Source organism: Vipera berus, assembly GCF_964194415.1.
Source record: "Vipera berus genome assembly, chromosome: 16".
Lineage (NCBI taxonomy): Eukaryota > Metazoa > Chordata > Lepidosauria > Squamata > Viperidae > Vipera > Vipera berus.
The window spans coordinates 7,900,014-7,961,857 of NC_138219.1; the positions used below are offsets into that span (position 1 = coordinate 7,900,014).

The 61,844-nt window shown below is 48.9% G+C and overlaps 3 protein-coding genes across 3 annotated transcripts in view; all 3 read right to left on the minus strand.

Moving 5' to 3' along the window:
* SLC50A1 (solute carrier family 50 member 1) overlaps window positions 1-644 on the minus strand; it is a 10,112-nt gene extending 9,468 nt beyond the window's left edge. Inside the window, exon 1 of the mRNA XM_081340363.1 lies at window positions 461-644. Coding sequence (XP_081196489.1) covers window positions 461-534 — 74 coding nt within the window. The 5' untranslated portion in view covers window positions 535-644. The remainder of the gene's footprint in view (window positions 1-460) is intronic.
* Window positions 645-5,766: 5,122 nt separating this feature from the next.
* Window positions 5,767-17,503, minus strand: LOC308675336 (ephrin-A1-like). The gene is made up of 5 exons (XM_081340570.1): window positions 16,688-17,503; window positions 8,960-9,255; window positions 7,986-8,051; window positions 7,070-7,120; window positions 5,767-6,902 (listed from the first exon to the last, which is right to left on the minus strand). The coding sequence occupies exons 1-5, from the start codon at window positions 16,786-16,788 to the stop codon at window positions 6,787-6,789; spliced, it is 630 nt and encodes a 209-aa protein (XP_081196696.1). The 5' UTR covers window positions 16,789-17,503; the 3' UTR covers window positions 5,767-6,786.
* Window positions 17,504-30,609: 13,106 nt separating this feature from the next.
* LOC308675335 (ephrin-A3-like) lies at window positions 30,610-59,324 on the minus strand. The gene is made up of 5 exons (XM_081340569.1): window positions 58,974-59,324; window positions 34,717-35,006; window positions 32,805-32,870; window positions 32,283-32,360; window positions 30,610-31,317 (listed from the first exon to the last, which is right to left on the minus strand). Exons 1-5 carry the CDS (start codon window positions 59,120-59,122, stop codon window positions 31,196-31,198), a joined length of 705 nt encoding a protein of 234 aa, XP_081196695.1. The 5' UTR covers window positions 59,123-59,324; the 3' UTR covers window positions 30,610-31,195.
* Window positions 59,325-61,844: the final 2,520 nt, after the last annotated feature.

Sequence of the window (61,844 nt, forward strand, 5' to 3'; positions counted from 1 at the left end):
AGCCCCCCAGCTCTGCTTAGAGACCCCCAGTCCTGCTTCCAGCCCCCCAGCTCTGCTTAGAGAGCCCTAGCTCTGCTTCCAGCCCCCCAGCTCTGCTTAGAGAGCCCCAGCTCTGCTTCCAGCCCCCCAGCTCTGATTAGAGACCCCCAGCTCTGCTTCCAGCCCCCCAGTCCTGCTTCCAGCCCCCCAGCTCTGCTTAGAGACCCCCAGTCCTGCTTCCAGCCCCCCAGCTCTGCTTAGAGACCCCCAGTCCTGCTTCCAGCCCCCCAGCTCTGCTTAGAGACCCCCAGTCCTGCTTCCAGCCCCCCAGCTCTGCTTAGAGACCCCCAGTCCTGCTTCCAGCCCCCCAGCTCTGCTTACAGCCCCCCAGTCCTGCTTCGAGACCCCCAGTCCTGCTTCCAGCCCCCCAGCTCTGCTTAGAGACCCCCAGTCCTGCTTCCAGCCCCCCAGCTCTGCTTACAGCCCGGTGCCAAACATGCCCAGCGTGAAGAGCAACGAGGTACAGGAGAGGAGCTGCAGCAGCGCCCCCGCCATCCCGGCGCGCCCCCTCCCCACCCGGGAGGCTCCCACCGGCCGGCTCCGGACCCTCCGCTGCCCCGGCAGACGCGCTGGCAGGCAGGCAGGCAGGCCGGTGGCTGGGCGGGCGGGCGGGCGCGGAGGGCACATCAGCTCCGCCTTTCCGGGGGAGGATCGCGCTGCTCCGCCCGGGCGCTTCGCGAGGGGAGCGCGGCGCTGCGAGTCGGCCGGTGGGCTTCTTGGCGAAGCGGAGGGAGGGAGGAAGAGAAAGGGAAAGAGAGGGAGGGAGGGAGGAGGTAAGGCAGAGGAGAAGAAGGGAAAGTGAAAGAGGAAGAGAGGGAGGGAGGGAGGAGGTAAGGCAGAGGAGAAGAAAGAAGGGAATGAAAGAGGAAGGAAGAGAGGGAGGGAGGGAGGAGGTAAGGCAGAGGAGAAGAAAGAAGGGAATGAAAGAGGAAGGAAGAGAGGGAGGGAGGGAGGAGGTAAGGCAGAGAAGAAAGAAGGGAATGAAAGAGGAAGGAAGAGAGGGAGGGAGGGAGGAGGTAAGGCAGAGGAGAAGAAAGAAGGGAATGAAAGAGGAAGGAAGAGAGGGAGGGAGGGAGGAGGTAAGGCAGAGGAGAAGAAAGAAGGGAATGAAAGAGGAAGGAAGAGAGGGAGGGAGGGAGGAGGTAAGGCAGAGGAGAAGAAAGAAGGGAATGAAAGAGGAAGGAAGAGAGGGAGGGAGGGAGGAGGTAAGGCAGAGGAGAAGAAAGAAGGGAATGAAAGAGGAAGGAAGAGAGGGAGGGAGGGAGGAGGACGAAGGAAGGAAGGAAGGAAGGAAGGAGAGAGAAGAGGAAAAGAAGGGAGGGAGGAGCGGTGAAGGAAATGGATAGAAGGATGAAATGGATAGAAGGATGGAGGAAGGAAGGAAGGAAAAATGAAAGAGGAAGGAAGGAGAGAAGGAGAAGGGAGAGGAAGGAAGCTAAGGAGGAAGAGAGGGAGTGATGGGTGGATGGAAAGAAGACAGGAAGGAAGGAAGGAAGGAAGGAAGGAAGGAAGGAAGGAAGGAAAAAGGAAAAGAAAGAAGTTTCTATTTAGTTCAATTATCCCCAAAGGACGCTCAAAAGACCCAAGAAAGAATGCCAGGCTAAACAATAAGCGCGAGAGAAAGCGAGTTTTATTTCCAGCTTCAGAACAGGGGAAATAAATTATATGTCAACATTATTGAGCGATAGAATAGGAACTCCAAAAGCAAAGGGCCCGTTATGACTTTCAAACTCTCAGGCTCTTTATTAACCGGCCTATCTGTCTCCAAAAATGATTTACAGGTTTCATTTAAAGCCGGGCTTTTGTAAATATCTCCAGGTAGTTATAAAAACTGTACAAAGAAAAAAGAAGCAATAAAAAAAAGATAACAAGTACCCACTTCTCTTTTCTTCCTTTTTTTTTGCCAACGAATCTTGCAAGACTTGGTGAGTTATTTATAAAAATGTTGACGGCAAATTATTATTATTATTATTTTAAAAAACTTAAATAAATCCAGAACAGGCCTCGTTTGCTGGGGTTTATGGGTGCTGTAGTCCTCCCACCAAGATTCTGGGTGCCTCCACTCGCTTCAGCTGGAGCCATTTCAGGAATTAACCTGTTTTTCTGAGTTCAGTACAGTATCTGAGTTGAGATGTTAACTCAGGACTGGTTTAGAGTCGTAAATCATTCATATATATATATATATAGAGTCGTAAATCATTTATATATATATATATATATATATATATATATATATATATATATATATATATATATATATATATATATATATATATATATATATATATATATATATATATATATATATATATATATATATATATATATATATATATATATATATATATATATATATATATATGTTGAACCAAGTCTCAACAGCATTTCCTTTCTTCCTGTCTCCATCCAAGTATGAAAACATAATATATTTTTTTTGTTGGGTTACCCTTTCCGTAACCTACAGCCTAATTATATATTTGGTTGAAAAACAAACTCAGAAGTATATTTTTAAGCCGGCTCTATATCCCACCCGCATTGGCTAATCCGGTCTTTGCAAGCGGTGTGTACAGACAGGCCTTTCCCATCTGCTCGGGGGTGGGGGGGTGGGGTATTTTTTCTTTTCTTTTCACCACTTTTTTTGTTTTTTAAACAAAACGAATGGGGGGGGGGATAACATAACACCATTCCCATATGGCCGAACCAGAAACAAAGCCAATTGTTTGCTTTCACAGTTGTTGAACTGTTAAATCAACACATTTAAGATAAATTGAGAAGTGGGTTCCGTAGGCTAAAGGCATGAGGTCAGAAACCAGGAGACAGGGAATTCTAGTTCCACCTTAGGCATGAAAGCCAACCTGGTGACTTTGGGCTAATCACTAGGAGATGGTGAGTTCTAGTTCTGCTTTAGGCATGAAAGCTGGCTGGGTGACTTTGGGACAATCGCTAGGAGACGGTGAGTTCTAGTGCCGCCTTGGGCCTATCACCAGGAGACAGTGAATTCTAGTCCCACCTTAAGCACAAAACCCGGTTGGGCGACTCTGGGCTAGTCCTTCCCTCTCAGCTCAATCTACCTTACAGGATTGTTGTGACAGGGAAAACAGGAGGAAGAGTACTCGGTATGTTTATTACCTTGAGTTATTTATAACAATAATAAAGAGGATAGGAATGAAGGAATGAGGAATGAAAAGATTGACTCAATCAATCAATGCCAGGTTGACTTGCTGGTGTGAAAGTCTTATACCTTCATTATTGTTCAATTTAATCATATCATCTGGCACAGAAAGAAGGCGGGATTTTTTTGGGGGGTGGGGGTGGTGCAACTCACTTTCCCCCCCCCAGAACCACCCACAATCTTGTACAGATTAATTGCATTATCCTCAAGGGTGTGTCCCCAAAAGCACAACTCATCCCGTTTGGCCGTGCCAAGCGAAAACTCCAAGCTCATGGGCACTTGAGGCAGACACACACACACACACACATGCGCGCGCACACACACACACCCCAAAGCAAATATTGTACCCCCTAAAAGAAACAGGAGAGCAGAATAAGATCCTCCCTCCGATCTCAGCTTAGACAGCTGAGGGTCTTTGCAACTCGGAGCCGAAGAAAGGAAAAAACAGAAATATTGGAAAAAAAAGCAAACATCTCTTGTTTGTCAAGGACCTACCGTCAATTATTTCTCCCTCTTTCCTGCCCTGGGATTAAAATCATCAGAAAAGGAATTTTTTTTAAAAAAAAAGGGGGGTGGGAGGGATTGAAATTTATGTCATTTTCCCACCAAGCTTGGTTTCCCCCCCCCATTAATTACCAGCTTCACACCTCCCCGAATTTCTCGACTTTTACAGTTGCGTTGGTGAATTTGGAAGACAGAGAAAAATAAACACGCGTGATTCTCCTTCCTCCTCTCCTTGGTTTTTCTCCAGCTGGGCCACAAAACCCGCCACTTGTCTGGCTGGGTCACTCTCCCAGTTCCCAAACCTGCTGTGGCAGCATAATCCTGATTTTTGTTTTAAAAAAAAGAACGGAAAGAAAAGGCAAAATGCGCACGGACGCACCACACACTCAGCCCGACAAGTCAGGACAACCCAGTTACTGCGGCTATCCTGCCGCCACCGTTGGATAATTTCTCCTGGATCCGACTACAAAGCCATCACACACACACACACACAAAACAAAAGAAATTTAAAAGAATCTCCACGTTGCAAGATTGCCTTCAAAGACCAGAGAGCGAACATCCAGTGCATTTTAATTTTATTTTAATTTTATTTTAATTTGCCGACCGTGATGTCATTCACCTTTCGACAATTTTTCCCTTTCTCTTCATCAGCTTAGCTGGCACAGACCGATGATGCCTCTTCTCAAAACAAGGCTTAAATGCGATTAACTGCCTCTGATTTACCAGCCTCTCCTTTCCTGGCTTTCTGTGATGGGCCAGGTTGAAATAATGGCTCACGGCTGCTATAGGCAGTCCTCGGCTTACGCCGGCTCTTTTAGTGGCTGTTTTGCAAAAGCGTACTGTAAAATAAAAGTGACTGAGGAGCCTTTTTCACACTTAACGACTGTCGTAGCTTCCCCACGGTCCTGGGATCAAAATTCAGCCATCTGCAACCAGGTGTAATTCATATAAGGGGAAGTTCTTGACTTACGACCACCATTTACCCCGAATGTCCGTTGCTAAGCGAGTATCCGGCAGTGAATTTCAGGCAGTGAATTAGCTCCTTGGTTATACCTGCCCTGACAGCAAGGTGATGACACTGCACTATAAAAGAATATATATATATATATATATATATATATATATATATCTGCCCCATACAACGTGGCTTGCCCTAAAGCAAACCATGGATTGTTTGCATGGACTTCAGCAAACACAAGATTACATCGGCTTTGCAACCTGCCAAATCCAGATTCTGCAGCGGGCTAAAGAGCATGCATGACTCTAGTCGCAGTTCTTTCACCCTCCAGGATTGAGGCAATATTGCAATAAAAAAAAACACAAAATATTTTTAAAAAACAAGTAACATAAAATAATGCTTGGCCCTACCCAAGCCATTGGGCTGAGAACTGCGGAGCTGCTTTATTTATTATGATGAAATGTATTTGCGGCTGGTCTCGTTTCAAAGCGACTCTGAGTGGCTTACAGGAGGAAAAAAAGGTTAAAAGTGTGGGGTTTGACTTCAGGACTGCAAACCGGTGGACGCCTGCTTATTTTTATTTTTTTTTTCCAATAATGCTTCCCCTTGTTTTATTTATGTTCTTCTGTGAAATAAGAACTGTATTTTATCAGCCAGGGAGAAAACCAGGTGAAAAGGCGATTTAAAGCATCGTTAAAAATGCATCAAAGGAGCTTTGAAAAATCTTGGCAACCGGCAAGTTTCGTTTCCTTCGATCCCACGTCGTCGGGCCACCTGGCTCCCCCCAGTATCCCCGAAACAAATCACTCCAGACATTTTAACAGACCATAATAACATCGGGCTTCAAAGGTTGCCCTCGCATCTTCACCTGGGCCCCTTGAGGCAGGAAATATAATAGTTGGGATCCGAATCAAAGCAAAACAATTTGCAAGGAAGATTTTAGCCTTTGTACTTTGTAAATTCCATTTACAGAATCGTTCCAGCAAGAAAAACTATGTTTTTTGCCTCTGCCGCCAGGCTCCGCCCCCTTGCTTTAGGCCCCACCCACTGATCTTCCGCGCTCGGCCCTCTCGTTTCACAAAACAAGGTCGCCCAGTTGAACCACAGCCAGCTTGTTTGGTGTCATTTATTCTTTTTTTTCTTTTTTTTTTACAAATTAAAAAAAATACCCCACAATAAAAAGCATAAGAGAAAATAAATTTTCCCCTTCTTCTCGAGAATTCCACCCTTTTCCAAGCCTCTTTTGAAATTGCGATCCTTGCTGCCAAACTGGGCTCGCCACCTTCATCTTCCGTTCTAATAAATAGTACTGATCCGAGTTCTTGAATCTATATCCTCTGGACACAGCCTTTCTGTCCGGATTGTGAGGACAAAAGTTCGACGAAGGGAAGATAAAAGTCACCGGGGTGGGGATCCTCTTTGAATTCAGGTCCTGCCTGTTTTTCAAGTCTGATAAATTATTCACATGATCTCGGAGGTCCCGAGGGAAGTGGGTGGTTTTGGAAGCAGCCTGTGTCTGTCTTATACCTTGCTTGAAAAGTCCAACGAAGTTTGCTCGAAAAGTCCCAACGTATTTTGCTCGAAACATCCAACGAAGTTTGCTCGAAACGTCCCATGAACTTTGCTCGAAAAGTCTAACAAAGTTTGCTCGAAAAGTCCCAACGTATTTTGCTCGAAACATCCAGCCAAGTTTGCTCGAAACGTCCAATGAACTTTGCTCGGAAAGTCTAACAAAGTTTGCTCAAAAAGTCCCAATAAAGTTTGCTTGAAAAGTCCAACGAAGTCCATCCAACTTTGGCAGGATCCTCGGCATCACTGACTCGCGGAGGACACGTCTCCGACCTGCAGAGGACACGTCGTCAGCTCGCCGCGTTGCTTTCTCCTCACCGGGAGTCCAACGAGTTCTTTCTCGAGAACGAGAGAGCTGATTTGCACACCGCCTTTCCCACGCCTACGACGTGTGTCGTGCCTCCTCGCGCCTCGTGCTACCAACGGTTTTGAGCTTGATAATAGTGAAGACCCATGGTGCTGCCTCGCTCACCGCGTGGATCTCGTCGGAGTCCACCCTGCCTGGCTCAATCCGGGGGGGTTCAGTCAGGGTCCGAGATTCCCTTCAGGGCCCCCGAAAGATGAAGACCAGCAGCAAGAGGTTGATGAAGGGCAGGGGGCTGCCAAGCCGGGGGGCGGAATTGTGCCCCACGCTGCGCAACATCGTGGCATCCGGATCGTCTGCAGAGATCAGCGAGGAAAGAAATAAGGGGGGGATGTTTGTCTCATTCTGCATGGAAGAGGGTCACCTGTGTCTCATATGGACCCCATGGATTTCTAATGATTTATCCGTGGGATGAGGACACCCCCAGCCCCACAATTTCCAAGAATTCCATTTATAGACCTACCTGATTGAAGTTTTCCCTTCTGCGTGGGCACGTGGCCGGGTGGTATCTGAGCTACAATGGAAGAAAGAACACTGTTAAGGTCAGACACCCCAAAAAAACAGGATATGCTGAATCCTGAGAACCCCTTCCCCTTCCAGCTTGAACCTCACATCCTTCTCTCTCTTTTTCTCCAGGTGGGTTTTACAGGTAGTCCTCAACTTACGACCACAACTAAACCCAAAGTTTACGTTGCTAAGTGAAACATTTTGTTCAGTGAGTTTTGCCCCGTTTGGTGGCCTTTCCCACCACAGTTATTACTTGAATTCCTGCGGTTGTTATATGAAGCACCATTCAAGTTGTCCTCATTTAGCGACCGTAATGGGGGCCGGCAACTCGGTTGTTCAGCGAAGCAGTCCCTAAGTGAAATATTCATGTTGCCATCAGCTTTGCTTCACTTTACAGACCCGCAAAAGCTGTGAAGGCCAGGACGGGAGGTCAAATTACTTTTTCATCACTGTCGCAACTCTGAAAGGTCGCTAAATGAGGCGCCATTGAAAAAAAGACCACCTGAATCTCCCACCCTGAGTGGCTGAAGAGACGGTGGGCGGTAAGTCTGAACCATGAAACGGTGCAAAGACGTAACTGTGGCGACGTCGCTTCCTTCATCCCTACCGATATTCTTTGGAGGTAATCCTGGTGCTTTTATTTATTTTTTATTTATTTATTTTAATCCCCTTTATATCCCGCCCTTCTCCGAAGACTCAGGGCGGCTTACAAGCTTAGCAGTTTGAGACAACCCAAAATTGCTAAGCACATTTGATTTGTGCTTAGATTGTAAGCCGCCCTGAGTCTTCGGAGAAGGGCGGGATATAAAGGGGATTAAAATAAATAAATATATTGGAAAAGCAATTAAGTATTTAAACGCTAAAATACTTACTTTTCTTCCCAAGCACCTTCACCTTCAATTTCAGGCAGGAATCTCGGTGCCGATGGATTGGTTTTGCTAACCAAGAGGAGAAAGAAAAAAAGAGAGGAAAACTATTAAAAATGCTGGCGAGAATCAGAGAAAAGAGAAAATTGGAAGAGCAAAGGATAGGATACGCCCTTCTCTAGCCTGGAGTATTCCAAGAAGAATTTGCAGAGCATTCCTATTTTTAAACGGCTGTAGTTTTGGAGCCCAATTTAACCAGTGGAACGACTCGCCTCCAGACGTTGTGGATGCTCCAACACTGGAGGTTTTCAAGAAGGGACTGGATGGCTATTTGTGTGAAATGGTATAGGGTCTCCTGCTTGAGCAGGGGTTTGGACTAGATGACCTCTAAGGTCCCTTCCAATTCTGTTATTCTGCTATTCCTTCCTTCCTTCCTTCCTTCCTTCCTTCCTTCCTTCCTTCCTTCCTTCCTTCCTTCATCACTGCTGGTTTTTAAGAAGAGATTCTTTACAAACATTTGTGTAAAATGGCATAGAGTCTCCTGCTTGTGCAGGAGGGTGGACTAGAAGACCTCCAAGGTCCCTTCAAACTGTTAGTCTGTTATTCTTTTTTTCCTTCCTTCCTTCCTTCCTTCCTTCCTTCCTTCCTTCCTTCCTTCCTTCCTTCCTTCCTTCCTTCCTTATCACTGCTGGTTTTTAAGAAGAGATTCTTTACAAACATTTGTGTAAAATGGCATAGAGTCTCCTACTTGTGCAGGAGGGTGGACTAGAAGACCTCCAAGGTCCCTTCAAACTGTTAGTCTGTTATTCTTTTTTTCCTTCCTTCCTTCCTTCCTTCCTTCCTTCCTTCCTTCCTTCCTTCCTTCCTTCCTTCCTTCCTTCCATCTTGTATTTTATCTCTTAAATTTTCTGCGCCTGATTTTTAGCGGGGATGCTCCTGCCGTCAATGAAAACACGAGTTTCTCCAAAAAGGAGACTTACAGATGTAATAATATTCGTGGCCCTCTCTGAATTCTTTGCCGAGGGTGAACGGCGTGAAACGCTGGAATTTTTCGGAAAGCCGCTCCGGACCGTGGAGGGCATCCGGCCGGTTGCATTGCCAGCGGACCTGATCCTTAGAGCGTGGTTTGCACGTGTCGTACTCCTCTCGTTCAACCAGGTACAAGGTGTAGCGCTCCATGGAATGGACGGGGACGCTGTTATCCTCGTAGTGCGGACAGATGATATCCAAATATTCGTTCAGACGCACCTCGACAGTGTAATCCTCCCTCTGAAACCTAAAACCAATGTAAAAAGAAGGCTTAAAAACTTCCAAAACTTTTTCAAACTTCATTCAGCGTCTTCTTAATCATCCTTACCAAGAACCCTGCAAGGTAGACCCCTCCCTCCCCTGAGAGAGTAAGGGATTGCTTTTAAGGAATCTACAGTCAAGACAGAAAAGATAGATTTGCTTAACGACCCTGTGATTCCTTGAATGACCGCGGTGATTTGCATAATAACGATAGCAAAAAAAAAAAAAGTGAAATTGAGCGTGATAAGCCATAAATCAAGGATTGTTTCTACACAGGCTGACCAAGAGCATCTTAAGGGCCACCATTAGCTAAATAACGAGGAGGCCTGTCAATCAATTTAATAATTAAATCATAAGGTATTCTTCCTGAGGTTGGATTATTTTAAATCCAGTTTTATTCTCTGGCCAACAGCGTTGTTTTTTCCCCCCAGATTTGCTAGGCCTATCTTCAATTCCCCGGAAATTTGTTTGGCTGTTTAAATACATTCCTTGGCTTTACCGTCTCCAATTCCTTGCTGTTTTTTTAAAATCTCTTTTTTAATCGTGTCGTTTTTCAGTCGGGCCTCTTTGCAAATCCAATAAATGGAAATTAAACACTGTTTTCTTTCAGCCAAGCGTGTCTTGGAATGACTGACGTTAACAATCGCACCGTATCAACAAAGGCCTCCCAAACTTTATGCAATAACTCCAGTTCCTATCAGCCCCAGCCAAGGCTAGGCTAGCTGAGACGCTGAGCTTACTTACAATCAATTTCAACGCATAAATGACCCCTGGACACCGTGATCGTCGTAAGTACGAGTCAGTGGCCAATTTTGATGACATGAACCATGGGGATGCTGGAACGGTTGTTAAGTGTGAAAAAACGGTCCTAAGTTGCTTTTTCAGTGCCATTGTAAACGGTCATTAAACAAGGTCAGAAGAGTTAGAACAAAACCGGTGGAACTACCTGCCTCCAGAAGCTGGAGAAAAAGGGACTGGACAACCATTTGTCTGAAATGGGATAGGGTTTCCTGCCTGAGCAGGGGGTTGGACTAGATGACCTCCAAGGTCCCTCCCAATGATATTATTATTATTATTATTATTATTATTATTATTATTATTATTATTATTATTATTATTATTATTATTATTATTATTATTAATTATTATTATTATTATTATTATTATTATTATTATTATTAATTATTATTTACATGTAAATGGGGATGCAGGGAGTAAATCCCATTGCACACAAAAAATTTCCTTCTGTGGCTCTTTTCAAGGTCCTTGACTTTTTACGGGTGATGATGGGGGGGGGGAAAGAAGTGACATAATCTGCATTTTAAACCCCTCCTCTTCTGTGAAGGAACGCACAATTGCTATACTTCCATTTAATCTATTTTTTTTTAAAAAAAACCCACAAATATATCGCTACATAACGCTTGTAAGAGTCAGCAACGTTTGATCTTACTCTGCAAGATTTCTTTTTCGATTCTGATCACAGCCAGACACCCTATTTTTACACATTTTCACGGTCTCGCCATTTTTACACCGATTATTCCTCATGTATTTTTGTTTGGGAGATTCAGCATTTGCTATTTTGCTGCCAGACGGACTTGCAGTGGGTCAAAATGAAGAATAGGGCTCATCCTCAATTTAACGACCGTTCGTTTTAGTGACTGAGGTTGCAACGGTCCTGAAAAAAAGCGACTTAGGACAAGTCCTCATACTTACGACCATCACAGAAACCCCAGGGTCACGTGAAAAGTTCAAGCATGGATTTTACATCCGTTGCCAAATCTCAGGATCACGTGATTGCAATAGAATGGAATGGAATGGAATGGAATGGAATGGAATGGAATGGAATGGAATAGAATAGAATAGAATAGAATAGAATAGAATAGAATAGAATAGAATAGAATAGAATAGAATAGAATAGAATAAGCTGGAAGGGACCTTGAAGGTCTTCTAGTCCAGCCCCCTGCTCAAGCAGGAGAATTTACAGCATCTCGGACAAGTAACTCTCTACTCTAGGCTTAAAAACCTCCAGTGATGGAGCACCCACAATTTCAGGTGGCAAGCTGTTCCACTGGTTAATTGCCCTGTGGATAATTAACAATCTATCCGGCTTCCGACCAGCCAAGTCTATAAGGGGAAATCCAGATTCGTTTAACGACCACCTGGTTCCCTCCACACCTGCAGCGATTCGCTTAACGACCGTGGCAAAAAAAGGCCGTAAAACCAGGCGCCTTGAACACTGAACAAGCGCCTTGCTTAGCCAAGAAAATTCAGCTCGTAATGTGCATGAGGATTCCTTGCCAGGATTAAAAACATGGTTTCTGTTGTCCTCAAAGAAGAGGCAGGACGTTCATCTTGTGGGGGGGGGGAAATGCTGGTTTGTTCTGCCAACCTGCTTAAGATGGATGGTGCCCCCCTCCCGGGAAAAAAACAACGATGGCCCTCTTTTAAGTCGGCCTATCCTATCCCGGCCTCTGGAGAAACTGCATTCCAAAGGGCGAAATTAGTTATTAAAGGTTTATCCGCTTCCCCACACACACATCTGGGAATGAAGGAACAAACTAAGGCTTCTCCCAAACCGGTTTGACAACCCCGCCAGGGCGGCGGATCCACGCTGGAGCAATAAACCACTTTTAGCATCCTTGCAGAGAAAGAGTGAGAGAGAGAGAGAGATGGCTTGAAAGGGCTCTCGCCTCCCACCCAGCCTGCCTCCCACCCTGCCCTGGGGGGGTGGGGGGTTCACACCACCCAGGATCTGACCCCTGTTTGCAAAGATCACCCAGGATGGTGGCCACCCCACCCCTCCAAACACATCTGGCTAAGTTAGACGGGGGGGGGGGGGAAAATATACGTAACTTTTGAGAGGCCAAAAAGCGAACACAGCAAAAAAGGGAAAAATTTTAGCTGAGCTGGAAGGTGTTTTTGTATTTGTGTGTGTGTGTGTGTGTGTGTGTGTGTGTGTGTGTGTGTGTGTGTGTTGCCTGAACCAACCATGAAAAAAATAATCACCAGTCCCGGATAGGCAGTGGGGCGCCCTCCAGATGTTCTTCAGATGTTTCCCCTCTGCTTTCTTTTGTTCCAAACATCTGGAAAAAGTGTTTTGGGCATGAAGAAAAGGCTGGTTGAACTTAGGAGATGGCATTTTTGGGGGGGAGGAAAGGGTCAGGAAAAGGGGGGTGTATGTGTGTGTGCAGGAATTAAGTGGGCAAGAGGAGTGCCAATCACCCCAGGTCTGAAATTAAAGGGGGGGGGCCGTGCCCTGAGATACGACGACGGTGGGCTCTCGACATTAAACCGCGCTCCCACGGCTGGCTGCAAAAAAGAAACTCCATCCGAGTTGAATGTCTCCCCACGTCTCGCTTGGCCTCGCCCGGGGCCGGATTCGAATCACCCACAATAACTACCTTGGTTGTTTTCTTTCTTCCCCCCCCCCCACCAATCCTAAAAAAACACAGCCCCTCCTTCTGTTCTCCCCCGCACACACACACACCGGAGTTGTCATCATCATCATCGGCAGGCGCTTTGACAAAACAACTTTTCTGTCTTCAGAAAGAAGGAGGGGGAAAAAACTTTGCAAGATGTTTGTCCCCGAAAAACAGCCAGGCTTCCTGCCCCGGATAACCCTGGCGCCATCCCTTGGCCGCTGTCCAGGGCTGGCGGGAAGGAAGAGGCCCCAGGCCAGCAGGGCGCCTGCCCTGGGAAAAGAAGGCTTGGCTGGGCTTCTCTCCTCCTACTAACTTTCCCCCGCGCCTGGCCTGGCCAAGATTTTCCACCTGGTTGAACTTCTGCAATGTTGATCAAAAGTCCAGCCTTTTTTTTTTAAAGGGGGGGGTAGGGAGGAGATGACCTGATGGCGCAATCCTTCTACAAAGGCGAGAGACCCTCCTCGGGTTTTTTTGCCCTGAGGGGGGGTTGTCTTTCCAAAGCTGAGACACAGAAAAAGCGAGAGGGCTTCTGAGCACATGCAGAGTGCAGGTCCTTTTTTTTGGCCTTGCAAGATTTGGGAGTGGGGGGGGAGGAAGAGTCAACGTTGTTCTCAGAGTCCGGGGCTTCTAGAGAGGCCTCTGAGCAAGCTCTTGCGGGGAGGGGGGGGAGTTTCTGAGCTCTGACAAAAGAGGTAGAGTGCTCCTGCGAGTGGAGGCTCCATCTCCGCAGTCACATCTCAAAGTTAATTTTCTCCCGCGCTTGATTCTCGGAAGGAGAGTCTCTGTGGAAGCCGCTTCATGAGAACAAGAGAATCCCAGGGCCTCGGAGGTCCTCTAGTCCAACCCCCTACTCAGAATAACAGAGCTGGAATAACAGAGGGGGGGGTCCACCTCTCCTCCAAAGCGCCTGAAGGCAGGACAAGAAGCGAGGGATGGAAACTAACCAAGGAGAGAAGCAACCTGGGAATTAAGGAGAAAATTTCCTAACAGTGAAGACAATCAAGCAGTGGAACTGCTTGCCACTAGAAGTTGTGGCTGGTGGTTTTTAAGTTGTCACTGGTGGTTTTTAAGAAGAGACTGGACAGCCACTGGTCTGAAATGGTGTAGGGTTTCCTGCCTGAGCAGTGGGTTGGACTAGATGACCTCCAAGGTCCCTTCCAAGTCTGTTCTTCTATTAAATGTTCCCTCTACCTTAGAGGTAGGCCGGTTCCAAATCACCAAGTCCATTTCTGGAGCCGAGGAGGATTTAGAACCGGGAGCTTCTTCCAGCGTCGCCCAAATGCTGAGTGGCAAACAAATTGGACGGATAAATAAATAACCCTAACCCCTTCACTTTCCTCCATCTGCGCTCTGTGGGCCTGTGGCAAAGCAACAGGGGAGGTGTAGTCCTGACATCTGGGCAGCCTGCTTAGAATTTCAGCCCGAGGGAAAGAAGGAAGAAATGGGGAGGAAAATAAAAAAAAACTTTTTTTAAAAAAATGATCAGGGAATGGGGGAGAGGGACAAGCTGGGGAGGAGGGGGGAGGGAAAGAAGACCACCTGGAGAGCCCCCAGCCTTGAAGCTTTCACAACAGGATGCAGCTGCCCCCTGGCTTCCCTGCAAAGCCAGACAATCTCTGCAAAACAATCCTCCCCCCCACCCCGATGAGATTAACCCCGCGGGTGCCAGAGGGAAACCTTGCCCTCGTCTTACGCTCAGAGGCACACCTCTGCGGGCGCGGGCGTGCACACCCCCCCCCGCAAACTCCAGTGGCATCACCCCGAGATCAATCTGGAAAGGAGAAAAAAAAAACCACCACACACACAGGACCACAAGATCCTCTTTCTTCCTTCCTTCTGCCTCGATCCCCAAGCCTGGATCTCTTCCCCCATCCCCACGGTCCTATCGCCCCAACTTCTGAACCCAGTCCAAACTCTCACTTTCTCCCTCTCCCCCCCACCCTGCCCCGCAGGAGCAGGAACACCCCGCCTTGCTTCAAGGCGGGACTCGGGCCCACAGAATCACCCCGGGAGGAGAAAGATAGCCGTCGGAACTCCCCGCCACTTGAAAGTCATTCCGGACTGGCAAGCCATGTTCGAAACAAAACCCACCCACCCTTGCTCAGAATACTGAAGCTGTATTAGAAAGCTGGTTTGAAAGGCATTTCTGACCACCTTAACCTGGCTTAGAAGAAGGGGAATTTTTCAGGTTGGCAAAGGATGGCACCGCTTAGGGCTAGGAACTGCGAGGAGGCGCAGCCAGGGGTAATTTATTTATTTATTTATTTATTTATTTATTTATTTATTTATTTATTTATTTATTTATTTATTTATTATTTCGATTTATATACCACCCTTTTCCTGAGGGACTCAGGGCGGTTTACAGGGCAAATTAAAACAGTACAATATATACAGGTTAAAATAAAATTGAAGCCAAGAGCCGCCTAGAAGTGCTCCACGTCGAGATAAGCGGATAATAATAATAATAATAATAATAATAATAATAATAATAATAATAATAATAATTAATAATAATAATAATAATAATAAATGTCCTTGGTGGTCTCTGAGCTTGCTTGTTTTCTTCCAGATGTGCCATTACCCTAACTACTCTAAATTTAATAATCATTATTAATAGAAAGAAGGAGAAGGAGGGGGAGGAGGAAGAGAAAGAGGAGAAGAAAGAGGAGAGGGAGAAAGAGAGAGAGAAGGAGGAGAAGCAGAAGAAGGAGAAAGAGAAAGAGAAGAGAAAGAAAGAGAAGGAGAAGCTCAAAGGGCACCAAGGGCTCCTCATTTCAACCCTGAGCTACAAATATTCTCCTTCATTAAGAACAATAACAACAACAACAATAATAACAACAATAACAATAATAATAATAGTTAGTGGCACGCCTTCTCTTTCCTAGCACGGCTGTCTCCTCCTCCTCCTCCTCCTCCTACTCCTGGTTTACACCCTTGTGACTATGCCCAGGTACGGGCTGGCTGCCAAGAAAGGCCTACACACTGGATGTTTACAAATTCTAGCTCTCTCCGCTTCCATCCCCTCCTGCCAAGGTGGAGACAGGAGGGGGGGGACACGCAACCGACCCCTTTCTCTTGAGTCTTTCCCCCCCCCTGACCCGCCACGAAGTTGCCTTCTCCCGCTCACAGGAGGGAGACCCAGCTGTCAATCAAGGTTCGGTGTGGGGGGGTCTAACTCTCAGTAGCAAAATGCTAGAGAGCAGAGAGAGAGAGAGAGCGAGAGAGAGAGACGCACGGGTGGTGGTGGTGGTGGTGGGTTAGGGTGGGGTGGGGGAGAGATCAGCAGAGAAGGAAAAGGGGTGGTTGGGGGGGGTGGTTGTGCAAACGTGCAATTTTGCACGCGGAGAAGGCTGGCAAGGTTTGGAGCCGGCCCCCAGATTGAAAGGGTCCCGGCTTAGGGGTGGTGGCACTCTGGGTGTTTTTGGGGAGAAAACAAGGAGGGAAAACGCCACAGATCTGGAGGCGTTGGACGCTGGAAGTGGGCACCGGGTGTGTGTCTGTGTGTGTGTGTGTGTGTGTGTGAGAGAGAGAGGTGGGGTCGTGGCCTTGTGGGGGAGACTCCTCTTCTTCCAGATCCAAAGGCTTGGCCCGGCTCCCTGAGCCGTTCCTCAATTTTTTAATTGAGGAGGTGGGCTGCCTTCAGGAAACCAAGCGCAGCGAAACGCATTTGCCAGCCATCCAAATCCCTCTTTGGGGGGGTGGGGGTGGGGTGGGGGTCTGGAAGCCAGCTGGGTGGGCCAGTCAGAGAGGGGGCCTCCGCTGAAACCGGAGACCCCCGCCGTTTCCCAGTCTGGGAAGGGGGAGAGAAGGGGGTCTCAATCCGCGCAGGAGCCCGCCTGGAGGGCGCCTAGCCCTGGGCCAGCTCGACCCGGCGCAAATCCACGGCTTGGAAGGCGGGGGGGGGGGTAAAGAGGGTGCCTGTTTTCCCGAGCCCAGAGGCTTGCCTGCCCTGCGCCCCCTCCCCAACTTTCCCAGCGCCCCGACACGCGAACTCACTTGGGGTTGGTGCTGTTCCAGAAGACCGTGTGCCTCTGTCCAGACGCCAGGCCCAGGGCGCAGCAGAGAGCCAGCAGCGGGGTCCAGGACGGGAGACCCATCGGCCCGCAGTCTCGGCTCTCCTCTTTCCTTCCCTTCTTTACCTTCTTTCCTTTCCTGGCTTGGCTTGCTCGCTTCCTTCTTTCCTACTCTCTTTCCTCCTTTTCTTTTTCTTTCTTTTCGCCTTCTTTCCTTTCCTGGCTTGGCTTGCTCGCTTCCTCCTTTCCTACTCTCTTTCCTCCTTTTTTTCTTTCTTTTCTCCTTCTTTCCTTTCCTTGCTTGGCTTGCTCGCTTCCTTCTTTCCTACTCTCTTCCCTCCTTTTTTTTTTCTCTTTTCCTTTCTTTTCGCCTTCTCCGACGGCGCGCACCAGCTTGCCCTGGGCTGCTTTTCGCTCCCTGCCGCGCTGGCTGCCTCTCCTAAACCGAAGCGAGCAGCCCCAGCCGCGGCTTTAAGTACTGGGCGGAGGTGCCGCCCCTGCTGGGCCGGGAAGAGAGGCGGAGAGCGCCGGGCTGACCCCCAAGCGGCCGCCCCGGGGTTCACGCCTTGCCCTGGGCCAGCGCCAGACCCTCAGCTCTCCACACACACACACACACACACACACACACACACACACACACACACACACACACACACCTTCTTGGTGGGCCTAGACAGCAGTTGCCAAACGAGTCAGCCCCCCTCCCCTTTCCCTCCCAATGCATCTTTCCAGGAGCGGAGGGTTGGGCTAGAGGATCTCTGAGTGCCCCAAAGTGGAAAGGGCCGCCCAGCGGCAGGAAGGCGCCCACCCCCCCCCCCCACACACAACCTCCTTCAGAAGTTGCGAGTGCTCCACCGCTGGAGGCTTTTTTAAAGAAGCGGTCGCCCAGCCATTTGTCTGAAATGGGATAGGGGTGGGACTAGAGGACCTCCAAGGTCCCAACTCCGTTATTCTCTATTCTGAGCGGGGTGTGTGTGTGTTTGGGGGTTGGACTAGAAGACCTCCGGGTGCCCCTTGCCAAGTCAAGAAGGCCCACCCAGAGGCAGGATCGCTCGCCTACTTCGGAGGTTGTGGGTGCTCCCATCACTGGAGGCTTTTAAGAAAAGATTGCAGAGCCGTTTGTCTGGAATGGGGTCTTGGAGGGTCTCCTGCTTGAGTGGGGGGGGGGTTTGGACTAGATGACCTCCCAGGTCCCTTGCCACCCTGTTATTTTGTATTCAACGTCCCCCAACTTTGGTGCGGGGGGGGAAAAACATGCCGGACTACAATTCCCATCTCCACCAGCCCTAATAGGAGTTGAGCAGGAGAGCACTAGTCTCAAAATGTTAGAGTTAATATTCATTTCTTTTTATTATTATTTTTTTCATGTTTTACCTTTGTTGCCTTTGGTGATTGCAAGCAGCCTAGAGAGTCCTCCAGACAGATAAAAGAAATAATAATAATAATAATAAACAAAAAAAGGAGAGCACAAATGTATCTTTTTAGCCACAAATTCCACAAAGACACACAAGCTTTCTGGCTGATAAGAGCCTGCAAACAGAAGCCACTTGGAGATGTTTATAGAAAGACAAGAAAACAATTGGCCGGCTCCTAAAACACCTCTCAAACAAATAAAATAATAATAAAGAGAAAAAACTAGAAGGAATCCTTGCCCTGTAACCTTACAGAATCATTTGAAAGCTGGCTAAGATAATAAATAGAATAAAACAAAGTGAAATAAACTGAAATAAAATATAAGTACAGATAGTCCTATAATATCCACTTAGTAGGGTAGAATAGAATAGAATAGAATAGAATAGAATAGAATAGAATAGAATAGAATTTAGGAATAGAATAGAATAGAATAGAATAGAATACAAATAGAATAGAATAGAATAGAATAGAATAGAATAGAATAGAATAGAATAGAATAGAATAGAATAGAATAGAATAGAATAGAATAGAATAGAATAGAATAGAATAGAATATGGAACGGAACAGAATAGAAATAATAAACAGAACAGAACAGAACAGAAATGCAGAACAGAATAGAATAGAATAGAATAGAATAGAATAGAATAGAATAGAATAGAATAGAATAGAATAGAATAGAATAGAATAGAATAGAATAGAATAGAATAGAATAGAATAGAATATGGAACGGAACAGAATAGAAATAATAAACAGAACAGAACAGAACAGAAATGCAGAATAGAATAGAATAGAATAGAATAGAATAGAATAGAATAGAATAGAATAGAATAGAATAGAATAGAATAGAATAGAATAGAATATGGAATGGAACAGAATAGAAATAATAAAATAAATAGAACAGAACAGAATAGAATAGAAATGCAGAACAGAATAGTATAGAATAGAATAGAATAGAATAGAATAGAATAGAATAGAATAGAATAGAATCCCTTTTTGTGAACAAAAACATCCAATATAAATAACAAAACCGGGCAAAACAGAAATCGTCATCAACATTAAATTAAATAATAAAACGGACCCAGAATTTTTAGAGAGGTCGAGTCTGCAATTAAGATGGATATTATTATGCTAGAAGCGAAGCCGGTGATCGTTTTCAAAATTAGCCTATCAGGCATCCTCAATTGTCCTCTGCCTTTTTAATATATTCTTTTTAATTGAACACTTGGAAGCAGCCAGATAAGCCACACAAGAGAGAAAAGGAGAAGAAGAAGAAGAAGAAAAAAGAATAAAGAATTTAATGCCGGGGGGGGGGGAGGGGAAAATAAAGCCGGGGTTTTAAAAAATTCATGGAGGTTAGAGCTTTGTAAAATATCACTAATTAGCTCTGAATAATTAGGTATATATATATATGCCACGTTAAGGGACTAAGGATGGCTGTTGAACTTCGGCACGCAAGTGTGGGGACTAACCACGAGCGACACAATAGGAAAATCCATACGGAATTATCCACGGGCCACGTTCTCACGTGGCACATGGGCGGATTTGGACAGTAAGCGAAGAGGTGTCGTTGGGAAACGGAGAATAAAAAGAGCATAGATTGAACATGAATGCTCCAACGCTGGAAGTTTTTAAGAAGAGACTGGACAGCCATTTGTCTGAAATGGGATAGGGTTTCCTGCCTGAGCAGGGGGTTGGACTAGATGACCTCCAAGGTCCCTTCCAAATTTATTACTATTATTATCCATAATTCGTCATGCAAAGAAATTCATTTTGGGATTGAAATTAACGCGGGCTGCGCTTGGCTTATCAACCACAATGGACCCCCCCCCAAATTTCTCTGGCTGAGTTTCGCCCCGTTTTACGACCTTTCTGGCTACAGTGGTGAAGCGCCGTAAATCGAGGACTCTCCGTGTCGGGGATGAAAAAGGGAGAAAGTAGCAGCTCTAATATTTTGTGGAGCAGAGGCAGGCCCGGCTTGAGACAGGAAGGCTTGTTTACACAAAAGTGACACCAGGTTTTGTGTTTCTCCCTTGCGGAGAAATTCGTGTGCCGAGACAGGCAACTACACGCACTTGGGAGAACACGGCTCGACATGCGTGAACCTGCCTCCGGCTCCTGCCCCCAATAATTTGTGGGGAGATTTCAAACTAGCTCTACAGCAAAACATCAACACTGCAAGCGAGCCAGGTGTTGCGTTGGGACTGGGAGTGGGGGGGGGCAGTTTGCATCGGGATGCCCAAAAAAATGAGGATGGGGGGAAAATTAACTCTGTGGACCTACATGGATTCTCTCTCTCTCTCCCCCCCCGCCCCCCCTTTGGTGAGTTTTGAGATTGGATGGCTACGTTTCTGTAAAAAGAACAAGAACAGGGTTTGGGGAAAGGTGAGGTCAGGCGTAGGATGGATTTAGAAAGGTGAAAGGGCAGAGAGAGAGAGAGAATAAAGAAGGAAAGAAAGAAAAAAGGAAAGAAGGACGGGTGGGTGGAAGGGGAGAGGAACGGAGGGAGGGTAGGAAAGGATGAAAGAGAAGGAAAGAAAAAATGAAGGAAAGAGAAGGAAGGAAAAAGTGAGAAGGGAGGAGGGAAATAGGGAGGGAGGGAGGAAGGAAGGAAAATTGGAGGAGAAAGAAGCAAGGAAGAAAGGGAGGGAGGGAGGAAAATAGGAAGGAAGGAAGGAAGGAAGGAAAGGAAGGAAGGAAGGAAGGAAGGAAGGAAGGAAAGAAGGAAGGAAGGAAGGAAGGAAGGAAGGAAGGAAGGAAGGAAGGAAGGAAAACTAGCTTTTTCTCAGTTTTTCAGGCCTTAACTGTGATAGTCAAATCAAGACAGGATTATAGAATTTAAGTCAGTGACTCTGCTTGTCATAATATTGGCATTTTCTCTACACACACACACACACACACACACACACACACACAGACACACCGGTTACTACACAACTCTTCCCCGAATGCTCTTTTTATTAGGGAATCTGTCCTTTTCCCAAAAGCTGGATCCCAAATCCTGCCTTCAGAAGTAGGTCTCGGGGTCCCAGTATTATTCACTGCCACCCCCACCCTCCTCCTCCTCTTCCTCCTCCATCCTTTTCATCCCTTTAATCCCAGTTTAAACAATCTGCTGCAAGCTTAAACCTTGGTCGGCAGCGAAACCTACCTACGGGAAACCCGACCCCCATCGTGGTTATTCCGCAAGAAACAAGGAGAGAATCCCTGGGCCCCCCCTCCCCCCAAACAGAAACTCATCTTCAAAAATAACCTGGAATAGACTTAGACCCCATTGATGGGTTCTTTGACCCCCCCCAGTCTCCCCCCCCCCCGGCCACTTCTGGGCAAAGATTTACCAGGCGCAAACAAACAATCGCTTTGTGTTATGGCAGTTTAAAGGCCTTGGTGACCTCTGTTTGCGGCTTCTTATCAAGAAAAGCCAACACACTCGGTGTTGTGCAGAAGGTGAGAAGAGAGCCGGGATAAGTTTCAAGGTTGTTTGTTGTTTGCGACTTTTCACAAGGGAAACCCCCCCCCCCTCCCTGGTGGGAGGCTGCAAGGGCGGGGAAAATGCCATTTTACAGGTGGTCCTCGACTGACGGCCACAATGGGGCCCAACATGTCTGTCGTTAAGTGAGACAGTTCTTAAGGGACCCAGAGGGTTGGGGGGTCAATATGCTGACTCTGTAAACTGCTTAGAGAGGGCTGTAAAGCAATGTGAAGTGGCATATAAGTCTAAGGGTTACTGCTGTTGCCCTTCCTTCCTTCCTTCCTTCCTTCCTTCCTTCCTTCCTTCCTTCCTTCCTTCCTTCCTTCCTCCTCTAATCTTTCCTTCTTTCCCCTCCTTCCTTCCTTCCCTCTAATCCTTCCTTCTTTTTCTTCCTTCACACTAGTTTTGGAGCCAAATTTAACCAGTGGAACAACTTGTCTCCAGAAGTTGTGGATGCTCCAACACTGGAGGTTTTCAAGAAGAGATTGGATGGCCATTTGTCTGAAGTGGGATAGGGTCTTCTGCCTGAGCAGGGGGTTGGACTAGAAGACCTCCAAGGTCCCTTCCAATTCTGTCTTCCTTCCTTCCTTCCTTCCTTCCTTCCTTCCTTCCTTCCTTCCTTCCTTCCTTCCTTCCTTCCTCCCTCCCTCCCTCCCTCCCTTCCTTCCTTCCTTCCTTCCTTGAGTTTGATTCTAACCGGCTCCAAGTTTGACTCAGCCTTCCATCCTTCCAAGGTCGTTAAAACGAGGACCCAGATTATTGGGTGAGGTGTGGGGGGCGCAATAGGCTGACTCTGTAAACTGCCCAGAGAGGGCTAAAAAAGCACCGGGGCGCAGTCCATAACCCGAAGTGCTATTGCTATTAACAAACCGTCTCGCTTAGCCACAGAAATCTCGGTCTCCGTTGCGGTCGTTAATTCGAGGACCGCCTGAATTTAAGAAAAACAGAAACGGCGGCCTCTGCGGAGTTCTCTCCCGGCTTTTCAAGAATCAAGGACTGCCGGAGCAAAGGCGAAAGCGCGGCTGTTTTGACTATCCTCTTGTTCAGTTCCCTAGTGGGGCATTGATTATGGCTAATGTGGCATGCTCGACACGCCACACGGAGCGTGCGCGGATCGCACGGCGATGCCGGAGTCACAGGCTGCGGGAAGCGAATTCCCCCTAGGCCCTGCAGCAAACCAGTAAATTTCATTTTTATTTTATTTTTTTGCCTTGGTGGGGGGCAAGGGGTTTTTGCCAGCGCTGCACAACTTTTGCGACAGGGGAGCAGCCGCGGGAAATTGATCTGGACTTGGGGACTGCCTCCCGATTTATTTATATTATTACCGCCCTTACAAATGAGATATTAAATTTTAAAAAAAGCCTACTTCCTCCTCTGTCTGGGTAAGGGTAGGCCTCGACTTAGCAATTATTCGTTTAGCGACCATTCAGAGATACTACAGGGAGTGTCAGCGACTTACACAAGGGTTCATTCAGTGACTCTTTGAAGTTGCAACGAACCTTAGGACCGTTTTTCAGACTTGCGACCGTCGCAGCATAAGTCAGAACTCGAGGGACGACCTGTCAAAGAAGGAATAAACAGATCAATTTGGAAAAAAATGCAGAAATGTCTAAGATTTCTGCTTATTTGAAAGATCATTCACAGGAAAGATATATTTCAGTTTGGAGGAGATGGATAAATTATATTCAGAACAAATATGGGACTAAAAAGTTCCATTTAGCTTATGAGTAGATTTTAGTGGGATATTGTTATTGGTACGTTGTTTGTAGTTATATTAAAGGGGAGTTAAAGTACATTATGAATTTGGTTAATTGTATATTATGCATAATTTTTATTTAGAATATGATTATTGTAACTATAATCCTGTATTTAGCTCTGGGAAGTGGGGGGGGGAAGTGGGTGGGTTTGGGGTGGGAGGGATTTGGGTATATATTGTAAAATTTTGTTTTTGTAAAACTCTTTAATAAAAAAAAAGAAAAAAAGTGTTGGGTCTGCAGCAAAGCAGCCCCCACTTCCTGACCCCCACCCCCACCCCCGAGAGGAAAAAGGCACTCTGCGCATGCTCAGGAGCTTCCCTCCTCATCCATAGCAGGAGGGAAGTCCTCTTGAAACTGGCTGGAGTCCACCCCGGTCTGTTGCACCCTTTGTTCGGACGTGCGCACTTAACCGTTGAACTTGGAAATCAATCCATCATGCGCTGTTTTCTCTGGCTGAGCTCACCTGCGCCTTGTTGTAAAGTAGTACAAAGGGTGTAAGCCGAGCGTGCTAACTCGAGACGTTGCGTGTGACTGTTTACAAGAGGGTGCCCAGGTGCCAACCTCACCTTTGCCTCTCTTTGCCAGGGGTCAAGCTTGACGTAATCCAGCTATGTTTTCTGCCGTTTTCCAGGCAGGCCGGTCCTATTTCTCCCTTCTTACGGGCAGTCCTCGGCTTACGTCCACCCTCAGGACCGGACTTTCCGTTGCTAAGCAAGACAGTTGTTCAACGAGCGGCACCCAGTTTTATGAACAGATTATGGGGTTGTAAACAACAACAAAAAGGTCGTTTTCCAGGGTCGTTAAGCAAACCAGATGGTTGTTAAATGAATCCAGCTCCCCTCTTCTCTCCCCGCCCCCCCCGACCCCCCTGACTTTGCTTGTTGCAAGCCGGCTGGGATGGTCGCAAATGATGATCAAGGATGCTGCAGCTATCACGAACACACACCGGTTGCCAAATGTGGCCGAACTGGGGTTCTGCCATCGTCATAAATGCGAGGACTGTTGTAAGTTACTTTTACAACTTTTACTTTGTACTTTTTTTTAGTGCTGTTGTAACTTTGAACAGTTCTTCAACGGGTGTAAGCGAAGGACTCTCTCTATTCCCAACCTCAAGAGTGCAAAGCGGCTTGCGCAGGATGGCTTAAACCTGGTTTCTTTCTCTTGTGACTAAAATCCCATTAATTGAAACCTCGTTTCAATTAATTAACGGGTAAATAAGAGGATATATATCATCCATTAATTAAAGTTTCTTCTTCTCTGTTTTTTTTTAGGGGGGGTTGTTTTTTTTCCCCTCAGCTGCCCAGGAAGTTTATTCTGACAATAACCCTATGAGGTAGGCCAGGCTATAGTGCAGCTGCTACATACCTAATGAATTGAGCAGCTGGGGGAGGGGATTCGAACTCGGCTCTGTGGGATTTTCTATCCACACACTGACCTGTGCGGTGACTTTAAAAACACTTTTAAAAAGCGCCAGCTTTTTTTTTTCTCCAGTTGTCTCATGCAGCTGTCGAGCTAATTTCTGACACGGTTTTGAATTTTACATCGGCTGGCCATCACCCCTTGGTGCCCTTTCCTCTGCTGCTGAGAAAAAGGGGCGAACTGTCAAGAGGGCTTCCAAAAGGAACTTTTTTTTAAAAAAAAAAAGGGAATTGGTGCACCCAACTGAGCAGTTGCTTTCTAACATATGCACACCTATACTTCACAGGGGAAAAAATAATAATAATGCAATTGTTAGAAGAAGAAAAAAGCTTTTTCTTTTTTAAATTCCTGGTTAATTATCACATCTGGCCTTTTTTTTTTTTCCCCTTTCCCTCTCCATGAGGGACGTGTCAAAAATCCTGACACTTGTAACCTGAGTCATAAATTCTCTTATCGCTAGTTGTGTGTGTGTGTATGTGGTGTGTGCTTTTTTTTAAAAAAAAAAACCACAAGGTCACAAAGTAGGGTTTCAACAGGGGGAAAGGTTTGCACGGATGGCATGCCGCTTTCTGGAGAGCCCGGGCAGCGCGGCCTAGTTGGCGCTGAGAACTTTGGACGGCTCACGAGCCGCGACTTGAATTCCGGCCTTAAAACAAACCCTCCATTGCAAGGGCTCTCGTTGCACCTTTGAACGGCCGCTAAACGAAACGCTGGTAATTTGAGGACTAGCCTCACAGGTAGCCGTCCAGCCAGCTTATGACTGCGGCTGAGCCCAAATTTCTTCTTGCTGGGGGAAGACATCGCGGTGAAGGGAACTTTGTCCCGTTTTGCGACCTTTCCTACCTCCAGCTTTTGAGTGACCCCTTCAACCGTTAAGCAAGTCACACGGAGCCGGCTTCCCCATTGATTTCGCTTGCCAGGGTTTATTTGGCCCACCGGTTGACTTTTCCATCTGGGGTTCGAACTGGGCACTTGGGGGGTTTGCAAACGGGGTGGCTAGATCGCCCCAAATCTGCACCCCTCCCTCTTGCATTGTTGAGAGTGGGGGGAGGCATCCCCCCCAACCCACACACACACACACTTTGCCGGCTGTGCTTGGTTATCTGTTCTCAAGACCAGTTCAACCAGTTTGCCAGCTTCTGCCAACCCTGGGCGCGTTGTAACTTGCACCTTGTGGGTAAGCCGTTGGTTGTCCAAATCTAATAACATCTCCGTTGAAGAGAGGGGAAACACAAGCCTTGGGTTCGAATTGCGGCTTTCGGCTCTTTCCCCCCCCCTCCCCACGTCCCTGGGGCAAACAGGACTTTTTCTGCTCCAGGCCTCCGTTTCTCCCTGGCGTCCCTTGCATCTTACTGGGGCCTTCTGTCGCTATGCGGGGCGGTCCTTAAAGAGAGTTGTGCCTGATTTCTACAACCTTTGGTTGCGAAGCGAATCGCTCCGGTTTGTTAAATCGACCGTGTGGTCATTAAATGAATCCGGATTCCCCCTTTTGAACCTTTTTGCTTATCGGAAGCCGGCTGGGAAGGTTGCAAAAGGGGGAAATCGCGTGAACCCACCCACCCCCACCGCCGGATGCTGCAACCGGCGGCCAAGTTCCCTGATTTTGGTCACGTGACCGCAGGGATGCTGCAACGGTCGTTAAGCGTGAAAAAAGAGGTCCCAAGTCCGTTTCCTTAAGGTGGTGTCCTCACTTCGAACAGTCCCTAAACGAAAGCAGCCTACTTGCCTGTGGAACGCACAGCCCAGGTAGTCCTTGCTTAACGACAGTTCATTTAGCGACCGTTCAAAGTTACAAGGGCACCAGAAAAAAAGCAACGTAGCACTGTTTTTCACACTTACAAACGTGGCAGCCTCCCCTGGGGTCACGTGATCCAAACTTCAGACGCTGGGCAACTGACTCATATTTACGATGGTCGCATGGTCTCCTTTTGCGACCTTCTGGGCGAGCAGGGTTCACTTAAGAACCGTTATTCCTGACAACTGCAGTGATTCGCTTAACGCCCGTGGCAAGGAAAAGAGGGAAAAATGGGGGGGGGGGAACTCACTGAACGAAGGTTTTCCTCAGCCACCTAAATCTTTGGGCTCAACCTGCAACAATCTCTCACGGGCTCAACGTCCTACCTTCCAAGGATGTTGTACAGCAAGAAGAACCCTTTAAAGAGGAGGCAGAGGACGAGGAATCGGAATATAAAATTGCATCAGCCACAAAAAACCGCCCCGGAGACACGTGAGATTTGCAAATGGCAGGTGGGCCGCTGCAAAACAACCCCCCACCCCCACCTTCCCCTTTGTCTCCCCGCTTTGGTGCAAAAGGTTCGGGATGAACCATTCCAGACCGGTCCAGACTGCTCGTGAGTCACCAGCTGACTGGGGAAAAACGGTGATGTGTTATTTTGATTTGCAGGAAAACTTGTTGGGAACCCCAGTTTCCAGCCAGGTCACAACCTGAGCGGAGACGTATCCGTCACCACCATCCATCTCTCCCACCCTCCCAGCTGTCTTGTCATCCGGAGCGGAGCGGAGGAGAACTACTGCAACAACTTAGGCAGGAAAAATCCAAAGTCTCCGTATAGATGGGGTGAAAGCAGGCAGAATAGAATAGAATAGAATAGAATAGAATAGAATAGAATAGAATAGAATAGAATAGAATAGAATAGAATAGAATAGAATAGAATAGAATAGAATAGAATAGAATTAGAATAGAATTAGAATAGAATAGGGAATATAGAATAGAATAGAATAGAATAGAATAGAATAGAATAGAATAGAATAGAATAGAATAGAATAGAATAGAATAGAATAGAATAGAATAGAATAGAATAGCAGAATGTAGAATAGAATGTAGCACAGAATGTAGAAGAACAGAATAAAACAATATAGAACAGAAACAATAGGAATAAGAGATATAGAATAGAATAATAGAACAAAATATTAGAACAGAATATAATAGAGAATTAGTAGAATAGAATAGAATAGAATAGAGAAGAAAGAATAGAAATACAGAATAGAACAGAATATAGAATAGAATGTAGAACAGAACAGAAAACAGAATAGAATAGAATAGAATAGAATAGAATAGAATAGAATAGAATAGAATAGAATAGAATAACAGAATAGTAGAATAGAATGTAGCACAGAATGTAGAAGAACAGAATAAAACAATATAAAACAGAAAGTAGAATAGGAATAGGCGATATAGAATAGAATAACAGAACAGAATAATAGAATAGAACAGAACAGAATATAATAGAGAATTGGTAGAATAGAATAAAGAATAAGAAAGAATAGAAATACAGAATAGAATAAGAATGAAATAGAATAGAATATAGAATAGAACAGAACCCTTTCTAAAGTGCCGTTGCAGCTTCGGTCATTAAACAGACAGTCGTAAGTCGAGGGTTATTTGTAAATGGAACTGGGGATGGGGGGGGAAGAGAATTGGGAGGCAATTGGGGTCGGGTTTTGACATGTTCCTTCCAATTTAAGCGGTGAATAATCAGACATACCAGGGATTTTTAGACCGTTCCTTCTCTCGAGCGTCAAAATGCTTGTTACCAGCTTGCTTCTATTTTCTTCTGTTCCGGGTGGGGGGGTGGGTGGGGGGGGAGAGGAAGGCAAATTTATTCTGTGTGCAGGACATAATCGGATTACACGAGCTAAACGGCCTTCATTTGCCATCCTGTTAAAAGGAGATGAAAACCAACTCAGCCTTGATCCTGAACTCTGGACCGAAACGAATCTGGATCGAGGGCGCCCGTTGAATAATTCAGCTTGACACCGCCGACGTGGCCAACCCAACTTGGCAAACCCTGTGGGTTTCTCTGCCTAATGTGGAGGATTTATCGATTCTGGGCTGGAGAGATGGACTTTGGAGGAGTTCATCCCTTCCAGGGCTCCAGAGGGGAGATAAAGGGTGGGGTGGGGTTCGCCCCCCCCTCCCCGTTGCTGCTTTCCCTGGCTGCCGCCTGGGTTAGTCTCTGGAGACCAAGCTAGCATTTAACTCCCAAGGCCGAGAAAACAAACCTGCATGGAAGACAAGGTGGTTTGTTATTGGCGGACTGGGTTTTTGACTCTGCCAGGCTTTGGAATCTTCATCCAAGGCAGCCAGCCACGGCTGGGGATGATGGGGTTTGGAATCTGAAGGGGCTTGGGTTGGAAGGGGGGGGAAGGAAGGAAAGGAAAGGAAGAAGGGGAAGAGGAAGAAAGAGGAAAGGAGGAAGGAGAGGAAGAGGAAGTGGGGAAGGAGGAAGAGGAAGACAAAGAAGCAAGGAGGAAAAAAGGAAAGAGAAAAAGGGGAAGGAAAGAAAGGGGGGAGGGGAAGGAGGGGAAAAGGAGGAAGAAGGGAAGGAAGAGGCAGAAATGAAGCAGGAAGAAGGGGAAGGAAGGAAGGAAGGAAGGAAGGAAGGAAGGAAGGAAGGAAGGAAGGAAGGAAGGAAAGAAGGGGAAGACGGGAAGGAAGAGGAAGTAGAAAGAGAAGGGAAGGTACAAAAGAGGAAAGGAAATGAAGAGGAAGAAGGAACGAAGGGGAAGAGGAAGAAAGAGGAAAGGAGGAAGGAGAGGAAGAGGAAGTGGGGAAGGAGGAAGAGGAAGACAACGAAGCAAGGAGGAAAAAAGGAGAGAAAAGAGAAAAAGGGGAAGGAAAGAAAGGGGGGAGGGGAAGGAGGGGAAAAGGAGGAAGAAGGGAAGGAAGAGGCAGAAATGAAGCAGGAAGAAGGGGAAGGAAGGAAGGAAGGAAGGAAAGAAGGGGAAGACGGGAAGGAAGAGGAAGTAGAAAGAGAAGGGAAGGTAGGAAAGAGGAAAGGAAATGAAGAAGGAACGAAGGGGAAGAGGAAAAAAAAAGGAATCGGAATTCATCCATGGGAAAAGCTCACCCATTCCCCATTTCTCCCCACCCTCTCAAATCCTCAAATCCATCAGCCGAGAATCGACAACTAGCCAATTGAGCCAAGAAGACCACGCCAGGGCGGAAAAGAAAGAAGAGAGTCTGTGGTTGGGGTTTGTGTTTTTTTTTTCCTTCTCTTTTCTTCACCTTTTATTTAAATTTTTTTTTTAATAGACTAAGAGGAAGTATATGAAAACCACGAGCCAAAGTTCTGCGGGGGTGGGTGGGTGGGAAGAAACCCCAATGAAATCCAAACCCAAGAAGTTGACAAGAGAAAATGAAGAATAAAAATAAGAATAAAACCCACCGACACACGTAGAGAGAGAAATCTCTTTTTTTTCCCCCACCTCCCCCCCCACCCGCACCCCCCCGTTTCTTTTTTTCTTCTTCCTTTTGACCGCGCGTGGATTCGGACGGCCCTTTTTACCTACCACCGGGCAAAAGCCACCCCCCCAGTCTCCGCCACCCCCCCCTTGAAAGGAAAAAAAAAAGTGACTGTGCCGCTTGCATAGTTTAGGTCTTCACAGAAGACAGACAGGGGAGAGCTGCCCTTCCTCCCCCCCGCCCCCCCCAAAAAAAGAAAAGACTCTGGCTTAAACAGGCAAGCCGCTGCCTGTCCGCGCGGACCCCCTACGAGAACAATTTCATATAATCTATAGACACAGGTAATAAGGGTGCCTCTCTGTACAGCACACATACTAGAGATATGTACAGGGTCTCCCCCCCCTCCGAAAGATCGGGTGTCCATCAAGGTCAAAAGGACGACGCGGACCACCAGCCCCCTTCTCCCCGATCTCGGGCATCCAAAGCTCAGTTGGGACGCAACGCCCCTCTCCAAACGGGGCTCTTCCCGGACACCCCCCCTCCCAACTTTCCCAAAAGAGCCAGGCTTAAAATCAGTCTGTATCCTGACTCTTCACCCCCCCACCCCCCCACCCCCCCCAATCCTCACGAGTACAGATCTTGCGGATACGTCCGCCAGCTTCTTCCGCTCGTCCGGGACGAGACAAGATAGGGATACAGGACAGCGATGCAAAATCGCCACGCTCAAGTAGTAGCAGAACGGGTGTGTTGTTTTTTTTTTAAAAAAAGGAAAAGAAAGGAGACATACAAACACACCCCCCCCTGATTTTTTTTTTCCTTCCAAGGAGTCGGTGGGGGGGGGTTGCGTTTGTCTTAATTTCTGGAGCCTGCCTTTGAAAGCAGAGTCGTGTTCTTCTTCTTCGGCATGTTGGTGGACCGGAAAGCGGAGAAGATGCCAAAGTAGGAATCGTGATATCCGGGTTTGCTGGAATGACCAGACGGAGGAGCGGTTATGGTTATTACGCGCTCGCATAAAACCCACTGTTCTCTTCTGCGACACCCCCCCCCCACTTTCCCACCCAGCCGTGTGCCGTCTCAAGTGTCTCCCTCTGGAATTTCGAGGTGAATATACTTTGCTTGTTTCTCTGTGTCCACCAACCAACAGCCAAGGAAACCTTGGGGAGGAGACCGGGCCTGTGTGGGGAGGGGGCTACTGCTGGCCCCCTCCTCCTCCTGCAGTCCACACAGCTAGGAGGCGAGGAGAATCATAAGGAAGAAAGCCACCGCCAGGGCGAAAGGCAAATGTTCCCATTTCGGACTGGTTCCGCTGATGCTCTTCTCCAGTTTGGGCATCTCTGGGTTAAAATGATCTGTATTTTGGGGTGCAGGGAGGAGGAAGAAGAGAGAAGAGAGAGAGAGAGGATTAAAAAGTGGTAGGGGAAAAAAAACAGAGGTGGAAGCATAGGGTGTGCCCTCTTCCCCTAGTCAATCCTGCTCAAAACGCTGTTTTTCAGCCGGGCGCCGCACAGAACGAGCGCCGCTGACGAGGGTCCGCCATCCCTCGCCCGGAAGGGGACAACTCACTACAGGCCCCTCAACCCCGTGGGACAATTCAACAAACACAAAAAAGTTAAATGAATTCCGATGGAACCGTGGCCAATAATAATAATAATAATAATAAAAATAATAACGACAACAGTAAAGTCGATCCAGAGCTACGAGAGTCGCAGCGATTTCCCGGCAAAAACGGGGTCCCCGATAATAACTGAATGAAAGTCGTGTTTGCTCCGATGCCGGAGGGTTTTTAAGAACAGACTGGACAGCCATTTGTCTGAAACCGGGGTAGGGTCTTCCTGGTTGGACTAGAAGAGAGGTCCCCAACTTTTGGGACGACAGGGACCGGTTCGGTGGAAAGAGATTTTTCCACCGACCAGAGGGCGCGTGGTTTTGTGTGCTGTCTACATCCCACCGATGGGGCTTTGCTTGTTTCTGCAGACCGGTTGCTGGCCTGCCGCGGCCCGGTACCGGTCCACGGACCGGGCGGTTGGGGACCCCTGGGCTAGATAGAAGACCTCCCGGGTCCCTTCCAACTCTGACATTCTGTTAAAAACATTGAATTGTCCCGCGGCTGAGTTGGCCGTAGTAATTTGGCCGTGCGCGGCGAGCTGTCCTAGACTCATCCGCGACAGCTTCCAGAATTTGGGAGAATCCTGAGTCTCTTCCAGCAAGAGGCCCAATCCACAGGGGGCCAGGATGCTACGTTTTGGATGGGGAGGGGGGGCCGTCCCCAAGCCCACAACCCCACTTTCCCGGGCAAAGGTAGGTGGACACTCACCCAAATCCTCAATCTTCACTTCGGGCCCTATAGTGAACGGCGGAAGGGTTGATATTGCTCTGTCCCCAGAAAACGGCGCTGTGGGCAGGAAAGGGGGGGGGAAGGCATTACTTCCAGGGGTGGTGGTGGGTTACTAGAGAGGACGCCCCCCCCCAATTTTTGGCAGCCCCCTCCTCCCCCCAAGCCCCGACTACAGGCTCTGGCGAGGGGCGTGGCGCTTCAGCAACAGGCGACGTCAATTTTGCATCTTCCTTTCAATGAGTTGGGGAAGCGGAAACTCAAGGAGGCCAAGATAAAATTACTTTCCCCAGGTAGGTACTGAGATGCAGAGGGCCGCCTCGTGGTAACGGAAGGGGAGAAAATCTCAGCCCTCCTGAGGACTAGCAGCTTGGATTGGACAAGGACAAAAGGACAGCCCGCAGTTTCTCAAGGGCGGGCGGGGTGAATTGTGTAGAAACAGATATGGAGAAGTCTTTGCCCCGGGAAGGGGGAAATGGGGGAAGAAAGAAAGAAGTCACTCACGGGAACGGCAGCAGACGAAAACTTTCATTCGCAAGCAGGACCGGCGGTGGTTATGCATCGGAGTGGCTGGGAAAAAAATTAAATAATAATAACGAGGAGAGAATTGGAGGCGGTCGTTCGTCTCTGACCCGTGTCGTCCTCCTGGCTTGGCAGGAAATAGATTTAATCCCCAGATGGGATGAGAGATTCCTGGGGCGGAACCAGGCAGGGAAAATGAGGTGGGATGGATCAGTGGGGTGAGCAAGTTTGGGGAAACTTCCTGTTGTCTTCAGTCTTTTGAACAATGAGGACTAGAATCCATCCATCCATCCATCCATCCTTCCTTTCTTCCTTCCTTCCTTCCTTCCTTCCTTCCTTCCCTCCCTCCCTCCCTCCCTCTCCTCCCTCCCTCCCATTTGGACCCTGATTCATATTTATGACGGTTACAGTGTCCCTTTCTTGCGACCTGCTGACCAGCCAACGGGGAAGATTTGCCGTGGGGCAGAATTTGTACCACAGCTCTAAAACCAGACCTGCTATTTTGCTTTCTTTGGAAATCCACCCAAACGGCCCAGACAGATCCATCTTCAGGTAGTCCTCGGCTTACGACCAAAAATCCTGTCCCTAAGCAAGGCGCTGTTTCAAGTGAACGGTGCTTGTTTTTGCAACCTGTCTTGCTGCGGTTGTTAAACGAACCAATCAAACGGGACCCTAAAATGTGGGGGATAAGCCTCTTGGGACTCCTTAAAAAGTCATCCCCGCCCCCAATTGCAAATGTTTTTGTGCAAAAAAGAAATAAAATTCCTTTTATAACAAATTTATATCGCAGAAGGTTGAGGGCTCCATAAAAGACACTAGGCCTCAGAAGCCTAAAGATGGCTTGGTCAAGGGCTCCCCCTAGTGGACCAAAAGCATATTCACCTGCTTAGCTGAGCCTGAACTAAACTGCAAAAGAATTAAATCCTAGTTTAGTTTTGCATTTTGAAGGTTTGCACCACCCGTGGACAAAAACCCTGCCGGCACTTCAAGCCTAAATGGCCTCAACTCTGGGTAGTCCTCGGCTTATGACCGTAACTGGGAACTGGGTCCATCGCTAAGCGAATCCAGCTCCCTCTATGGACTTCGCTTGTCGGAAGCTGGCTGGGAAAGGCTGATCACACGACCCTAGGACACTGCAATTGTTGTAAATACAATTTCTCATCCCATGACCGTGGAGATGCTGCAGTGGTCATAAGTCCGAGGATTGGCATTAAGTCACTGGTTTCAGCACCGTCGTAACTCCAAACGGTTGTTAAAGGAATGGTAGTAAGTCAAGGACTTGTGAGGGAGAGGGTTGTCTGAATTCACCCTACATGAAGCCCCTTATCCTGCATTAAACCATCATTTTATGGTCAACAAACTGTTATATACAAGACATCACCCAGTGGTCCTGGGGGGTGGGGGTGGAGAAACCCTTTTAATTTGGTGTTTGATTTCTCCCATTGGGGATGCTCAAGACGGGCGCATGTCCCACTACATCGTTATCACTTAACTGGAACGACAAGGCCTGAATCTAGGATGTGACGTGGGGTCTTCATGACCGACAAAACCCTGATCAACCCATTTTTGCATGAATTCATCCAAGAGGCTGAGCTTGCCAGCTGGGAAGCCGACAGTCTGGGTTCGAGATCCAAGCACCTTGCCACGGAGTGAACTCCCGTTCCTTGCTCCAGCTCCCTTGGCCAAGAAAGGGAGGAGAGCACTGCCCCCTAGTGTTGGATATGACTGGACACTCTTTACCTTTTCATAAGGGGAGGTAAATTTCCTTCCGGGCATCAACAACAGTTTTTGGAATGCAACAGGGTACTTATAAATTTTTGGAATGCAACCCAAAGGAAAAACACATCCCACCAATGAATGATTAGGGCAAAGGAGACCAAGGCGCTCAACTCACAGATGTAGTAGTATTCGTGTCCAGCGTGGAATTCATAACCCAGCGAGAAGGCACTGTAACGCTGGAACTTCTCCGAGAACTTGATGGGGCTGTGTGGGGCGCGAGGCCGGTTGCATTCCCAGCGTTTGAAGCCTTGGCTGATGTCGCACGCCTGGTACCCCTCCAGGCTCACCATGTAGAGGATGTACTGTTCCATGCGCCCCTCGGGCACCGAGGTGTTGTAATGGGGGCAATAGATGTCCAGGTAGTCGTTGACGTTCACCTGGACCGTGTAACCCTCTCTCCGTAAGCTGTAGGAAGAGGAGGAGGAGGAGAAGAAGGTTAGCTTGGGAAGATCCAGGAGGAGTTAGGCTGAGGAAGGAGCTTCCCACAAAGAGCTTATCAACATGGGTATCTGTGCATGTACAGAGTGTGTTTCTCTCCCCCCCCCAATCCTGGAAAGATAGATTGCAAGGAGAAATTAAAGAAAAAGAAGAGGGGGGCAGGAGGAGGAAAGGGGGAAGGATGGAAGGAGTGCGTGAGGAGGAAAAGGAAGGAGGGGAAGGCGAGATGGAGAAGGAAAAATGGAAGGAAGGTGTGGAGGAGAAGGAGGAGGAGGAGGAGGAGAAGGGACGGAGGGAGGGAGGAAAAAAGCGGATAAGGAGGAGTGGGCAAAAAGGAGGAAAGAAAGAGATGAAGGAAGGAAGGAAGGGAAGAATGGATGAAAAGGAGGGGGGAAAGGAAGGAAGGGAAGCAGGAAGGAAGGAAAAAGAAAGAAAGAAAGAAAGAAAGAAAGAAAGAAAGAAAGAAAGAAAGAAAGAAAGAAAGAAAGAAAGAAAGAAAGAAAGAAAGAAAGAAAGAAAGAAAGAAAGAGAAAGCAAGGAAGGAAGGAAGGAAGGAAGGAAGGAAGGAAGGAAGGAAGGAAGGAAGGAAGAGAAAGAGAGAGAAAGGGAAGGGAAGGGAGGAAGGAATTTATTATTTCCTTATCTTTTCTAGAAGAAGCCAATCAGCCAGGCTGACCTACACAACCTCCTGATCCAAACCTGGTTTATTTATTGGGGGGAGAAAAAAAAACAGCCCTCCACTACTTTATAATCCATTTATCCAAACAGACACCCAGCTCGCTCTGGAATGTCCTTGCTTCAAATGACATACAGTGATTCTCCTCCCGCAGGGGTGGGGGTCCCTCAAACCCCCCCCCCCCCGGTGATGGACAGCTCCTTAAATTGGACTGGACAGCAGTCTCCAGTCTTCTTGCTCCAAGTAGCCACAAGGTTGGCAAAGCCTTCACCGCCACTTCCAGGAGAGAGGGCGAGATTTCTCGTCTGCCCACATTTGTGACCCTGAAGTTTGCCTCGACATATTTACTTTGCTAAATTTGCTGATGGCGCAAACACACACACACACACACACACGCAATAAGCACCTACGTGCAATTTCTATCCATGCCTGCAATTATATGCGATAAAGACATACGTGCAATTTATACTTGCTGAGGTGCTGTTTTCCATGCCGTTTTATTTATTTCAGAATGTTTACTTTCCTCGTCTAAAACGTGGGCAAGGGGCAAAATTCTTGGGAAGCACGCACACACACACACACACACACACACACACACACACAATCCATGAGGAGCTTTCAGCATTTCTGCCTGGCCCTGCCTCACGTGTGCACCTGATTCCAATCCCTATGTCTTGAGGACTAGAAACCTAAGGGCAGCACCAGGTTTTAACAGGCACGATGCTTCAGAAGGACTGTGGGGATATGCGGTGCTGAACTTTGTTCCTTGTTCAGTGTCAAAGGGGGAGAGATGTGATATATATATATACACAAACGCACACACGTATACGTATGTATTTATAAAACTGTACAGATATATTTTCACATTCCCCCCAAGCATGTAGCCCACCAACTAATAAAAGCACAGGTGGTCCTTGACTTAGGACTGTAATGGTTGTATGTCATGCTGGTCCTAAAATGGGTCTGTCACGTGACCACATCCAACTTGATGAGTATGTTTGCAGCGGTTGTTAAACGAAGCAGTGGCGTTAAGGGCCGGGTTTTCCAATAAAACCGTTGTAAAATGCAGCCAGTTGCCCTTAAAACAGGAATGTTTGTGGCGTTTTAAGGCAGGGACGGTCTCCAGCCTCGGCATCTTTAAGACTTGTGGACTTCAACTCCCAGAATTCCTCAGCCAGGCAAGTTTAACACTTGTGGACTCCCACAAGTGTTAAACTTGCCTGGCTGAGGAATTCTGGGAGTTGAAGTCCACAAGTCTTAAAGATGCCGAGGCTGGAGACCGCCCCTGCCTTAAAACGCCACAAACCCCCATAAACGTGACTTTGGACAGTTGCTAAGCAACCAGTCGCAAGTCGAGGACTATACCTCAACGGAGAATTTAAATGAATTGGGAATCCTGCCGATCTAAGGGGATTTAATTCTGGTCCCCCCCCCCCGAAAGGGATCAAGTCTCGCTGTAACTGGGGCGGGGGAGAGGGGGTTTAAGCCCACGGCGAAAAGCCTCAAGGCCTTGGACAAGCCCGCTTGGTAAACTGTGATTCAACCACATTCTCTTTTTTTCTTTCTTCCTTCCTTCCTTCCTTCCCTCCCTCCCTCCTTTCCTCCTTGTCAATTCAGGAACAATTTGTTTTATTTTTCGCCGGATTTTTGGCAGGCGCCCCCCCCCCCCATTGCTTTTTCAATGTGGCTGTTCCTTCTGTTTACCGCGCGACGTGTTTTCAGATGGAATTTAACAAGAAAAAGGCAAAAAAATTTTTTTTTTTATTGCAAATGCTTCTGCTCTAAAAGCCGTTTCGGTACCTTAGCAAGGTAAAGTGGGGGGGGGGGAATCAAAAAAGAGAAAAAGCAACGCAACATGAACAGCCGCACCTGTTTACAACAGGTTTACAACAGTTCGTTTATAGTGAGCCAAGTTACAACGGCACTGAAAAGACGGACTTAGGATCGGTTCTCACACTTACGACCGTTGCAGCATCCCCCCAGGGTCATGTGGTCAAAGGTCAGACACTTGGCAACCCCTCTTAAAGCCTGCTGGCTGGGGGATTCTGGGAGTTGAAGTCCTCCCCTCTTAAAGCAGGCTGGCTGGGGGATTCTGGGAGTTGAAGTCCACCCCTCTTAAAGCCTGCTGGCTGAGGAATTCTGGGAGTTGGAAGTCCTCCCCTCTTAAAGCCTGCTGGCTGAGGAATTCTGGGAGTTGGAAGTCCTCCCCTCTTAAAGCCTGCTGGCTGGGGGATTCTGGGAGTTGAAGTCCTCCCCTCTTAAAGCAGGCTGGCTGGGGGATTCTGGGAGTTGAAGTCCTCCCCTCTTAAAGCCTGCTGGCTGGGGGATTCTGGGAGTTGAAGTCCACCCCTCTTAAAGCCTGCTGGCTGAGGAATTCTGGGAGTTGGAAGTCCTCCCCTCTTAAAGCCTGCTGGCTGGGGGATTCTGGGAGTTGGAAGTCCTCTCTTCTTAAAGCCTGCTGGCTGGGGGATTCTGGGAGTTGAAGTCCTCCCCTCTTAAAGCCTGCTGGCTGGGGGATTCTGGGAGTTGAAGTTTTGAAGTTCCTAGGGTTCAGAGGCAAGCAAGCAAGCACCAGAGATTGGCTTAGCATCTGCCGAAGCGGCTTTTCACGTTCAGAAACCAGATTTTTCTCCTCCCAGGTTTGCGAACCTGGCCTCTTTGCCTTGCCCCCACCGAGGGGACGGCTTCTCTGGCCCCCAGGGTTGCCTTGAAGAGGACTAGTGGGATCTGGGGCTCAAGAGGATGCCGGCCTCCTTCCCTGCAGGGACTCTTGAAGAAGAAGCCGCAGCCCAAAGACGCTCAGAGTGTCAAGAGGTACTAATTGCAATCTTCGCAAAGCAATTAAGGCAAGTGGGCTCCGGAGGAAAAGCAGGCAATGGGGGGGGGGAGATAGAATCCGGAGGAGACATCCCGGGGTAAGCAGTTTTCCTTTACCCTTCTGCTGCTTTTTCCTCTGCTGAGGTAGCACAAGGACTGACTTTCTTTCTCTTTCTTTCTTTCTTTCTTTCTTTCTTTCTTTCTTTCTCTCTCTTTCTTTCTTTCTTTCTTTCTTTCTTTCTTTCTTTCTCTTTCCTTTCTTTCTTCCCTCCTTCCTTTCTACCCTTCCTTCTCCTTCTCATCCACTCCTTCCTTCCTTCCTTCCTTCATCTCTTCTTCCTTTTTCCTTCTTTTCACCCATTCCTCTTCCCTATCCACCCTTCCTTCACTTTCTTCTCCTTCTCATCCGATCCTCCTTCCTCTCCACCCTTCCTTCCTTCCTTTCCTTCTCTTTCTCCTGCACTCCTCCCTTCTTCCTCTCTTTCCTTTTCACCCAATACTCCTCCCTATCCACTTTTCCTTCCTTCCTCCCTCCCTCCCTCCCTCCGAAAAAACCCCGAAAAACCAAAAAAAACAGCCAGCAAAGACACCCCAATCACAAAATAGCATCTTATTCACCCCTCCCTCCCTCCCTCCCTCCCTCCCCACCATCCTTCTTTTTTAATTCTCACGCCAGCCCACAAAAGTCTCTTTTACAGGCTGTTGTTGTTCCAGCTTCAACCTTGCAAGGCAATTTCGTGGGAACCCGGCTCATGGGCCGGGGATGATGGGCCCTGCAATTCCAGAGGATGCTGGGCTGCTGGATGCTGCCGGCTTTCGCACGCTCGCTGGCTGGGGTTCAGAAAGCCAGGAGCGCCCGTGCTCCCCCCGTTTTTCGCTTCCATACCACCGCTAATCCTGTTGCCCAATTCCGGCAAATGGGGTTTCTCTCGGGAGCCTCCATTATGCTGATCCTGTGTCACAAGCCGGCTCTGATCTGCTCCGCGGAGGCCCCCGCCGGGCCTAATCGGGGTCCGCTTTGATAATTGTGACAGTCTGAGACGTGGCCCGCTGACACGCACACGCCGAGCCCAAGGCTCGCCAATTAATTAGCTTCCGTGCAAAAGCCAGGGAAAACGCCGCAGCACAAATGGAAGGAATCGCGGCGACATCTGCAATGGTGCATTGAGGTTATAAAATAAAATAAAATAAAATAAAATGAGATTCTCTCTTCTCTTCCTTCCCCTTCTCCAACCTGGCTTTCGGCCTCCGTCAGGTTGCCTAAAAAAAAAAAGCCACCTTGCAAAACTGCAGAGCATGCGTGCTTCGCAAAACATGCGACCGCAAGCCGGAGAACGTTTTTAAAAACCCATTAAGGAGAAAAAGCCCAAACCGACGACCGTCGTGAGTTCTGAACCACATAAAAAGGGCCTCTAAATGTTGGTGGTTGGTTGTTGTTTTTTTCCCCCTGTCCTCATCCTGCCCCGTCACTTTTCCTTGCGTGTTGGTGACATCCTGGAGTGTCACAACCTGGAGAAGAGAGAAGGATTTTCCTGCCCCGGGAGATTTCCAGCCAAAGGTTCAAAAGGCCCTCTGTGCATGCTCAGAAGCTGTTTTTTTGGGGGGGGTGGGGTGGGGTTTGAGCCTTCTTCTCCAGCTAGGTTTCTTGGCGAGGCACCGCATCCAGACGATCTCCAAGGAAAAACCGGCTTTTGCCATCTGTCGCCTCGGAATTGGAAAAAATAAAATAAAAATAAAAATTGGAAAAGACTCCAGTGTGGGGGCGTTGTTTTTCCCTTCGGCTGGAAGGAGATAAGATGGCCCAAATTGGGGGGTGATTTGCCCTGCTCCGGATCTGCCTGCAGCCATTCCCGTTCTTCTCCCGAAGCATCTGCCATGCCAACTTTTCTGGAACATGCCAGCTCTTCCCACCAAGCTAAGATTCACGCCTGGAAAAATTCCTGGGGATTTTGGTCTCTGACAAGCCTGGACGGCCTGTGGTTAAAAAAAACACAAGCCGAGTGAGTCAGATCCTGCCTCCGTTGGCACCATCAAGCCATGGTTGGGAAGTTTGACACGGGGGGGTGGGTGAGCAAGGGACATCGTGGTTTGCAAAACCCAGCTTTGAGGCTCGGCTCGGCCTGGCTGTATTTAAATCCCGTTTCGGTCACCACGATGTAAAAAAGATGTTGAGACTCTGGAAAGAGTGCAGAGAAGAGCAACTAAGATGATCAGGGGGCTGGAGGCTAAAACATATAAGGAACGGTTGCTGGAATTGGGGATGTCTAGTTTAATGAAGAGAAGGACCAGGGGGGACATGATAGCAGTCTTCCAGTATCTCAGGGGTTGCCCCAAAGAAGAGGGAGTCAAGCTATTCTCCAAAGCGCCTGAAGGCAAAGACGAGAAGCAACGGATGGAAACTAACCAAGGAGAGAAGCAACCTGGAACTAAGGAGAAACTTCCTGAGAGTGAGGACAATTAACCAGTGGAACAACCTGCCTCCAGAAGCGGTGAATGCTCCAACACTGGAAGTTCTTAAGAAGAGATTGGACAGCCCTTGGTCTGAAATGGTACAGGGTTTCCTGCCTCAGCAGGGGGTTGGACTAGATGACCTCCAAGGTCCCTTCCAACTTTGTTATTATTATTATGACCTCCAAGGTCCCTTCCATCATCATCATCATCATCATCATCATCATCATCATCATCATTCAATTGCAAAAGGCAGCTTTATTCTGAACAGCTTAAATCCTACGACAAGACCACATCAAACCACAACCCCTCTGCCTATCCCAGGTCCTTGGGAAAGGCTGGACGAAAATGCCAAATCCAGTCTAAACATCTGGCTGGCTGTGTCACAGACCATAATAAAGAGCAATTGAACATGGCATTGACAAACCCCATCGGTCAACTGCAAAAGGCTGGTTGACTTTTTTGAACAGCTTAAATCCTTCAAATCCTTTAACACCATCAAACCACATCTGCCCACCCCTGGTCCTTGGGAAAGACTGAAGAGGGGGACAAAATTTGCCAAATCCAGCCTGAACATCTGGCTGACCGTGCCAGGAACCGTAATAAATATATAAATAAAAAAGGAACCATAAACATCAGCCCTTTTTCAAGCGAGGCTGAACTCTTTCAAACACCCTGACTGGATTTGCAAATTTTTAGAATTTTTTTTCCCCACAAAGCCTCCTGAGACCAGCTGGGCACCGATGATGGCTTATTCAACAAACCACGGTTTGCTGAGATGGAGCAAGCCGGCTCGGCCTTAGCGCCCCCAAAGGGAGGGGGGAAAAAAACCAAACCAACCAGAAAAATAATTAGTAAATCAGGAGTCTGTCTCACTTAGCAAAGGAAATTAAGCTCAAAGGAATTTGGCCATTCGGCTCTCCATTTAATTTATTTTATTAGGTTTTATTTTGCTTTTATCGGCAAAGAGAACCACTTTTGCTTACTTTTTTTTCCTTCTCCTTTTTCTCTTCCCTCCTCCCCAAGCCTTGTTGGCAATTTGGAATAGGTAGGGGCGAAAGGGGGGGTCACCCCAACACCCCCCTTCACCCTAATCCTAAATAGAAAGCTTATCTCCAAATTGAGATAGTCCCTTTTAATGGAAATAAACCAGCTAAATAGATGCTTGTTTCGTCTTTTGCCCTCTTGCTGGGAAAGCGCAGGTAGACTGCCTCTGCTCAAGGAGGCCCCATTTCCCTCTCCTAAGAAGGCCTGACGTGGGCCTCCTGCTGATGCTGGGAAAGGGCAGGTAGACTGCCTTTGCTTCGGGAGGCTCTATCCTTCCCTTTAACCCTGCAAGAGACCCTGACTTGGGCCTCCCGCTGATGCTGGGAAAGCGCAGGTAGACGGCCTCTGCTTGAGGAGGCTCGATTCCACCCTTAAACCCCGCAAGAGAACCCTTGCCTTGCATCTCCTATTGACCCTGGGGGAGAGCGCAGGTAGACTGCCTCTACTAAGGAGGCTCTATCCTTCCCTTTCTCTCTCTCTCTCTCTCCCCTGCCCCAAAGAGACTCTTGCCTTCCAAAAACCCGGCCTGCAGACGTCTCCTGTGGAATTTCGGCCTGCTCGGCGTAAGGTATATAAAGACATTTCAAGCAAGCTTTCGCGAGGCGCCAGCAGCGCAATCGGTTGTCGCTTGGTGCCGAAGTGTGCGGGGAACACCTAGTCGGTTCCCTCTGCGGGGGGGGGGGTCCGCTGGGGCTTGGCCCGGACCCCAGGGGAGCCTCTCCTGCCACGGGGCTTATTAAACGACAAAACAGGCTGGTAAACAGCCCCGATAATAATGCTGAGGGTTAGAGAGAGATGCTTCTCCCATGGGGAGCCGTGCGCGCAACGCTCCGACAAGCCAGGCAAAAGTGAGAAAAACACGAAGTTAAGCCAGAACAAGATTCCCCCCCCCCCACAGACACACACACACTCTTAATCTGCAAGGATTAGGATAAAAGCCTTAGAAAAGGAACCAAATGGGGAGGGGGAAAAACACTCTGTACATGCCCAGAGGGAGAGGCAGCAGACAGGTGGAGGGAGACAGAGACTCACAGAGGCAGAGAAAGAGGGAAGATGGGACTTGAGAGAGAGAGAGAGGAGGAAGAGGAGAGAAAGAAAAAGAGAGAGAAGCAAGAAAGAGAGAAAGAAAAAGAGAGAGAAGAAAGAGAGAGAGAGAGAGAAGAAAGAGGAGAAAGAGAAAGAGAGAGAAAGAGAGAGAGAGAAGAGAGAAAGAGAAAGAAAGAGAGAGAGAGAAGAGGAGAGAAAGAGAAAGAGAGAGAGAAGAGGAGAGAAAGAGAAAGAAAGAGAAAGAGAGAGAGAAGAAAGAGGCAGAGAAAGAGAAAGAAAGAGAAAGAGAGAGAGAGAAGAGGAGAGAAAGAGAAAGAAAGAGAGAGAGAGAGAAGAAAGAGGAAAGAGAAAGAGAGAGAAAGAGAGAGAGAGAAGAAAGAGGCAGAGAAAGAGGGGTAGCCAAGTGGGAGACGGGACTTGAGAGAGAGAGAGAAAGAGAGAGAGAGAGAGAGAAGCACTCTGCACATGTCCAGAAGAACTCTGACCCTCTGGGAAGGTGACGCCTTGCAGCCAGCAATGGGCAGCATGCAAACTTAATAAATAAAAACAAAAGAGAAACATTAGCCGGCATGGGGGAAATGCAGGCGGTCGCAATGATTTAGTTTTACAACAGTCCTGCAAGGCAGGCTAGGCGGAATAGGGCCAGGCAAAGGGCCACCCCTCCCCTCCCCGGTCTGAGGCCATCTTTGGCGTTTTTGCAAATTCTGGGAGCATTAAAAAAAAAGCAATTAGAAAGACAGAGAGGGAGGAAAAAAAATAGGAGAAAAAGATCGATCCGGCACGGATTACAGCCATTTGTATGGAGATAAATGCCTCTGTGCATGCTTAAAGATTTTTTCTAAGTGGAAAGAGCTGTCTCTTCCGGCGAAGGCGCTGTTTATTCAGAATATTAAGCCCCCCAAAAATGGGGCTGTGCCAGGGAAGAATCTTAAACCAATTTGCACATAAGCCTTTTAGGCCGATTTGCATTTCAAGAAACAAAGCCTCTTTTTAAATTCTGTATATTATATCTCTCTGTGTGTGTCTATGTATATGTGTGCATATATGTATACATATATGTGTATGTGTGCATATACATATATGTAAATATATGTGTATGTGTATACATGTGTATGTGTGTATATATCTGTATGTATATATGTATGTATGTCTCTCTGTGTGTGCGTGCACGTGCGCGCGTGCAGAAGACCTCCAAGGTCCCTCCCATGTCTGCTATTCTGTTATTCTGAGCAGGGGGTTGGACTAGATGACCTTGGAGGTCCCCCCCAACTCTACTATCCTGTTTTTCCGACTCCAGAATTGTGTCTGAATCGGATGCAACCTGCAGGGAGCCTGGGAGAATTTGGAAACGGCTTTGTCCTCCCAACAGCCCCTCCCTCCAAAGGGTGTCCAACATTCCCCCCCCCGACTTTCTTAGCCTCAGCTTTGCCGTACAACGTGCTGCGCACTTGCTGGTTGTACGAAAGGACACCATAACTCAACTGTAGCTGGAGAGTTGCTTGGCTGCCTTTCCTGTGTTTAAACACTGCCGCAGCGGCGCTGGGGGAAGGGAGCAAATGAGAGCTGTGGCAAGGGGAAGCAAAGGATCTGACCGCCGGGTTCAGACGCCACTGTCCTACCTCGCAGGGCTGCTGTGTCACCTTTTAAGGCTTGCCCGTTGGGGCTGCGAAATTTGCAGCAAGACTCTTTAAGGACGGGTCTCGCCTTTGCATGAGGCAAGTAGGCCGGGACCAGCCTGAAACACTCAGAACGGACAGTCCTTGATTTACAACGGCTTGTTTAGTGACCGTTCAAAGTTACGACACCGGGAAAAGTGACTTCGGACCGTTTTTCACACTTAACAACCGTCGTAGCAGCAGCCCGTGGTCACGTGACCGAAATTCAGACGCGTGACTCAAATTTACAACGGTCGCCACGTCCCAAGGGGTCACGTGACTTCCCCCCTTTTGCGACCTTCCGACCAGTGAAGTCCCTTGGGGGGAAGCCGGATGAATTTAAGGACCACGTGACCGACTGAACAACCGCGGGGATTCGCTGAAGAACCGTGGCAAGAAATGGTCGTAAAACAGGGCGAAATCCACTCAACCGTTAGGAATGTTGGGCTCCATTAAGCCAAGGACAACCCCCCCCAATACGCCGATTTGTCTAATCGTGCAACAATTAGGAAGGGGGGGAATGCGTTTTATTTATTTATTTAACCGCTTCCAACAACGTTTGCGATAATGGTGGATTTGCAACAATATTAAATTGCACAATATTATCTTGCAACAATAAAGGCCCACAATTTCGGGGCGGGGAAAAGGGTGCTGCTTCGGCCTGGCACCTGGTCGGGAGAAAGCCTAAAACGTTCCTCGGAATAAAATGCCAGCCTGTTTATCGTGAGCAGATGGGTATTCGGTGACGAGCCTCTACCTGCAGAGGCAGTCTATCTCGGAGAAGCGAAGGACGGACGGACAGCAAAAAAAAAATTGCTGTGGGTGAGCTTTGCTCTCTCTCTCCCCCCCACTCCCCCGTGGGAAGCTCACAGGAGCCACACCCCCACCCCACCCCCACGGCAGCTTGGCCGAGGAAGAGTTAAGCCCCCAGGCGGAATGGAGAAGCTGTTGCTTCTGCACGGCTGAGTTTTTAGAGCAGCTTTTACGGCGATGACACTTTCCATCATCCTGTCACGAGCTGGGCGGGCGAAGGGGAAGGCTGGCAGGGCTACTGCAGGCCAGGCATGGCGCCCAGGACCCAGGACCACCCCCCCACCCCCGATAGGCTTTGGCAGGGAGGAAGAAAGGAACAGGAACGCGGGGGGGGGGGGGAGGAAAGACACAGGATGCAGCCCGTGCCAGCCAGAGACGGGCACAGGGTGGGTGCCGCAGCGGGCAGCTTGTCACGGAGGGAAAATGGAGCGGGATGTTGCAAATGCTCCAAAAAGGTTGCATTGTGTCCACCTGGGATAGATAGATAGAGACAGACAGACAGAAAGACAAAATGAATGACAGAATGATAGAGATAGATAGATAGATAGATAGATAGATAGATAGATAGATAGATAGATAGATAGATAGATAGATAGATAGATAGATAGATAGATAGATAGACAGACAGACAGACAGACAGACAGATAGATGAAAATGATAGAAAAGATAGCGGAGAATGATAGGATATAGATAGATAGATAGATAGATAGATAGATAGATAGATAGATAGATAGATAGATAGATAGATAGATAGATAGATGCTAGCTAGACAGGGAGATGAGAGATTAGATAGAGATGAGAGATTAGCTAGAATCAGACAGACAGACAGAGTGACTGAGGGAGATTTTACACACACACACACACACAGAGAGAGAGAGAGAGAGAGAGAGAGAGAGAGAGAGAGAGAAGTAAAACCCTCTTGCTATTGATAGCAGGCAGGCAAGCAAGCCAGAGCATCCCGTCTGAGAGCAAAGCATGATGGGAATATCCCTTCCTGCTTAGAGATGCTGCTTGGGTAAGAATTCTATGGGCCGGTCTCCCCTGGAAGCAAAACACGGGCCTGTTTTCAACTCCAGACTAGTTAAGAGATGAAAACAACATCCGGACCGCTCCGAATTTCAGGATGAGCTCACGGAGCGATTTGCAAGACAGGCAGGCCTCCGTTTTGGGGGTCCAGCCCCCCTTTTTCTGGATGGGGTACTCATTCGGCACTCTCGACAAACGCAGGATGAGATCAAACAACTGACAACAAGGGCCCATCCACTATGACTCAAGCTTGAGACGGACTTGGTTCCAGCAGTCCAAAGACGCCCAAAGCATTCTGTGCATGCTCAGAAACACCTCCCCTTTTGCATTCTGGACACGTCAAGCTCGGCTCTCCAGTTTCGTCTCGTGCACCAGCCTTCTGTGCATGCTCAGAAAAAACTCTTTGCCTTCTTCGACAGACCAGCTTTGTCATTTGCACTGGTGCGGGGGGGGGGCACACCTCTTTTCACACCTACAAGTGTAGTAAAAGCCAGCTAAAAGGACACCTGGCGGAAGGTGCCCTGTGTCACACGCTCGGCTACGGAGCTGCCTTGCCCACGGGGCCTGGCTTGGCCTCTTCCTGTCAAAAAACGGGGTGCGTGAATCCACACCCCACTTCCCACGATCCTGGCTAACAGGTCCTGCTTTGTCTCCGCGAACAGAAAAGGCCCCGAGTGCAAATTGCTCAAGGAACCCCTCCCAATGTTGCAACCTGGTGCTCCAGACGTGCCAGAGTTAATGCAGAGAAGAAAAACGCTTTGCATATGCTCCGGGGCAAGACGCTTCATGCTTCGGAGGGTGGAGAAACTGGGTGCCTTGTGCAGGGGTGCAAAGCTGTGCAATCCTGCCGGATTCACAACAAACGGCAGCGATTCGGCTTAACAAACGTGGTGAGAAAAGGCATAAAATGGGGCACAACTCACAACTCAACAAGTTTCTCGCTTAGCCAACACACACCTGGAGCTCCATTGCGGTCATTAAGCTGAGGACTCCCTGTATTTTATTTTTGTTTGATTTATTCTTAGTTTAGAATGGTTCTCCTTTTTCACCACATAAACTTTTTATTTTTAAAGAGCAACAATTTTTGAACAAATTGAAGAATCATACTGAGAATTAGCAGGGAATTGCAACCGTTGTAAATGTTGGTGGTCAAGAATTTTGAGTTTTAATCATATGACCACGGGGATGCTCTGACGGTTGTTAAGTGGGAGGGCTGGTTGCCAGTCACTTTTTTCAGCGTCTTCGTAACTTTGAACGGTCATTAAACGAATAAGTCATAAGTCGAGGACTGCCTATAGCTGAAACCGTTTAATGCCTTGTTAACTATCCTTTAGTTCCTCGTTGGAGACAGACTGCCTGCTTATTTGTCTAGATCACACTAAAGCAGCTGAGCCAATCCATGGAAATGAGAAACAACAGAAAAATGAAGTGAATATACAGACAGCCTAATAATAATAATACTCAGCAAAGAGGACTTTTGCCCCCTGAAATTAGCTGAACAAGCTTCTGATCCTCATTGACACCGTAGTTCGGACCCTATAGATGTCTCCACTTTGACAAGAGTCCCTACAGCCCTAGTTCGGCCTCATGTTAAACCACGAATCGTGGTTGATGAGCTACAGTAGCGTCACCCAATGGCAAAGCCAGAGATTTGTTGAACCCCAAGAAGCAAGAAATTTTCCTTTCACCCAACTGGTCACCGTGATGCTCAAAAGTAAAGGAAAAACACTGACAAGTTTGACAAGGGGAAGCTACGAAGCAAACCACAAACAGAGACAATGGTGCGTATCCCTCTTTCCCCAAAACCGGTATCGTTACTCATTCATACAACCACAGCATGATGGTTTCGCCTTGGAGCCAGCTTGTGAGCACGCCCCAACCTCGTGGTTGGTGACCCAGCCTTGCTGGCTTCTTGCAACGAGTGATTCACTCAGCAAACCATCGTTAGGCAAAGAAAAGCTGAGCATTACGGGGCAAACCGGGATGCAATTGTGTTCTGTCCTTGTGAGTATGACGGGTAAAAAAAAAAGAGCATTTCGGGTGATGCCCTGTTTGGCGAAACAAACGTGGAATTTAAAGCTTGCAAAAAAGTTGAGAATTGTGGCTGATCCTCTCTTTCCTGGACAAAGGGAAGGAAGGAAGGAAGGAAGGAAGGAAGGAAGGAAGGAAGGAAGGAAGGAAGGAAGGAAGGAAGGAAGGAAGGAAGGAAGGAAGGAAGGAAGGAAGGAAGGAAAAAATGCTCACTGCTGCACTATAATATTTAATCTGGTCCCAGCCAGACAGAGCACCCCAAAGTGTCGTGTCACAACGCCTGGCTTGATTGGAGCAGCAGAGCCGTGTGTGTCTGTCGTGGCGATAAAGAAATAAAAATAAAACCAGGAGTGGGGTAGCACCTTCTCTGACTAATACATTTTCTTGAAAAGCGCTTTTGCAAAGGATTCTGGATTTCCCAGGCTGGGGGAAAGAGAAGAAAGAGAAACGGGAAGGCGGAGAAGAGAAGCAGCCTTAACAGGATTAAGAGGGCTGCAGGGAAAGTCCCTTTAATCTCTAACCTAGGGTTAATCTGGATTAAGTCGCCCACCCCCCACCCCGCTCCCCTCCCAGCCCTTTGCTGATTCAGTTGGGGGCTGCTGCTCATTTTGTGGCTGGAGGACGCTGCCGGGGGGAAATCCGATCCACCAACCTCTCTCCAGCCCCCCAAAATTGGGGGAGGATGCTTCCTTGCCGCTGCTCAAAGGCCAGAGTCCTTGAACCGTTGCTTTAAATCTGGGATTTGTTTTCATCTGATCTCTAATCCCTCTTGAAACAGGGGAGGGGGGGCGCTTTGCCAGTGGCGATCTTCTCCAGATCAAATCACGGGGTCTTCTTCCTGTCCCGGACCCCTGAAAAAAGCCAGTTTCAGGAATGTTGGCCTCTTGAGCAAGCTTCTCCCGTGGCAAGGTGCTCTCATACAAGCCACCATCAGCTGGCCTCTGGTGTGCAAGCCACCATTGGTGAGCTCTCCCCCGCACAAGCTGCCCTCCTAAAAACCACCACTTGGCTAGCCTTTCTAGTACAAGCCACCATCAACTGCCCTCTGCCGGGCAAGCCACCATTGGCTGGCCTCTCCCATGCAAACCAACATTGGTGAACTCTCCCCCCCACACACAAGCTGCCATCCTGCAAACCACCACTGGCTGGCCTTTCCAGTACAAGCCACCATCAACTGCCCTCTGCCGGGCAAGCCACCACTGGCTGGCCTCTCCCGTGCAAACCAACATTGGTGAACTCTCCCCCACACACACAAGCTGCCATCCTGCAAACCACCACTGGCTGGCCTTTCCAGTACAAGCCACCATCAACTGGCCTCTGCCGGGGAAGCCACCATCGGCTCCTCTCGTGCAAGCCACCATTGGTGAACTCCCCCCTCCCTGCACAAGCTGCCGCGGTGCAAGCCACCATCGGTCAGTCTCTCCTGTAGAAACCAGAGTGGCTGAGTTCACGCTCAATCCAAACGCGATCCCGCTTTAGTAGAGGCATGGGTGAACACGCAACTTGGCTTTTCCGATTGTAGTGATGCTAGCTAGGAATTAATTTGTGTCGGTTTTCATTTAAGCCGTCTCTCTCCCCAGCCCCATCAAGGGACACCAGAGACGATCCCTTAAGAAGAAGTCAGTCCTTGCCCGGAAGATGGGTCGTCTGAATGGAACGACACACGAGAGAAAAGAGGGAAAAAGAAAGATTCCAAACACCTCGGGTGAATCGTGTCCGAGGGCAAAGGGTAAAGCCTAAACAATCACAAGAATGGAAAACTGACACTTTTGGCAGAAGAACAGAATCAAAACAGAAACTTGGCTAAGAGTTTGTTTTTCTTGTTCTTTTCCTATTTCTGACCACTTTTGGATAAGCACCAAGCACCCAGGACAGGCAAGGGTTTCCCCAATGCAGATCTTTTTATTTTTTTAAATGTGCTAGTTGGGGATAATGGGAGCTGTAACCCAACCCATGCAAAGAACGTCCGATCCGGAAAGGGAAGGAGGAAAAGGAAGGGAAGGGAAGGGAATGGAATGGAATGGAATAGAATAGAATAGAATAGAATAGAATAGAATAGAATAGAATAGAATAGAATAGAATAGAATAGAATAGAATAGAATAGAATAGAGAATAGGAGAGAAAGCAGAATAGAATAGAATAGAATAGAGTAGAACAGAATAGAATAGAACAGAACAGAATAGAATAGAATAGAATAGAATAGAATAGAATAGAATAGAATAGAATAGAATAGAATAGAATAGAATAGAAATAGAAATAGAAATAGAAAGAAATAGAAATAGAATAGAATAGGAAATATGGAATAGAATAGAATAAAATAGAATAGAACAGAATATAGAACAGAACAGAACAGAACAGAATGGAACAGAACAGTAGAATTTCTATTGTAAGAGGTCAGTTTCCTTTTACACCTTGTGATCCAGCGGCCAAAATTTTGGCAAAATGTGTCTTTTGTGAAATAAGGGGAGTTTACGACCGCCACCACCTCCCCCGTGGTCATGTGATCAAAATCCAGACGCCTGGCCACTGGCCTCATATTTATGACGGTCGCAGCATCCCGGGGTCAGTCACGCAACCTTCTGACGCGCAAAGTCAAGGGGGAAGCTGTGTTAACAAGCCGGGTGACTCGCTGAGCAACAAACAAAGAGATTCGACGAACAAACTGCAGCAAGGACGGTCGTAAAACGGGCCAAAACAACTATCTCACTTAGCAACAAGGCCACTGAATGCTGAGATATTCTGGAAATGAGCCTGGGGGAGCCCCTTCTCTGGGCAAGGGGAAGACGAGTGGGCGGGGCCGCACAGAGCAAGGGGCAGGGCTAGACTGTTAGCGGAGGGGGGGGGGCTGACCCTCCTTTTAAGGAGCATCTTTGGGGGCTGAAAATGGCCCCCAAATAGAGTAAAAAAAAGTGATTTTTGAGGTGTAAATTGGAGGAGACAGCCAAAGCAGTCTTAAAAGTCTTAGCCTCCAAAATTCTCCATCCATCTCCAGCATATATTTTAATGCTGGTGCAGGGGAAGATGGCCTGGTCTCAGAAACCACAGCACAATCCGGCAAATCTGATTTATAAACCATTTCCAGATATTGAATTGAAGCCGCTGTTGTGGCTGAAAAGCCGGAGACTCTGCTGTCCTAGACGGAGGTCCCGCCTAGTCACACCATTCCCGAGAGAAAAGAAGAGAGAGAGAGAGAGAGAGAGAGAGAGAGAGAGAGAGAGACAGAGAGAGAGAGGAAGAAACAAGGAGCAAAAGAGCAAAAGAAAGGGAGAGAGAGAGAAAGAGAGAGAGAGAGAGAGAGAAGGAAGAGAGAGAAAGAGAGAGAGAAGGGAGAGATAGAAAGACAAAGAGGGAAAGAAAGAGAGAGGAAGAGAGAGGAAGAAACAAAGAGCAAAAGAGCAAAAGAAAGGGAGAGAGACAGAGAAATAAGAGAGAAATGGAAAGAGAGGGAGGGGATGAGGAAGAAAAAGAGAAAGAAAGAAAGAAAGAGAGAGAGGAGAGATGGAAAGAGAGAATGAGAGGGAGGGGACAAGATTTGAATGAGGGGCAGCAAGGTTAATAGGATTTTGCTTAATTTTAAAGACAACGAGAAAGACCCTCTCCACCATGTGTGCGTGCGTGTGACACACATACACACCTTTTCCACAGAAATTGAGTTTGGGGAGGGTGGGGTCCTTTGTCCCCCCCCAAAAAAGGGAAGCAAAAATCCTCTATTTGGACCAGTTTTAGAAGCGCACGGAGGCTGTTTACCTCTCCAATCCTCTTTCGATGGATGCAGATATTTATACGCACATAAACACACACACACACACACACACACACAAATAAGCGTGTGCACGCGCAAGCTTTAATTCGGCATCCACACGTGCCGTTTCCTCCCTCCCCCCCGGCAAGCGGCACGCAAATAAAGCTCAGCGTCGCAATAATACCTCTCTAATAACAGCGAAAGAAAGAATGAAATCACCATTCAATTGCCTTTTTCGATTTCTCCCGGCTTTTTTATTTTTCTTTTTTTCAAAGCAGGGCCTCTGTTTTATTTTTTATTTTATTTTATTTTTTGCATTATGGCTTTTTTTTTATTTCCCCGGCTTGCAAATTTCCTCGAAATTGGTTTTCGCAGAGGAAAGAGGAGAGGAGGAGAAGGAGGAGAAGACGGTGGAAATAAAATGAAATAATAAAACAAAACTGTTCTTTTCTTAACGGGCTTTCGTCCCCAGGCTCCGAGCGGATCAAGAGAAAGGGATTCTGATGTGTTTTTCTAAACTCCTGCAGAAAAGGCAGATTTTTTTGTGTGTGTGGAAATAAGAGAGGAAGAGGAAACAAACCTCTTTCCGTTTGGATAATAGCTTGTCATGTCGGGAATAAGAAAACAGGGTTTGGGGGTTTGATTTTCCCCCCTCCCCGCTCCTTCTTCTTCTTCTTCTTCATCACGTGCCTCTGTTTGAATGTCAGGATCGGCTCATCGGCTGAATCATCCTGGAAGTAGCAGCGTGTACCAAGGAAGGGTGTGTTCAAAGAAAAATAAAAAAAATAGGAATAATTTGCCGTGGCGGTGGGCCTTCTCGCATTGCAAGGAGGACAAGATGCCAAGCCACTCTTCTTTGTCCATGCTCAGGGGCTTTTTGCTCAGCGGGGGTTTAGCCGACAACGCCACCTTTGCAAAACTGGCTTGACGGGGGTGCCACCTTCGCTCTTCGCCCACAAACGTCAGGTGTGACCCGGGGGTTCACTTCCTGGAGAGCTGGCATCTCGGCTTGATCAGCTTTAAACAAGCATCGTTCTTATCCCGGCTTGAGAAAACTTGCGTTTTGGTCTTTCAAAGAAAAGCTGGTGCAGGGGGAAGTCCTCGGCTTACGACCGCGTGCTTGGCGGCTGTTTGAAGTTACAACAGCACTGAAAGAAAGGTAATTCTGTATAAAGGGTCCTCCCCCAATCTAGCCACCCCCAAAAAGGGGTCATTAGACACCCCACCACCACCATCCCTGACAGCCAGGCCATTTCTGGAAGTCCAACTGACAGTCCTTGAGTTACAACCGCGTTCGAAGTTACCACGGCACTGAAGAGAAGCAGCTCGTGGCCGATCCTCACATTACAATCATCCCTGCACGCTCACTGATTGTGGCAACTGGCGCAAATTTTACGACGGTTGCAGCATCCCGGGGTCACGTGTTCACCATTTGCGACCCACCCAGCGGGCTTCCCACAAGCCAGGTCAAGGGGAGAGTGCTTAACCATCACGCGACTTGCTTAACGACTGCCACGATCTGCTTAAGAACCGTGAGAAAAGAAAAAGTTGTAGAGTGGGGCGCGACTCGCCTTAAGGCCTGCCTTGCTTAACAGCAGGAATTTTGATCCCCATTCCGGTCCTAAGTCGGACAAGGAAATGCCGGCACATGTTTTCAGGCACACAACTGGCGGGAAGTTTAAAAGGGAAAGGAAGAGAGGGGTTGATCCCTTGACAAGATTCCCCAGGCTGCCGAAGAAGATCCCCAGATCCCTTCCCTGCTTCCTAGATGCATCCGGGTGGCTCCAGGCTTCATCAGCACACAAGTCACATCTGCCCTTGTCCAGAGGAATACACACCGCCCCGCACGTTGCAAGCACACACGGACCAGGTTATTAAAATCAGGAGGGTTGCCGGTCTCTGAGAATTTGGGGAGGCCAAGGGCAGAACTCAGAAATCACACACACACACACACACACACACACACCCCTGCAAATTTAGGGGAGCGGCGTTAAAGCTGGAGAGTTTCCAGGGGGTGCATGGGAAACACGATTTGGGAAGGAACAGACTGGACACTCAAGGCCGCTCGCTGCACCCCAATTCCTAAAACAAAACAAAAAGAGATTTGCAGAAATTCAGTTTACGCTGGCAGCGTGGACAACGGGCCAGATTTGATTCAGATGGAGGATCTGATACGGGAGAAAGATTCCAGAGTGGTGGAAAAGAAATGAAGGATCCACCAGCTCCCGGGGAAGGTGGACTTTCCCACTTGTGTCCCACGTGGGCCTCAGAGACACGTAGCCAGGGGAAGGAACGCAAGTAGGAAGCGAGGACCGATCCAGTTGACTGGAGCACGTTGGCGCAGACACACGCCCCTGTCACAGGAACCGGGGCACAAATCGGAGAGCTGGGCCCAGGGGAGCTGCTCCAGGCCCCTGGGAGGAAGAAGAAGGGGAGCCCCCCCAAAAATTGAGGCCGGTGTCCCGGTGAACCCCCTCGGAAGATCCGCAACCCAACAAGGGCGAGCGGGCACCGCCATCGAGGAGAACAAAGAGAGAAGGCTGTTTGCACAGCCGTGCACGCGCTCGCTGGAAAGTCTATCCCGAATGGGCCGTAAATCATCGGCCCAAACCCGAAGGGATGGACCAGAAGGAAGAAGAGGTCTGGGAGAAGAGGAAGATTTTTTTTATTATTATTTTCCCCGTGCCAGGAAAATAAAAATAAAAATAAATTCTGGCACCCTAAAGATTTGCGTCTTTGGCGGGCCCCGTTTGGAGACGTTCGGCATCCTGCAGCAGGAGCCAGGCCTAAGAGCTGGCTGAGTTTACAGCCCCCCGCCCGTTTTAGGATCTGGCCCACAAAGACCCACTCCAGCCCTCAACCCAGCGCCCGGGGAGGCCGTCCGGGCTGCAGCGAAGCCAGCTTTGCCGCACTGCTTCGCCATAAATATCCACGATGCGCTGGCAACTCTGCTCTGCGGCAGGCGCAACCGTGTTCCTCCCCGTGCATTTGAGCCGGCCGGGAAGGGCCGATGCCCTTGGGGTGTTGTAGGGCCAGAGCTGGGGATGGGACCCCCGACTAGGATGGGGGTGACTGCCACGCAAGGAGGACAGGGCCGAGAGGAGGTAGGCGGTGCCGCAACTGCAGCAAGCACACTGGGATGTTTTGCAGGGGTGTTTCCCCCACCCACCCACCCCGAAATCGAAGGCAAAGGACCTCTGACCTGATGGGCCCTCGGCATCGTTCAGGCGGTCCGGCACGTTGGAAGACTTTTACCTGAGCATCTCCTTAGCAACCGTCCTTGGCAGGCCAAGTTAGCAAAGGTTCGACCGGCGAGGCGGATGAAAAGAGAAAAGGGGGGGGAGGGAGAAAAATATGGCCCTCCGCCTCACGCTCTCCGCCATTGTTCGGTGCCCGCCATAGCCCAATTCACAGGCAGAATTTATGGGCGCCGAGCTTCCGCCTCAGGGGAGATTCTCAAAGGCAAGGGTGGTCCCCAGACTTGATGAAACCGGAGGGACGCAGGACGGAGGGCGTGAGAGTCAGACGCGCAAGGACAGACGGACGGATGGGGCAGGAGAGACACACACCAGGCCGGGCTCAGGATTAGGTGGGGGTGAGTGGCTACAAATGGCAGCCCAGCACGGAGGATGCCCACTTTGTTTCAGCCTCTCTGGCTCCTGCGCACGAGCCGGGAGCTGCACGGCAGGTGTGTTGGGGAAGACATCACCCACAAGGGTGCCCGGAGGCTGGTGGCACCTGTGCTACCTTTGTGCAGGTTGAAAATAGAGGACAGGCTTCGAACGGTGCTGGCACCCTCTTTCACCTGGCACAACGGGTTGTTTTTTCCTCCCTGTGGTTCTGCATGGAGCCTTGGAGATAACGTGCAGCGCCCCCCCCTCCCGTTCTCACCGGCCCTCCTCCCCGATCCGGTTCCCTGTGGCTTCCCTTGGCAGCCATGACAATCCCCAAATTATGGCTTCAACCGTTGATTCATTATCCATCTATATAAGCAAGAGAAAGATTGCCGGAGGAAGGGAGAATTTTTTATCCGGGTCCCCGTGAAGGGCAAAAAGCGGTTGTTGGGTTTTTTTTTTAACCATTTGGGGCAAAGGGAATGTGGATGGCTGGGCTCTGGGATTGGTGGTGCTCCTGGACTACAACTCCCAGAGTTCCCAGCCAGGCTGAGAGGGAGAGGAAAGGCAGTCCCACAGTGGAGAAAGAGGGAGGCGGGGGGGGGGGGAATGTGGTGTCTGGCCCTCCAGAGGGGAATTCAGTCTGCAGCCCTTGGTGGGGAGGTGGCGGGTGGAGCAGAAGAGCTTCTCACTCACAGTGGGGGTTTGCCCTGGTGGAAGGAAGGAAGGAAGGAAGGAAGGAAGGAAGGAAGGAAGGAAGGAAGAGTGTAAGAAAGAAGGGAGGGAGGGAGAAAGGAAGGAGAGGCAGAGGGATGGAGCTTCCTTCTCCAGCGTGAAAGAATGGAGGAAGGAAGGAAGGAGAGAATGGGAGGGAGGGAGAAGGAAAGAGGGACAAAGGGAGGACAGTGGAAGGAAGGAGAGAAGGAAGGAAAAGTGTAAGAAAGAAAGAAGGAAGGAAGGAAGGAAAGAAAAGTGTAAGAAAGAAGGGAGGGAGGGAGAAAGGAAGGAGAGGCAGAGGGATGGGGAAGGAAGGAAAAGTGTGAAAGAATGGAGGAAGGGAGGAAGGAAGGAGAGAATGGAGGAGGAAAGGAGGGAAGAAGGAAGGGAGGAGGAAAGAGGGACAAAGGGAGGAGAGTGGAAGGAAGGAGAGAGAAAGGAGAGGGAGAGGGAGGAGAGAAGAAGGAAGGAAGGAAGCAAAGTAGGAAAGAGAGGGGGGGAGCAAATAAAGAAGGATCTTATCCTGTCCCCCTCCGAAGGAGCTCGGGGGTGGGGGATGGGTGGGGGTGGGGGTGGGTCAGCCTTCCAGCCAGCCCATAGACGGGATCGGGCACTCACTCACTCACTCACTCGGCTTTGTACCACCCCAAGACCCCCCCCCCCACCCACCCCCTTCACTTTCTCCCTTTCACTTCCCTGCCCACTGCACTCTAGGCAGCCCAAGGCAGGACTCTGATCAGACCACGTGGAACACCAGGAGGAAGCAGCCTCCCGTGAGCTTGCGGGGGGGGGGGGCTGTCTGCGTAGAAGTTAAAACACCCCCCATCGGTTTTTTTTTTTTTGGCCAGACTTTGCCAGGAGAGGCTAAGTTTTGCCCAGAGAGGTGATCTTTTGGGCAGGCAGACGGAAGACGGGACGCCTTTTGCCAAGGGCAGGGCGGGCAGAGGGCGGGGGGGGGGGCAGCCAGGGAGAGAAACCTGCAAAGGCCAGTTGGGGGTGGGCGAGGGCATCCCCCACCCTTGAAACCCCCCCTCCCCCTTCCTCCCCACCGCCCATTGGCAGCCCCGGCTGCTTCTCCCTCCCCAGGGCCGGCTGGAAATAGACAACCTCGCCCAATTTCACCCTCTTCCCCCCCCCCCTCCGGGACGTCTGGCAGTTGCTTGGGCACGTGCCACGGGCTGCCCTGCCGGCTACTCTCGAGTCGCTTGGAGGAAAGAGGGAGGAGGAGGAGGAGGAAGTAGGAAAGAAGGAAGGAAAGGAAGAAAAAAGAAATCCGAGGGAAAATAGGTCATGACACGCGCGCTCCGACGCACCACTCTCCCCCCCCCCGCCCGGAGACCCGCCCGTCGCACCCCCCACCCCTACCCCCGGCAAGGGGGTCCCCGCCTGGACTCGTAGGGTATCGGTGGGGCAGCAGGAGGAGGAGGAGGGGGTGGGGGAGTGCCTCCCAGCCGGGGCCACGGGTTCCCACCCCCGCCCCAACTATTCCTCCGTTGCGGAGCAAAGGGCGCGCGTTCACACGACACGCTTTCCACCCACCCACCCCACTCCCGACCCACCAGCCGCCCGGTCCGCGCGGAACGGCTGCCGGGCGAGAGAAGCGGCAGCCGAAGGAAGGAAGGAAGGAAGGAAGGAAGGAAGGAAGGAAGGAAGGAAGGAAGGAAGGAAGGAAGGAAGGAAGGAAGGAAGGAAGGAAGGAAGGAAGGAAGGAAGGAGAGGGAGCAATAAAGGGAGGGAGGGAGGGAGGAAGGAAGGAAGGAAGGAAAGAAGGAAGGAAGGAAGGAAGGAAGGTAGGTAGGTAGGTAGGTAGGTAGGTAGGTAAGTAGGTTTGGGGCCAAGCGACACCCCCATCCCCGCCGCCCCCGGCCGGCTCCAAATCCCTGATCTTCAGTTCTGGAGAGGCCACCAAGCCTTGACTTTGGCGGGGAGTAGGCGGGGGGGGGGAGAGAGAGAGAGAGAGCTGGAGCAAATGAGGGCGGGGGAGGGAAGGGGGAAGAAGGGGCGGGGGTCCCCGTCCAGACAGCCGCCAGACGGGGGTGGGGGGTGGGGAGGGCTGTCAAGAGCTGAGCAAGGCAGGCGAGGAGGAATCTCCGGAGAGGGTCTGTCAGGGCAGCGGGGGGGGGGGAAGGAAGAATGAAATGGGGGACCCTCCTTGCACCGCACAGCCCCGGGATCCCCTGACGCCCGTCCGCTCCCAGACACCCCTCCCCTCCACTCCAGGACCCCCTCCCCAATTTTTCCAGCCCTCCGCGCGCCCTCCTCCTCCTCCTCCAGCCCTTCCCCGGGGCCCGGGGTACTCACTGCGGGTTGGAGCTGTTCCAATGCACGGCGTGCCGGTTGCCGAAGCTGCCGCGGCAGAGCAGCAAGAGCAGCAGCTGCAGGAGGAGCAGCGGCGGCAACGGCGAGGGCCAGGGCGGCGGGCAGAGGCGAGGCAGCGAGAGCCGGGCCATCCCGCCGGGCCACGTCCCGGCCGCCAGCCACCGCGCCCAGGGGAGCCCGCTCCCGGCAGCAGCAGCAGGAGACGAGCGGGAGAGCCAGCCGCGGAGATCGTCTCCCTTTCCCGCTGCTGATGTTGCTGCTGCTGCCGAAGCCCGAAGCCTCCAGCGCCGCCCCGGCTCCTCCTCGCGCGCCCCCGGCCCGGGACCGCCCCCTCCTGCTGCCTGCGCGCGCCCGCGCTCGCGCCCGCTCGCTCGCTCCCGCGCCGTTTTCCCACGGGCTTCCCCCACGCTGCTGCGCCGCCTTGGCTTCCCGGCTCAAGCCAGCCCGGAGAGGGCGGAGACAAGGGCGGGGTGGGCGGGGTTTGGCCAGCTCTCGACGCCACGCCCCCCCGGGGGGGGGACCCTCCACTTAAACCCCTTTCCCCCCCCCCCCCACCACCACCAATTTCCCTGCCCCAAGTAAGTGGGCGAGGGGATGGGGGAAATGAAACCCTTTCCAGATGTTTCTTCGCCACCACCACCACCACCACTCAGGGGGTCCTCCAGGGACCGCATTTCATTTAGCGCCCGTTCAGAGTTACGACGGCACTGAGAAAAGGGACTGACAGCCACTTTTCACGCTTAGATGACCGCCTCATGTCCGCCTGATCAAAATTCAGAGGCTTGGCAACTGCCTGGTATTTATGATGGTTTCAGTGCCCAGGGGTCACATGATCCCCTTTTGCGACTCTTCCAACTATTCTATTCTATTCTACTCTACTCTACAATTCTTATTCTATTCTATTCTATTCTATTCTATTCTATTCTATTCTATTCTACTCTACTCTACTCTACTCTACTCTACAATTCTTATTCTATTCTATTCTACTCTACAATTGTTTATTCTATTCTATTCTACTCTACTCTACTCTACAATTCTTATTCTATTCTATTCTATTCTATTCTATTCTATTCTATTCTATTCTACTCTACTCTACTCTACTCTACAATTCTTATTCTATTCTATTCTACTCTACAATTGTTTATTCTATTCTATTCTACTCTACTCTACTCTACAATTCTTATTCTATTCTATTCTATTCTACTCTACTCTATACAATTCTTATTCTATTCTATTCTATTCTACTCTACTCTACTCTACAATTCTTATTCTATTCTATTCTACTCTACAATTGTTTATTCTATTCTATTCTACTCTACTCTACAATTCTTATTCTATTCTATTCTATTCTACTCTACTCTACAATTCTTATTCTATTCTATTCTACTCTACTCTACTCTACAATTCTTATTCTATTCTATTCTACTCTACTCTACAATTCTTATTCTATTCTATTCTACTCAACTCTACTCTACAATTCTTATTCTATTCTATTCTACTCTACTCTACTCTACTCTACTCTACTCTACAATTCTTATTCTATTCTATTCCATTCCATTCCATTCCATTCTCATAGATCACCTGATTTTAACCAGTTTGGGCCATGGGTTGGACTAGATGACCTCCAAGGTTCCTTTCCAACTCTGTTACTCTATTCTAGTCTATTCAGCCTTGGAAGCGGATCCAGGCAGGCCAGCGTCAGGGCTGGGCCACCCAGCCTCTCCGTGCACCCAAAACTGCTGAGCTAGGAAGCCGGGCGACGGACGCCCGCCTGCCCACCCAGCAGGGAGACTCCCCACCCGCCGGGGGGCTGGCCGTGCCCGAACACGCCGTGCTGTGGTCGAGTTGGACGCTGCGCGTGAGGAATGCAGCCAAAAGCCCCAGGCCAAGGTGGGCCCTGTGTCCTATGCTGGAGAAGCCGGCCCCAGCCGGCTTCACCCTTCCTCCCTTCCTCTGTGGGGCGTGTGGGGCAGGCCCCCTCCTTCGCCCTACCTTGTCTGTTTTTTGTTTTTTTTTGCCAAAGTTTTTATGTTATTCCCAACGTTAAAAGAAGAAACGAACCACAGAAAGTCCTCAAGTTACGACGCCTCATTTAGTGACCGTTCGAAGCTAAAACAGCACTGGGAAAAAGTGTTTTCCCCCCCCTCCCGCTTAACGATCCCACGGTCACGTGATCAAACTTCAGACGCTTGGCCACTGACTCGCATTTATGACGGCCGCAACATCCCGATCCCCTTTTGTGACCTTCTGACAAGCAGAGTCAAGGGGGGAAAGCCAGAAGGACTACACAACCGTGTTATTAACTTCACAACTGCAGTGATTCCCTTAACAATAGTGGCAAGAAAGGTTGTAACCAGTAGAAATCTATGGAACTTCCACAACATTCTGATAGTCAAGTGGTAGTTGTGTTTTTAAGAGTTTTGGGATGATATGTATGGTAACAGAATCTTTAATTTGGATTAATGGACAATTTACTACAGAGGAAGAGGAAGAAAGTTTTGTGGGTTAATGTGGGTTAATTTGTGTAAGAACTATCTATTATAGCCTATTTTGGCTAGAGAGGTTAATAGGGATAGGTGCTTGTGATGTGTAAATGAGAATATGTTTAGGAAATAGTGAATTGTGGAAGAACATAGATGGGAATGATGCTAGTTTTCTTTTATTTTAGTTCTTTATACATATTTAGTATTATTAAGGATTGGTTTACTCTATATAAGCTAGAGAGTGATGGATTTTAGAGTTTATAATTGTTAGTATATGATTGTTTATGATTGCTTTTTAGATATATACCTTGTATTTTGCTCTGGGAAGTCGGGGGGGGGGGGGGGAGGGGGGGAGGAGGGGAAGTAGGGG

Coding starts and splice junctions, on each gene's coding strand:
- LOC308675335 (XM_081340569.1), bottom strand. CDS start 59,122: ATGGCCCGGCTCTCGCTGCCTCGCCTCTGCCCGCCGCCCTGGCCCTCG. Junction 32,871..34,716: donor ACACGAATACTACTACATCT/GTGAGTTGAGCG, acceptor TTTTTTTCCCAG/CCACTCCGATGCATAACCAC. Junction 31,318..32,282: donor AGTGAAGATTGAGGATTTGG/GTGAGTGTCCAC, acceptor CCCAAAATACAG/ATCATTTTAACCCAGAGATG.
- LOC308675336 (XM_081340570.1), bottom strand. CDS start 16,788: ATGGGTCTCCCGTCCTGGACCCCGCTGCTGGCTCTCTGCTGCGCCCTG. Junction 8,052..8,959: donor CCACGAATATTATTACATCT/GTAAGTCTCCTT, acceptor CCTCTTGGTTAG/CAAAACCAATCCATCGGCAC. Junction 7,121..7,985: donor GAAGGTGCTTGGGAAGAAAA/GTAAGTATTTTA, acceptor CTTCCATTGTAG/CTCAGATACCACCCGGCCAC.